The sequence below is a fragment of the Pyrus communis genome, chromosome 11, assembly GCF_041283825.1.
Source record: "Pyrus communis isolate YQ-2024b chromosome 11, ASM4128382v1, whole genome shotgun sequence".
Taxonomy (NCBI): Eukaryota; Viridiplantae; Streptophyta; class Magnoliopsida; order Rosales; family Rosaceae; genus Pyrus; species Pyrus communis.
Window position 1 is genome coordinate 10,960,070 of NC_142575.1, and position 60,948 is coordinate 11,021,017.

Below are 60,948 nucleotides of genomic sequence, written 5' to 3' on the forward strand. Positions count from 1 at the left end.
GTGATTCATTTTCGAAAAGAATAAAAGATGATTTGGTGATAGAGAAGGGTATACACAAGTTCTATCGACACTCCCATATTTTTGGAAGATCATAATTTTATTGTAAACTTGAATCTTTATGCAGTTTGTAGGATACAAATAATTGTGGTAATATTTGTAAATTATATATTTTTATTGACTTTTGTTGTAACCCGAAGCATCGCATGGACACCATTGGTAGTCTAATCTAAAGCTCCTTTCCGGCATGCTGGGTCATTCATGAAGAATATCATGTATTCTTCTAATTAATTCACATATGTCGTATGAACCCACCGCCATCTTTAATTAAATGTTACACCGCAACATATAGCCCACACACTTCATCACTTCATGCCCTACCTTTAATAACCATTGACACAAATTAAAAAAGAAACCTAATTTTCACACACTATTTTGTTTTTTCAAAATTTTTTTTTGGAATTGTTATTAGCACTCCAAAAATTTCATTCTACACTTCTCACAAATGTATTTTTCTTTCTAATTATAAAAAGTTTGGAGTGCCAAATGAGATTTTTGGAGTGCTAATAACAATTCTCTTTGTTTTATTACCTTGTGTTTCACCTCACCAAGGTTGATGTTCTACTGCCAGTAGTTTTCGTTAATTCGCGATCCGTAAATTCCTATGTAAATTTATATCGTGACACCTGACAGTGAAATGCTACACATAAGTCCTTTCTGTTGGAGAACAATTCAGAAATAAACAAAAATAACATAAATAAACAGAACTTGAAATTCTAATATTTTATTTACCAAATATACTTGATGTGCAGAATGAAATTATACAATAAATACATAAACTAATATAAAAATATCAATGATACTAACTTGATCACAGAAGGTAGAGGCTAGCGTAAAAGCTATGTCCTTCGAACAGTATTTTCATCCCACTCTTGTGCTTGTGATTCTACAACGTCTGCTCGACCAGGATACAACTACCAAATTCTACAACCCGCACTGGATTATAGAACTCTAACGAATTGCTTTGTGTGTTTACTCTCTGGAAATTTTGTACGGAAGATAAGGAGGAAGAAAAGATGATTCTCACTTGGATACTGTGATTACAAATATATAGGCTGTTTCACACCCTTTCAAATACCTGTTCAGTGTATTTGAAAGCACACAACTCTTTCTAATAGCTGTATCTTTTAATCAAAAAGTACAACTCTTTCTAACAGCTGTGTCTTTTAATCAAAACGTTTTTTAATTAATAAATTAAAAAACTTAATCCGAAAATTAAAATTAATGAATCTGATTAATTTTAAATTCCAAGGCCCCCTTGTCTTGATTAATTAATATTAATTGTATTTAGACTATATTATATTCAAGCCTAATCCACACAACCATAAGACCCAAGCCTTCAATCCATTTCCAAATGGTCCAAGTTCTAATTACTAAGAAAAGGGAATAAGCCTATATAAAGGCTTGTGAAAAAATATTATTGACCAATGTGGGACAAGAGGGTCTCAAACTCCAACACTTTCAACTTAAAGTTACGAGTACACACTGACGTTGATGAGAATAACCAAAATTTCCTTGAACTTTCATTAACCAAAACAAACGATACTAATTAAAAGTGTGCGAAAAACTAAATAAAAAAATGTATGACTATCATTTCTCGTCAACAAAACTCATTCGGTTTTGATCGAGACTGGAGTTCCACCATCTCGTGCACGGCAAGCTGCCAAGCTGTGGGTTCGAAATTTGGTTACGCGCACTAGCAAAAAGAAAGCTCATAATGAAAAGAAAAAAAAAGAAAAAAAAAGATGAAAACGAACTGAAAATGCAGCAACATAATTATGTCGTATTTGAATAGAGGATTAGGTCCAGTCCCAATAAAAATTGGATAATTTGGCGTCATAATACTCCATTAATTATGCAGATTACTTGTGTAAGTTGCTAAGCCACACTCCTCATTGGTATTGATTTCACTGAGCTTTCACAAGAAGTTGTTATCATTCAAGTGCTTAGTGGGCATACAACATACGTAAGGATGCAGCATAACCACATTTTGAAGAATTTAGAAGACACCTACCATTCGATACAAAAATAAAAGGATAATATTTCTCTCTAACAGGAAAAGTCTTCATCTCTTCGTAATGTACTATAACTTTGTTGTACACACCTCATGATCAGAACAGCTTATTATTTTCTTTATCATCGTTAACTATGCATATGTGTCGGAAAAGATCTAGAACGTTATAGTAATAAGTAGTATCCTCATGACAAACTGTTAATTTCTTTAAATGGGATCTATACCAAAGGACTTTTTTTTAGAGATCCTTTCTCGTTAAATAATTACAAAAGAGATGAATATTTCCAGTTATAACATTTGTACGGTAAAATAATGTGTCTGTAAGTTTTTTCTTTTGTTCAGAAAAATAAAATAAGTTAAAAACAACTCAATAAAACTGTCGTATCAGATCTATTGGGGACCCATAATCTTGTGGGATTTGGGCAACTGTCCAGCTTAAGCTAAGTTGGGTTTTAGATAAAAGTGGATGCTGTCTTTTTGGTACTTAATAATTAAGGAAAGGCATTTTGAAAATAGAGGCAACATAGAATATAATCTCGAGCTGTGCATGCATGATTTGGTGGAGGCTTTGCAAAACACAGTGAAAGATTCTGTGTTAGTCAAAAGTTTGCCTATAAAAAGATACAAAGCGTTCGTGTGATAGATTTGCATCGTCTGTATTTTTGTACCAAATAACAACTGGTCCACTTAGTTTTGTTAAGCAATGAGATGGAAAACGTCTACCTTGCTGCCTCATCGTATATAAGTGCTTTGCGCTTAGTATAATTTTATAAGTATTTGTTCTTAAATACTGGCTTAACTGGAGTTTTGATTTTTGAATTAAGGATTTGTGAGTATTGATTTTTAAATACGTCACAATGTGAGTAATGAACAAAAGGATCATCATGCATCCAAGAGTTTTGGGCTTAGTGTAATATCATTGCTCATGACATTTCTCTTATTCTTTTTAGTAACTTCGTTAGACCTTCTCTCATTTACTTTTAGATACCTTTATTTTGGATACAAAATGATCATTGCTTTAGAGTGTGGCAAGTTCAAGGAGTAAAACACCATTTAGATCAAAATTCAAAGAAAAATGCTCCAAATTTCTCAATTTCCAAATAAATGCCCATAAATTGGTTAAAATCCAATATGTTACTGTTAGCCACGAGATAGGATTTTTTACTATAATTTAAACATTTGAGTTTCGAGCTCTGCAGCGTGAATTGCAAGATATACATTAACAGATACATATTTGGTTGTATCTTATCTTCCTTGTGCAAGGAAATGGTCATGTCTATTTTCTTCAAAGATTGGAAGTGTGAGGCAGGTGTACCCATGATGGTGGGTAACTATTCACTACCACCAATAATTATTTATAATTCAACAAAATACAAATACAAATACATAAACTGTATAAAACACCATCAATGAATTAGGTCTTGAGACATTCTCCTCCTTGATCATATAGGGGACTCGGTGATCGATCATTCTCCGTCTTTGAGGACGGTAGGGCGAGGTACGTCGACAATAATAAGCGACTAGAACAGAAGAAGAGATTGGCTCCTCTAGGCCTACAAACTCATTTCCTTAGGCTATTTCCAACCGAAGGGCCTAGAGGGCTAGATAGCTTAAAATAGCCCTAAAACTGTCTCTAGTTGAGGGTCAGGCCAAAGGGCCAAAGTCCGCTAGCGGTTTTTCTTTTTTTTTTTTTTTACAATTTTTTTTTGGGCCAAAAATTAAAAAAAAAAAAAAAATTAATTGGGGCCCAGAAAGGTGATTGATTCTATGTGGGACAAATATAATGAGTGCCACACATGCAAATTTTTGCTTGCTCAATTCTCTCCCGATGTGGACAAATATAATGGGTGCTCGAAATATAAGCTTCCTATTAGAGATGGTAAATGTGCATTTAATTTAAGTTGTTGTAGTTTTTAAATTTAAATAATATGTTTGAGCCTCGGTTGGAGATGATTTTTTGTGACAGGGCTAAAACAAGTCACATGGCCCTTTGACTCTCGATTAGAGATGATAAGAAATATGGCCCAGCACTGTTCATTAAAATATTAATTTCTTGGAGTGCCAGAGGGCTAAAACGAGTCATTTGGCTAGCCTTCGTTTGGAGATGGCCTTAGCACACTGAAGACATTATTATCATTTTTGTTTTGTATGTGCAAGCCCAAAGTTCTGCAGCCACACCTTTGCTAGAATTCGGCCTAAGTTGTATATTGGCATGGGCATCATCTCTACTATTATCTTAATGGGGAGTGCTAGCAATCTTGGCATTTGGATCTTTTCATTTCTTCAAATGACACGGCCATTTTTTTATCCAAAAAATAAAACTTTTAATGCTTTTGGGTAGGAATTAATGACAAAAAATAGAAAATATAATTTTAAGCGCACTTAAGGCCTTATTTTTTTTTTTGTGTACAAAATTGACACATCCCATGTAAGTGAAAATGTCCAAATACAAAGGTTAGTGCAAAGGTTTCTAGCATTTCTAGGTAAATTATCCAATATTTTCACCTTGAACCAATTTAACTATTAGATTATGACACAAAATCAATTAGATCGAATAATGTGAAATTTAATAAACACATATTGAACAAATGAAAGAGACAAAAAAAAAAAATATATATATATATATATATATATAAACACGAGTAAGTAGAAAGGAAAAAATAGGCAGAAATCATTTTCCTTTATTGGAGTACATTTGAGATCGCAAATATAATCATTTATCTCATTATCCTCCAACTAGATTGTCAGGCCATCTAATTGGGCAAGAGCATGTAATAATAACTAAGAACTGAAAAGAAAATTTGTAGGACCAGTAAATGATTCCCTACATAAGTTTTGTTTGGAGTTTAGAATCATATGAGTATTATTTATGTGGTGTTGCAATTATGTGCTCGACCATTTTGCAAGCTTTGAAAGATAAAAGTGCAAACTATTTTTCTTTCATTTTTTAGCTAAAATAGTTATTGAGAATGGTAGAAATTCTCACTTTTTTTCATTATGGTCTTTGTTTAGTAGAGATTTTTCATGGAATAATCAAAATAATTGATGATGGACAAACTAAAAAACTACTTTTATCAAATTCAAATCCCAATAACCAAAGTGAAGAGTTATACCAATCTCAATGACCATTCTGATTAAAATGTCTTCTTCTTTTTTCCCTTTATAAAAGATTGACAGTAATGTAAGGATGACAAATTTGCTAGACTACCAAGGTTTTGACATATAATTAAGTGAACTTAAATTTATAATTATAAACGGCAGATCATAAGTCCCAATCTTTCAATACGGATTATGACATTTCACCACCTTAAGGTGAGCTTTTCCACTGAGTGACAAGAAGAAAACTACAATATGTTGAACAGTAATCTCTTGTATAAGAAAATATAACCCGTGAAATATCATAAATTAATTTTTCTAATATTGAAGAAGTGCCTAAGTTCAAATTCTTCCTCCCCTCCGTCCAATTGGATACAAAAATTAATGTCATCGATTAAGCACCCTCCACTAACGTTTTTGTTGTATTTTACCCCAATCTTAGATATCGTACTCTTGAAGTGTTACATGATCAAACTTGTAAGACCGTCCAATAGAAAGTTGTCCATTATTATCACAATAAGTTTTAATTATGAATATATATATATAGCTTATTCTTTGTAATATGTACCATAAATTTAAAATAACCTTTACATTTCAAAACATTCGTAAACCAACTACTTAATACTACCATCTAGTGATACTTTCTTCGTTATAAGTAAGATATCTTTGATTTTAATTTCTTAAATGACTAGTTTGACACCAATTTATTCTCTCACCTTGTAATATATATATAGTTTTATCTGTGTATCATTAAATCCTTGACATGAGAATTGACTGATTCCTAATCACTTAACAAACAATCTGTATTTATCAACTGCACCACGAATTAAACGTACTAACCACCCGATTAGGTTGTGACAAATAAACAATCACTCAATTCAGGTGCACAAAGATTTTTACCAGGTGCTTGTTATCCCTCCCAAGCATCCCAAAAATTGTCACCATCGTTGTCTAGCTTTATATAAATGACCACACTGCATGCATTATTGGAGTGAGAGTGCAAATATTGCATGGATTAAAGTCAGAATAAAGACAAAGAGACTGTTGTGTTTTTTAGATTATCCCAATTTATGTGATGTTGGACCGTGTCAAAGATCTCACTGCCCTTTTTGCCAAGTTAAACATATCTCATAAGTAAAATATGCAATTTTATCGGATGTCCCCGAAGGCACGAGGAAAAAGATGCAATGGGGTAATGTAGCTTAGCTTGAGGCTAAATGTGTTGTACAAACTTTAAACATTTATTTCGATTCTATGATAATTCGATGAATTCTACATACTTGAATTTTTAGTTGTTAAATCTTAATTATAAGACTGTTGACTGAAAATTTAATGACGAAAAATATTGAAATTCTCTATTTACTCAATCTAGTATTGAACTAGACAACAAAGAGAAAATAAAATATGAGAAATTTAAGTCTCATCATTGTCAATAGTTCATTGGTGTTAATCTTAGATGTATAGTCTGTCCAATCAAATGACTAAAGAGAAATTTATGGAGCATTTTCGTACCATACATGTCGCAATGCATACTGAAAAAATAACCTGGTTAAAATTTATGTGTGTTTGAGGTTAATGTCCTTTTTTTTTTTAATTTGGTCGAAAGAAATTTGATGCCTTGTTTTATTTGTAAACACAGCTTATTTTCACCTACATTATAGAAATAACGCAATAAATTTGTTTGACCAAATCATGACTTTGGTTCCTGTAATTTCAGTTCTTGCTACTATAGGAACAATTGAGTTGTTTGTGCTAGGGCTACGATTTTTAACCGACACATTGAGATACCGATCGAACCAATCATTTTTCAACCGAAAATGCCAAAGTTTTGGTAATCGAAACTTTTCAGTAGGTTATCGTACCAAACTGCATGTGTAGTGGTTAGGAGCAATTTCAGAACCTTAAACTTGAATTGTTGGTCATATCTAATCGATATATTTTTTTTTTCCTTATTCTTGTGGCCTCTCTCTTTGGTTCATCTTAGTCTCTCTCCTCCTCACGTTCATCTCAGATCCCGTCATCATTGTCCTCATCCTCCCTAAAGCCAATCTCACCCCACCTCCACTATTCACCCCCATCAAAACCCATGTTGTCTCCCAAACTAACCACAGATCCTACCACCATCACGTTAGACCACCACCAACGTAGATCTCCATGGCCGTTAAGCTCATCGGCTTACAACCTTAATCAACCAACAAAGTTGGTTAGTTGATAGTCGGTAAATCGATTTTGACAATGTCGATGTTCGGTATCGGTATCCATTTAGCTATTCTAATGATGCACGATTCAGTTGTTGATATGCATGGTATACGGTCTTGATACCAACCCTAGTATACACAAGTAAAATTGACTTTATTGTTGCATTTGTTGCTCATTGATAAGTTTGTAAAAAAATTGACTAAACAAAGTCATTGTAATTGAATTGCAACATGGTTAAATCACAAAAGAAGGAAGCCACAAGCATCATGGTTAAATCACCAAGATCATAATTTAGTAAAGAAAAAAAATTGTCAACAAATATACGTCTCATGGATGAATTGTTCCCGAAAATAAGTCCCACAATTCATGGTGATCCATTCAATTATATTTTCCTACAAAAGCATAGGGGAACATGGACCACCAAGACAAAGCCACGTGGTGCGGGAATTGTGGCGACAGGACCTTATGCCCAAATTTCTAAGTGGATGGAAGGAAGCTCTTATATGATTTTGGGTTGGAATTCAATCATGTTAGGGCCATGCTTCGGTAAGTCATAAGGGACAGGGACCTTTAATATGTTTTTTTTTTTTTTTTCTTCTTCTTTCAAATAATGATATATTACATAAGGAGGGGGGACATGGGTTAAGTTATATAATTTGGTATCAAATTCATCATTTACAAGATTTAAATTTAAAACCTAATATTTATAAGTATAAATAAATACTACTGAACCGTAATATTAAGTAACTTGCAAGATAAATGTTGATTGGGAAGCGGAGGAAAAGAAATAGAAAGAAAGCCCATTTGTCCTGTTTATGTGGATTGCATCCCTTTGGCGCATGATCATTTAACCATATCGATAAATCTAGAGAGGAGCTTGGCTTTTTTAAATTGAGGAGGATTTCTTCTCAATTTACTTCGTATTCAATTAGTAAAACTTTGTATTTATAATCAATATTGTTTACATCATAAATCACATTATAAATAGCATCTCTACAAAAAAAAAAAACAAAACTAATTAAAATTAAAGTCGTTTAGTCAATCAACGATAACAATAGATAGACGGTTCATAATATTTTTATTGAACCCGTCTATATTGTATTTGTGTAGTTTGATTACTAAACGATTTAATATTATATTAATTTTTATAAAAATAATCTTTCTAGAGCGATTCATAATATTAACTGTTCTGATCATAAGCCAAAAAATTTTGTAAATCGATCACGAAGTAAATTAAAGATGAACTCTTCCTCACCTATGGAGAAGCAAGATAATTCCAAAGCATAGAGGTCCCATTCATAAACTAGTTATGTGGGGGCCTATGCAAGGTCCTAATTAAGGACATTGAAATGGCACAGCGGAAACTGTTTTGGGGGGTCACCGTCGCCTTATTACTACAAGGTATGAGCTGTATAACCACATGTTAGCCTAAATAGATGACTCTCTGTTTGTGACATTGTGTGCGTGCTGAATTATTGTGTCTACATCATATGGTCATGTTGTGTTTGTGAGAGGGAACAAACTAGTTAAATTGTTAGAGGTATGCTTTGTTTTAGTTGTTCTTGTATTTGTGAAGGACTTCTAATCGTACAAGCATGTAGGTTATTTAGTAGGGTTGATGACATACATCACCAAAAGACTACGTAAATCTTAAGGTGATGTTCTAGCCTATTTCCGGTTGAATGCCTTAAGAGACTAAATACTCAAACTTTAAATAGGCTAGGCTACAAACCCCTTCGATTTCACATGAAAAATAACTGACTTCACTAATCTCTTTCATAAGTGATTTGAGTTAGTTAGTCTCAAAAACTATTATATATAATATATAATATATAAATGAGTATGAGTAAAGTTTAAATTATGAAACTAGAAAACTTGTAGCATGAGTTCTAAGGTTGCCCAAGCTAGAAAGGGAACTCCAGTTAGAGACGACAAATCATAAAGAGAAAAGCAACAAAATCAACTCATTTTAGCAGAATCAAATTGAAGCGCATTTTTTACGATAATAGGTAAAATACGATCCAAAACATGTGTATCCTGAATTTAGGGTAAATTACACATTACACTTTACCATCTGAGGTTTGAGGTCTATTATAACTTTATATAACATTTTCAAAACATTTCACTTTCATAGCTCACTATAATACCTCTGTTACATTTTCCATCCATTACTCCGTTAAGAGCTGATGTGACTGCCACATTTGTGCCACATGGCTAAACAATTAATAAAAAAGTTTAAATTAATTAAAATAATTAAAAAAAACATAACCCAGAAACCCATTCCCCCCCCCCGACCCATATCCCTCTCATCCGCTCTTCACCTCCCCTCTAATCCAAAAAAACCACCCCATCCCCACCTTCCCCACAAAACCCCCCCCCACCTCCTCGGTGGTTGCTCCCACCATTCATCGTCTTCTCTGATGATTCCCAACACACCCAGACGACTCCAACAGAGGCTTCACCGTCGTTCCCCGTCAATGTCAGACCACCACCATGACCCAATGTTTCTCATGGAACAAACATAAGTATGTGCTTGGTGATTTTCAAACCCCAAGCCCTCAAATTGAAGAGCCCCGTCTCGGACTCGACTTCCCTTGGCGAAGTTCTCGTCGTTTTTCGACAATCGTAAGCCTCGAGGGCCACATAGGCTCCAACGGCCTCTGCACATTCATCCTCAACACCTCTCGTTCTTCAATTTGTTCAAACATTGGGGCCCCAATTTCAGGGACCTCCATAACACCATCTTCAGTTAACAAGCCTCTTAGGTGAAGAAGAAGATGTGGAAGCGAGAAAGAGATGAAGGGAGGAAGAAGAATGAGAGACTTATGAGAGTGAGGGACCGCTCGAAGGCAGAAGAAGAAGAACAGGCAGTAGGGGTGGATTTTTAGATGGGAGGAAAGGTGACGAGTGGAGGAGAGGGAGGTGGGTCGGGGGGAGGAGGAATGGGTTTCTAGGTTTTTTTTTTTTTTACTTTTTTAAAATTAATTTTTTTAATTTTTTATTAATTGTTTAGCCACATGACATAAATGTGGCAGCCACGTAAACTCTTAACAGAGCAATGGATGGAAAATGTAACAGAGGTATTATATTGAAACAAAATAGTATGTGAGGTATGAAAGTGAAATGTTTTGAAGATGTTGTATGAGATTGTAATAGAACTCAAACCTACCCCTGAATTTATTAACCAATTATGAATACAATTTTCTTAATTTTAAAAAAGCGAATTGACAAAAATGCCTCTAGAGGCGAGATTGTTGACTTTCGTTGATCGTCTTTTCATGATGCGTACTAGCTACTATTTTACTGTATTATCGAAGCACTCAACGGTATGAACACATAGGTACAAGCGGAATCGAAATCAGAGTTACAACGAAGGTTTTACGGAATTATGAATCCGAGAAGTACTTTTGTCAAAAATTACTATTTTATATTTTATATATTTTTCGAAATTATTGTATTATTAAATTATTATTTTAATATTTTATGATTGGATATTTTAAATATTTTAATAATTTATTTTGGCCTTAGGACCCACATAGCAGAAACTCTCCACTCTCTTCTCCACATTTGGACTCTCTCTCACTCTCCTGCCTCTCACTCACTTTAACCCTCTCTCACACTCTCCCTTTCTTCCCTTTGCAAACTCGACGCCAAGAGCACCATCGCCATTTTCCGGTGAACCTTGTAGACACAATTTTAAAACTAGGAAAAGTGCGAAGCTCCGATCTGGAACCACGCCAAGAAACTTGAGCCCAATATTTTAGGTTGACTTTTTTCCATCGACGGTGAGTCTCAAAAATAACCTAAAACTTAGTGGATCATGTTTTCGTTTGTATTTCTAGCTTTTTCTAAGGCTTTTGGTAGGACTTTTGGTGCAGAAACTACGCGAGGGAAAACTCCCCAGATTTTTCGGTGGACCCGAGAATGTTGTAGGTTTTTTCGACCATTTTCCAGCCACGGCAAAATCCAATAATGGTATAATTCCATTCCTTTCCTCTTAAGCTTCATTTTGGTAGGTAGAATGTGAGAAATGATTTAGATTTGAAGCAAAATGGAGTCAGGGAACTTTCCTTGCCAAAAACCCGGCCTTCTTCTTCATTAGGTCCAGCAGGTGCGACCCGCGAGCCCATATGGGTCAACCGACCGGATTTGATGAAAAAAAATAAATAAAAAATAAAAAAGGGCCCAAAACCGGATCAATGGGTCAGCCCAAACCTTTAGCCCCATAAACCCTAAATTGGGATCCAATCCAGCCCACATCCTAACGGATTTAGAATATTCCTTGTTTTAACTTTTTTTCGAAATTTTCTCGGAGACACTCCTAGGGTAATTTCGATGTCCCAAGTCCGTTTTTGACATCCTTTTAGTGAAATTCCGAAGTTTTAACGTAGTTCACCAGCTCGGCATCTCAATTGACTTTTAGGGTTGATCGTTGATTTTTTGTTGATTTTTTTACAAAATTTGTCCAGGACCCTTCTTAGCGTATTTCGACAAGTTGATTCCGAATCCGCCTTCTTTATTTTCAAATTTAATCATTTTAGTTGAGTTTTACTAACGGGTCCCAATATTATGCTTAGGTGCAATTACTATTGGAGACTCCGACTTCCGTCATTCAAACGACTACGACTTCACAAGTATTTGTGAATGGGTCTTTTCTTTTATGTAATGTGTGTGTGTGTGTATATATTTGTTAGTTTCCATTTATATATTTCATAAAGAATTTGCTACGGTACGCCTAGATTAGCTTAACGTTTACAAGATCTAGTGCATTGACAGAAATTATGAAATTATGCTACGTTCTACGGGATGTATAAGTATGCGTATTATTATTGATGCCTTAATTATATTTATGGTTGTGAATAGTATTATGGTGACGTGAATTACCGATTTACTAGTGTAAGGTTCTATTTACGTTATCTACTCATCGTGTGTTATACTGGTATTAGTACTTGCCCGGGCCAAGCCAGTCTTTTACGTGCATGTTCACATCGCACGCTCATTTTGGATCCATTGTAGGTGCCAGTCTTGTCCCAGATTGCTGTAGGCAATTAAGATTCGTATGTGATGCGCTTAGCGCCAGTCTTCACGTGATTGTAGTACTAAAGCATAAATCATTATTACACCCAGTCCTATTTATGTCAAAATTCCTTTGCATAAACTCGTGTGCCAGCATATGTTGATGAGCACTTGATGTGATATATTTATTTCTGCGAGATATTGTAATTACCAGAAGTTATATGCTTATTTATGAATTTTGTGACGTATTAAATTCTTAGAATATTGCAAGCTACGTTAAGTATTTTCATACTATATGTAGTATGTATATTTTGAAAACTATTCTTGTTTTACGGCGAGGGGTTATAAAGTTTTCAAAAAGGTTTTTATATAACTTTATTTTTAGGCCCACTCACCGTTGTTTTTCGCCCCTCCAGGTTTTAGTAGCTAAGCTTTCGTGTTGACGAGGATTCTTGGCAAATCTTGGTATAGGAGGTTACCTTTGATGGTACAATTCTCAATCTACTCTACCATACTTTACTTATGCTCTAACATCACATGTGGAATGGGTTCATTCCCGCTCACTTGTGCACTCTTACATCTAGACACTTTTAGGTTTAACATTTTTTAACACATCGCTACACTTTATGGCATCGTTACCCTTCTGGTGATGGTCAGCACAGCTCGATTCAGAGTCCAGGTAGAGGTGTGTCAGTTTGGTATCAGAGCATAAATTTGGGCAGTATTGCGTTCATCACACGCGTGATGTACTCGGTTTTTTAACTTAAGCGTTGAATCTTGCCACCTCGTCGAATATGAAAAACGTATTAACTTTTCCTAAGTTATGGGTTACCTAAATGATTTATCGACCTTCTAAAAGAACATTTTGGCGACCGCCTCCATAATTTAAATAGAGAACCTCCCTGCCAAGGAAAAAAACAAATCCCATTTTGGAATAAGTTTGTGGCCCTGAAGTAAGGTTAACATATTGGTAGTTGTACACCAACAGAGATTTACCCATTAATCCCACTACCACTATCTAATCATCATTACCGAACCTTTCAAGATTGGAAACCAAAATTAGTTTGATTCTTGGCAGTACCTGTTAGTATACCACCTATTAGAATTCCTGCAAAGTTTTACTTTCGTCGACATTCCCAGAAATGTCTCTAGTGATAATGTGGTGCTAAAGTGGTAACACTCGACGCTAGAACATTGGGAGGGGGGACAATCACTTTTGGTCCCCGATAGCACTAATCTTCTCAAATGCGCTAGTTATAATTCTGGATCTTCATGAGGAATATTGTTTTCCGTTAAACCTCGATTTAAAGTAGATTATTAGTAAATTTCTTTTCCGACCTTAGAGAATTTATTTCGAAGATATACTCGTCATTGCGACGTGTATAGGCATAAGAGTATGAATTGTTATACCTTTGATTAGCAGTAATCAATTTTCCCTAGAATCAATGAAACCAACTCACAGGACCAGGTCCTTATCAATCTTCCGAAACCATTCACCTGAGCAGGCTCTAACCTGTAATCAACCTACGATGGTGTTACTAACTAACGATACTGTCTAATATCCAAAAGTTGTCAACCAGTATTCAGGCGGTATAATTTGTGATACCAAACACATGCTAGTATCTGGGAGTGATACTTTTGTGCCAAAACCCCAACTCACAATTTCAGGGTAATGAACAATATCAAAATATCTTAAATGCATTAATTAGCTACACAACTGATAGACTGATTAAATGCGACTATCTGGGCCGAGGAAATTAAATCGTCGAAACTTAGGAGCATGCCTTGTAGGAGGACAATAAATTCACAGTTGTATTAACCATTTTACCATTTAGGTAACCAAAACCTCTTCAATCAGTCATTTTTCTAATCACCTCCATAGGCAAACATTAGAATCGAAGCACTAGTTAATTTTTTGCTATTAAGGGATTTGAGTAATGAGGAAGTTGTAAGGGCTTTTTAACGCGTGGTGTATAGAAAAGAAGTAGTATGGTACGTTTCGAGGATGAATATCTATGACATCATTTCTCAAAATTTTACCTAGGCTACCACTGAAGCGGGAAGTAGAATACACCATCGATCCACCTTCTTGTACAACACCTATTTTCCTTGCATCTTCCTGAACAACTCCGACGTCATTGGGAAACTTAGTTACAAAAGCTTATTGATTAGGAATTTACCTAACCAAACACTTTATCTAGGGAACCTCAAACCTAGTCACGAGGATGATAGACTGAACATTAGGATGGTACCTAGATTCCTGGCAACATAATTAGGTGATGATTAAAATCGTTAACCCATACTTCAAATTGATGGTCTCTTCGACAAACTTCTAGAGTCCTAGTTTTCTTTCTTAGCCTGATGAATCCGTAGTAGTCATCCACTTCGGTAATGAGACGAAATTCTCTAAACACCGACAATCAACTTTATACCAAATTCATCAAATGTTAGCTTTGTTTAGATCGGGTACTTTTCTTGAGAAACGTGATCTCAGTAGACGATATTCCTTTCATTTTCCTGAAAGGGTTGTAGCTAATGAAGGTGTGATATTCCCACAAATTATTGCTAAATGCTAATTATTCTTGGCCTTGTCAATCTTATCGACAGTTTGTTAGTGACTTTTTAGCAGTGGCGTTATTCCTTCCATGTTGGCCGAGGAAAATCAGTTTAGTTGAGACGTGGAATATGATTAAAGTTGTGACAATTGAGGTGTTGTCTATTTCCTACCTTTGTTCGTACACTTTTTGATAACATCGATAATTTCAAAACTCACAATAATATTTATCTGGATGTATTAGTTATGTGCGAGTCTAGCATGACGAAATATCACTTATGTTTCCCAATGGTTAGAACTGTATGAAATGAATCATCTTATTCCTGACCAATAGTCAGCAATTACTATCCTTACTTGGAAATTGGATGACACTTCTCTATGGAGAAATGTGTCCAGAACCTTTACCAACTTTAGACTTTTCATATACATTTTCTTTTGAATTGAGCTAAAATTCAGACATCGACTGTAGAAAAACCAAATCAATGCCTACTATTGCACCATCATGTATTACCCTGGTTGTGCAAACGTAATTACTGTTTACCACATCAAAAGGCGTATCTACCCTTGTCCACATTTGACCTGTCCTATTTCATTTCAGTTGGAATTCACAAGTTTTGATATGACATTACTTACAAATCATCAAGAAATCGTTTGAGTGGTTATAATCACTTTCTGTATCTGTATGGAGTTAAGAAATATCACCATAAGCTCTCGATACGAGGTATCTTGTACATGTGGAGATTATGATGATGTTTCGGTGGTTATCAACCGACTTGACAAATCAACCCACTTTCCATTGGTCCAGAGGGACTACACTTTAGATCACTTGAGAAAATTACTCATTCTTGAATTTACCGGATTTTCTGGTGTTTCAATCAACATCTACTTTGACCATGATTCCATAGTCATCTCTTTGTGCTGGAAGGCATCCCAGTCAACCTTGGGTACGTGTTTACCCTAATGCACTTCGTATTATCTCTTTAAGCAAATGTAGCGTCTAGGAGAATCGCTCGAACATTGAAATTTTAGTTGTGACCATTAATTCTTCAATCACCTAACAAATACCCTGCTGAACGAATGGTTACCGTTGATGATTGAATATTCTAGAAGTTACCGTTATAGCGAGATGTTATACATTTAATCTGGTTACCTTGTATTTTAGATTCGATGGGCTTGTTTTGACTCTCAAATTCTTGAGTGTTCTTTTAGCCTTTTCGGCGTGGTTTTTAGCTAAACCTGAGAAAAAAAATTCAATATGAATCTGCTTGCTCAGGTATGTGTGAATCGCAATGTTTGGTTATTTGGTCAGCATGTCACTACTATATCTCACTGTGATACGTGTTTCACTTCCAAGTCTTGAGAAGTTTCCTTGAAAGCCATGAGTACTAAGTTGTTATCCAATACCACATTTCACCTTCAGACTAACGACTAGTCTGAACGAACTATCCAGACCTTAATGGACATGTTGCGTTTTATCCGTTCTACAGTTTTAGTTTGGTTGTAACAGACACTTATCTTTGTTCGAGTTGCATGTAACTATGGTTACAATTTTGGTTTGGCTATGGTAACATTTGAGCCGATGTATAGAGATTTTACGCACAGTACATGATTGACAGAAGAGTATTGCGAACAGGTATTCAAATGATCGAGATTACGATATAAGAAATTGTATAATATTGACGACGTTGCCAGAGAGGGTAGTAGGATGATTTAGGTGTATTTCCCAATGGGGGGTAAGATGGTAATATTGCACCCTTAGGAATTTTGTTACTTACTTATCGAGACGACAATACGTTGTCGGTATTACGGGCTGCAAACCGTAATATTGATAACTTATTTGTTAGATTCATTAAGTAAGTGGATAGATTGGTCGTTTACGTTAGCTTTTGTATTTGTTTATTTAATTAGTTATTCATTGGTTGGGCTTGACCCAAAGATACTACACACTTATCTTCGGAGTACGTGACGCTACGAGTGCTTAGGTGAAAAATAATTTCTATGTTCAGTTTTGATTTCAGTACAACTATTTTATATCTTACGTTATTATATACGTATTTTGGCATTATGTTATTATATACCTATTTTGACTTTCTGTTTTATAAAAGTATTGTATTATAGTTTTTTACTAAAGGAGAAGGAAAGTATGAGTTTGGAGGCATGAAAGAGGAATAATTGCAATCCGATCGTGACGGAATATCATTCTCTTTTATGCGGCCGCTCTAACTTGATATCTTGTTTACGTATATTTTTCTTCTATGTTTTCACTATTTTATATATAGCAACTTATTTCAAATTTCAGGGATGAAATTTTTTTTAAGGTGGGTAGATTGTAACAACTCGTCCCTAATTTTACGATTTTATTAATTTTAAAAGAGTGAATTGATGATAATGCCCCTAGAGGCGAGATTGTTGACTTTCGTTGACCATCTTTTCGTGATGCATATGAGCTACAATTTTACTTTATTATCGAAGCACTAGACAGTACAAGTGTGTAGCGCAAGCAAAATCGAATTCGGAGTTACAACGAAGATTTTATGAAACTACGAATCTGAGAAATACTTTTGTGAAAAATAACTATTGTATATTTTTCAAAATTATTATATTAATATTTTAATATTTTCTACGTAGATATTTTAAATATTTTAATAATTTATTTTGGTTGTGGGACCAACATAGCAGAAACTCTCCACTCTCTTCTTGCCACGTGGCACTCTCTTCTCCACATTTGGATTCTTTCTCACTTTAACCCTCTCTTGCTCTCTCCCTTTCTTTCCTTTGCAAACCCGACGCCGAGAGCATCATTTCCATTCTCTGGCGAACCCCATCGATACCCAGACACCCTCAATGGCACCACGTCGTCCCTCTCCACGATTTTAAAACCAGGAAAAGAGCAAAGCTCCGATCTGGAACCACGCCAAGAAACCCAAGCCCAGTATTCTAAGTTGAATTTTTTGTGTCGACGGTGAGTCTAAAAAATAATCATGTTTTGGTTTGTATTTCTAGCTTTTTCTAAGGTTTTTGGTTGGAGTTTTGGTGCAAAAATGAGCGAAGGAAAACTCCCTAGATTTTCCGGCGAACCCGAGAATGTTGCAAGCTTTTCTGGCCACGGCTGAACCTAATGATGGTATAATTCCATTCATCCCCTCTTAAGCTTCATTTTGGTTGGTAGAATGTGAGAAATTATTGAGATTTAAAGCTAAACAAAGCCGGGGAAGTTTCCCGGCCAAAAATCTGGCCTTCTTCTTGGTTGGGTCCAGCAGGTGTAACCCGCGAGCCCAGATGGGTCAACCCAACCTGATTGGTTGAAAAAAAGGGCCCAATACCGGATCCATGAGCCTGCCCATAAACCCTAAATTTGGATCCAGCCCAGCCCACATCCTAATGGATTTGGAATATTCCTAAAATATTTCTTGGAATATTCTTGAAATATTTTATGGAATATTCTCTAGAGTATTCCTGAGTCCGTTTTTGACATCCATTTAGTAAAATTTTGAAGTTTTAACGTAGTTGACTGGTTCGGTGTCTCAGTTGACTTTTAGGGTTGACTGTTGACTTTTCGTTGATTTTTTTGCAAAATTTGCCCGAGACTCTTCCTAGCGTATTTCAATGCGTTGATTCTATATCCGTCATCAGTTTTTCCAAATTTAATCATTTTGGTTGAGTTTTACAAACGGGTCCTAATATTATGCTTATGTGCGATTACTATCGGAGACTCCAACTTTTATCGTTCGAACGACTACGACTTCGCAAGTATCTGTGAGTAGGTCTTTTCTTTTATGTAGTATATATATTTGTTAGTTTCCATTTATATATTTCATAAAGAATTTGCTATGATACGCCTAGATTAGCTTAATGTTTATAAGATTTAGCGCATTGATAGAAATTATGAAATTATGCTACGTCCTTTGGGATGTACATGTATGCGTATTATTATTAATGCCTTATTATATTTATGGTCATGAATAGTATTATGGTGACGTGAATTACTGATTTACCGATGTACGGTTCTATTTACACTATTAGTTCATGATAAGATTAAAAGCACACCACAAAGTAGCACACAAATGTCCTATTAATTTTCCTTATTAACAATAAGATTTGTCAATTGTAACATATGAAAATAAGGGTCTTTCCTGCAGAAGATTGTTTTATCTAACTACTTAAAATGTCACAAAAACTGGGCTGTTGTCCATACTGACCAGCCACCGAAAAATAATTATTAGACCAACTTACACTTATCTAAAGTCTACGAAATTTTATATGCAGATACTAGACACACAGAGCTACACTCAGACAAATTTTTGGGATTTTTGGAGTTGCTTTGCTATTTAAATTAAATCGAACAAAAATAGAACGGAAACAAATTTTTAAGTAGTTCGCAAATTAAGAAAAACAAGTTAGGGGAATTGCTATCCACCACCAAATAATCATGCAAACATGTTATGTTTCATTCAAATTCCTTCTATTTCCGGATGAAGATGCTCAAGTTGGCTCAATGTTAGAACTCAACCTATTACTCTTTCTTATGTAGTATGTTAAGAGAATGGCGTTTTCAACTTAACTTAGTCCCGAGCATGCAATCTAGAATGGCGTGTTCATAGATTTAACAAGTAGAAATCATTAAGAACGAAAGGAGTTTGAGTCATCATAAGGCATCATAAGTATTGGCGTTGTCTTACTTATCCTAGAAATTGGTTCACATGTTAATCGCAATTAACAAGTACTACTCTAGAACATATGTAGGTCCTCATTCGACAAGGGCAGGCACACACATATTCATAGCATTAGAATCCTAGATATGCTTACTAAGTATGCATCCGTAGAAAACACATAAAGAATTCATCAATGAGACTAGTAGTGAACCAATTTTCATCCATTCATAAAAGTAATTCAAACGAAATGTCATAACAAACTTGCAATCATATTCGAGGCTTCAAACAGCCCCTAACTACTAAAAATTTAGTTACACAATTCTTAAGTTAAAACAAAAGATAGACATGAGTTTGAGAAAATAGAACCGAAAGAAATTGACTAAGGCTCCCCCCCCCCCTTTTCCTTCCTTCCCCAACGCTACTTTTAAACCAATTCTTGTTGCATCATTTTCTTCTCCTTAACTCACCCACTAATAGTCATTTAGTGATGACAATAAGTGAGAGGAAATGGTGAAACAATTGTAACTCTTTGGGTAGCCTTTATGCCAATAACTCCCTCTTAATTCTCATCTTTAATTCCATTTCCTCTGATATTTGAATAGGTGTCAGCTGGTTTGTTCTTGATTGCATCAGTTTTGGCTACTAGATTTATTGGATTTATTGCTTTCAATGCTTTATTGTCAGTTACAAACTGCTCAACCTCTTGGGAACCTTTCAGTGTTAAAACGGCCATAACTTCTTCTAGAAAAATGATATTAACAATCCGCGAAATGCTCCAGAAAATAGACATCCGTAACTTTCCAAGCATATAAGGCTCATTCTCTAATTCATTCTCTAATTCATTCTCAGCTGACCTGCACAGGCAGTTTTGATAAATTTGTTACTTAAAGTCCCACTTGTGCTATTTTTCTTTTCTTTGCTTGATAAATCCTACAAAACACAAACACAAAGTAAATAACTCAAAAATATAAGGAACTAACTAAGAAAAGACAAGTGAATTTGATATAAAATATATATAGATATGAGCTTATCAGTTTACCTTGTACTATATTGGTGTTTGTACTCACTCGAGCCAGGGTTAGTTTTTCACGTGTATGTTCACATCATACCATACGCTCACTTTGGATCCATTGTAGGTGTCAGTCCTGTCCTAGATTGTTATAGGCAATTAGGACTCGTATGTGATGCGCCTAGCGCCAGTCTTTACGTGATTGTAGTACAAGAACGTAAATCATTATTACACCCAATCTTGTTCATGTCAAAATACCTTTACATAAACTCATGTGTCAGCATATGTCAATGAGCACTCGATGTGATATGTTTATTTCTGCGAGATATTGTGATTACTAGAAGTTATATGCCTATTTACGAATTTTGTGACGTATTGAATTCTTGGGACATTGCAGGCTACGGTAAGTATTTTCATACTATACGTACTATGTATATTTTGAAAACTATACTTGTTTTATGGTGATGGGTTAGAAAGTTTTCAAAAAGGTTTTTATAAAACTTTATTTTTAGGCTCATTCACCCTTGTTTTTCGCCCTTCCAGGTTTTAGTAGGGGTGCAACTCAGGCGGGTTAGGCAAGTTGGAAGGTCAACCCAATCCTAACCTAACTTTTACAATTCAGGATTGGGTTCAGGTTAGGTTTCAATTTGGTTCATTTGGGCTCGGGTTTAATTAGGTTCGGATTTACTTGGGTTGGGTTCGGGTTGCCCAACTTTTTCAAGTTTAATCCTGTAACCACTTAGTTTCCAAGAATCCTAAAAAATTAAGCTAAGTAGCATCAAAGATATTTAAATTCAATTTCATAAATCAAAATTAAAATCTAGTTCTGTAAATTGTATCTGTTATAAGGTTAAACTAAATATGAATCTTTCAACCATGCAAAGTTTGAATTAAAATACAAGAAATACCAAAGCTAGGACCAAAAGATATAAAGAAAAAAACCAAAAAAAAAAAAGAAAAAAGAGGAATACTTCATTGTCCAAAGCTAGTACCCAACTCAAGTCTTGTCGTCCAAAAGTCAATATAATAGGCATTCCTATTAAATATAGAATAAAACAAAATAGTTAGTTATACTCGTATATGATATATAATCACAACAAGCATTATAATCTCCTACAAGAAATATAGAAGAGCATAAAATTACCGAATAGAATCAAGTCTCCGTAGTGCATGAAACCCCAGTGCCAAAAGCTTCAACAATATTAGCTACACCTATAAATGAAATTGAACCAAGTTTTATTTCATTACAAAAATTACGGAAAAAAAAAAGTTTAAAATAAATACCTGCTTCAAGCTCCTCAAGGATCTCTAACTTCTCTTCAATGTCAACTGGGGCTGGTGAGTTCCTTAACCAATCTTGTGCACAAATCAAAGATTCCACTATTTTTGGTGTCAAAGAGCTGCGAAATTGGTCAAGTACTCGACCTCCCTTACTAAATGCAGATTCGGAAGCAACTGTAGAAATAGGAATTGCCAAAATGTCACGTGCCATACAAAAAAGTATACGATATGAAGTTGATTTTTCCTTCCACCAACCTAAAATGTCAAAATCAAATCGATTACTTTCAACTGATTATTCTAAGTAACGCTCCAACTTAGACTTTACTGTGATTTCCTCTTCTCTCAAAAAGTTGTCCCAACCCAAGCTTTCTTCCTCAATAAGTTCATCCACTTCATTCAAACTTGAGACATTAGGACTTTGAGAAAAATTAGTGTCCAATGCTTGTGTGTTCTCTAATAAATAAAATTGATACAGCTTCACTGACAAATCTTGAACATTAGCAATTTACTTTCATAAAATTTGGCATAACACCACTTAACATACTTCAACTTGTAACGAGGATCTAGAACCACCGCAATGATTAATAAAGTATTCACTTTATCAATGTTGCAATACTTATCAAACTTGGACTGCATTTTCAAGGCCATGTCACGAAAGTAAGCATCATCACTCTTTGTCCATTTAGAAAGAAGAGTTTGAATCATATTCACTTCAAGAAAATAAGAGTTTGGAAGTGGTATGGTGAGAACCTGATACACGCTTTGTAACAATATAAAAATGCTCCAGAAACTTTGACAAATTTTTCATTGAACTCGAATTATCATTAGTCATCTCATCTTCCCTCTTGAACTCAACTAAAATTTGCATCTTGGTCATGCAAGCGCTCAAATGTACTTTGAAAATCAAGAGCAGCATTTAGCATCATATAAGTTGAATTCCAACGTGTTTGCACATCCAAGCACAAATACTTCTTATAGGCAATTCTTTCTTCTCTTGCACACTTCTTAAACGCTTCCAATCTTGAAGGAGAACTTCGTACAAACTTTACATATGCACGAAGACGAGCTAATTAGGTGCTTACATTATTGAGTCCATCCTTAACTATAAGATTCAAAACATGTGCAAAAACACCTGACATGAAAAAAATCACCATCCTGTACAAACTGTTTTTCCTACTGAACCTTTTAACCAAACTTGTTGCTGCTGTATCATTTGAACTCGTACACATGTTTCTACAGCTTGTGCAACCTCACCACAATGTGGAGTGGGAACTGCCCAAAAATTGATGATTCTTTTTTGTAACACCCAGTCTTTGTCAATGAAATATGCAGTAAGACACATATATCCAAGATTCTGAACAGAAGTCCACAAGTTAGTTGTGAGACTCGCTCGCGAATTTGAAGATTCAAACATCTCCTTCAGCTTTTTTCTTTCCTCTGCATACAATTAAACACAATCTTTTGTAGTTGTTGTACGTGACAACAATTTAAATCTTGGTTATGCAACATTCATAAATGTTTTGAAGCCTTCCTTCTCCACAAAGCTAAATGGTAATTCATCAACAATAATCATTCTAGCAAAGAGTTTTCGGCAATGCTTTTGGTCAAATTTCCAATTAGAAAGAGACTCTGCTACTGTAAAAGACAAGAGATGTTGTTTCTTGTCCCCGTTATAAGGGTACTTCTTACACTTCTTTTTATGCCTTTTAAGTGTAGTGGTTCCATTGGTGCTAGAACATGCAAATATTTTCTTACAATAGATGCATTGTGCCTCACCAGACCTATTTCCATCCGCATTTAGAAATCTTTCGTAATGTGCCCAAACTTTAGACTTGGGTTCATATACTCTTTTGCGTGATGGTACCTGAGGTTTAATTGTAGCATTTTGAGGCTCTACAGGAGCAGCTGGCAGAGGCTTTCTTGGAGTAGTTGTCTGATTATGCTCTGCCATATATGACAATCAAATGGACCTGAACAATTAACACATGAAACAAAATATTAATATATGACAACAAAAATAGCTAATAGGAAGTAACATGAACATATAAGACAGAAAGATGTCAAAATTTTAATTACGTTTGTATAATCATACATGGGGAACTAAGTAATTGAGATTTTATCAGACTACCTAGAATACTTTTTTTTTTTTTTTATAACTCTTTCTTCACTTTCATGCGATATGATTCGTCCCTAATAAAACTTTTAGTGTATATTATATTATATGATTAAACCAATAGGTCCATTGATCAAGGAGAACAGACTTACTGTGTTGTTTAGGTAGGCTGCAGAATGAAAGAAGGTGGACCGAGTTGCTGTCTTTCTGAGCAATTGCTTCTGGACACAAAGAAATTTAGGGTTTGGAGTCTAACAATTTAATATATAGCTTTAGGGTTTATGGATTTAAGGGTAATTTATTAAAATATATATTAGAAAGGATATGGGTTTTTGAACTTGGCTCACTTAGGTGAAATATGAATATTAATTAATATGGGCCACAATCAAGTTTAGTTAATCGGGTTGGGTTGGGTTGGGGATAGGCGGGCAAATGATCAATCCAACTCAACCCAATCAATGAACGAGTTGAAATTGAGTTGGGTTCGGACAGGTTATAACTAAAAAAAACCCGCTTGTTCGAGTTTAAAGTCGGGTTAGACATGAGCTGGTTCGGATTGGCCCAACCCAAGTTGCACCCCTAGGTTTTAGTAGCTGAGCCTTTGTGTTGACGAGGATTTTTGGCAAATCTTCGTATAGGAGGTTAACTTCAATGGTATACTTCTCAATCTACTTTATTGTACTTTACTTATGCTCTAACATCACATGTTGAATGGGTTCATTCCCGCTCACTTGCGCACTCTTACATCTAAACACTTCTAGGTTTAAACTTGCTCACTTTTTACTCATCACTACATTTTATGGCTTCGTCGCCCTTCTGGTGACAACCAGCACAGCTCGATTCGGAGTCCAGTAAACATTTCGGGTTGGGGTGTGCCAAAAACTGAGATACAAATCAAGCTAAAATTTAAATGTATTTTTTGTAAAACAAAATTTGAAATTTCTGAAAAATTATGAACCTGTTCTAACTTTTCTCTACATTGATTTGTTAGTTAAAATGACTGGGCTGGGATTTCAATCTACTGGGCCTTGCCCTGCGTTGCATTCTAATGCGCCGAACACTAAATTTAACCCCAACAGATTAAAAAGAGATGGGCCTAATGAATCGTGAGATTGAAATGGTTTGAAGGAACTTTACCTTTGTAATCATACTTTTACACTTAGACCAAGTCCAATAGATTTGAGTTTTAAACCCGTAAGGCTTTTCAAGTCATTAGGATAAAATAAGGTTTTGGGTTAAACTTATTTTTGAGCCAAAATTTAGACTAAAAAATGAGTCGAGGATAGTGGCTAGGAGCCTGAACCTATTTGCTAACGCTATTGGGCACTCGTGGAAAGATCAAAGACTTTTTTTTGGTTGGACAGCCCACGTGGTTGGACTGTTGGTTTATCTGCAAATCCAAATACAATTTAAAAAAAAAAAATTAAATTAAATTTATAAATACATTAAATGTAATGGCTGAGATCGAATATGAGCAAATTTAACAGTACAAAAAAGATCAAATTGTCCAAACTAAAACCAACGGCAAAACAATTGTAAAATTATTTAAATCAAAATCCCCAAAAAAACTCTACATATACCTATGTATTTTGTTCAAACATCCACACAAAATTCACTTTCGTCAAACAAATCCTTCATTTTTTTTCTTTCTACCACTTATGTATTTGTGTTTAAGAATGCGGTTGGTTGTGTGGTTTTCCATGTTCTTTCATGTGGTGCATGTGTAAGAATGAGGTAGGTTTAGTGATTTTTCATTATTTATTGGAATTTAGATATTTTTAGGTAAAAATGTTCATAAAAATACATTATGATAATCTACGTAAATTTTATTTTTAAAAAAGTTTTCCCAAAAAAAAAAAAATTAGGCTAAAACCATTTTTTAATAATCTCGGACTAAAATTTTAAGCTAAAACTATTGGAGAAGAAAAATCATTTCTCGGTTAAAACCTAAATTTTCTAGGCTAAAAATTTAGGTTTTAACCTCAACTATTGGAGTTGGTCTTACAGAAGTATAACCATTACAAATTTACAATCATGCTAAACGAAGTTTTTTGTGTTAAAACTCTTAATTTTTTTCCCTGATACAACGATATATTTATACTAAAAAATACAAAATAAATTAGTATCAAACTCTCTATTTACGAGTTTAGAATCTATGATATCTCAATTACAACTGAATGTCATGTTTGTTTTGCTAATAGTCGATGGATTAATATATATCTACAATGACTGTCCAATATGTCTGTGAAATGTGAAGATAGAACTGTATATACCACTTCTAAAAAGTAGGCTAACTTTATATACCACTTCTAAAGAAGATGTGATGACTATACCACACATGCAACATATTTATATGTTGCATAAATAATGGATTATAGTTTTCAAAATAAAATAAAATAATAATAATGGGTTATTATACAAAATGGTTCCTGAGATTTGCATGATCAATAGAAATGGTCCCTGAGATTGAAAATCAATAGAAATGGTTCCTGAGATTGTCCACCATCCATGATTTTAGTCCTTCCGTTAAAAACTCTTTGGGCAATTTTTAAAGCTTCGTAACTCAATCGATTTTTAACCAAATTTGACCCATAATATATCAAAATGAAGATAAGAAAGTGTATAACAAGATTATACCTACTTGGAAGCCCAATGATTGCCGGAGATGGCTAAAAAATAGCCTGAAAGGTGACTCGTCCGCGGGAAAACTGGAAAACTCTCCGGAAACTGGGTAAAATTTAAACGTTCATAACTTCTTCAATACTCAACAAAATCGAGTGATTCACAAACGAAAATCATACTTCTCGCCAAGACAAAGAGAATGATATCTCTCTTTACTACTAACTCGCCGTGGTTTGGCTGAAAAATTGCTCGAAAGTGGCTAACTTGAAAATGGTTAGCCACTTTCAAGCCGTTGTCCGACCAAACCACGGCAAGTTAGCCTTCAAAAAATGTACTATTCTCTTCTTCTCGTCAAGAAGTACTATTTTTGTTTTTGAATCACTCGATTTGGTTAAGTATTGAAGAAGTTATGAACATTTAAAGTTTACCAAGTTTCCGGCGAGTTTTCCAGTTTTTCCGCGGACCAGTCACCTTTCAGGCTATTTTCCGGCCATCTTCGACAACCATTGGGCTTCCAAAAAGGTATGATCTTATTCTACACTTTCCTATCTTCATTTTAATATATTATGGGTCGAATTTAGTTAAGAAACGATTGAGTTACAAAGCTTTGAAAATTGCCCAAAATCGTTTTTAACGGAATGACCAAAATCAAGGATTGTGGACAATCTCAGGGACCATTTCTATTGGTCATGCAAATCTCAGGACCATTTTGTACAGTAGCCCCATAAATAATTGACTGACCAATAAAACAGCATCTATTAGATTAGTGAACTTCGTTATTAGTGCTTCAAAAAAATCCTAAAAGCCCATATTGTGTGTAATCTTTGATGTCTGGTTTTTTTTCTCTAGGGTTTGCCCCCATTCAAGTAAGAGAAATTCCTACGTACATAAAAACACAAGGAAGATAAGCAATTTGCTGCAAAATTTTAGCCCTCATCTAATCAATATGTGTGGACTTCGGAGATGGATGCGAAGGGAGTGGTGACAGCTATCAACTCGGGAGAGACCTGTTTCGAAATTGAAAGCAAATTATTATTGGGTGATGTTAAAAGCATTGAAAAAGGCCATTCCGTTCTTTTTACGTGTTCATGAAAAGAGCGTGAAGCCAATGTTGTGGCACATGAACTAGCGCAATTTTCCGTTTAACGCGTAGTGTATTCTACTACCAAAAGGGACAACGGATTCGGAAGCATGCACCTGCCTCTCTTTCCTTGTTCATATTAAAACTCGTGACAAATTATTCCTAAGATATTTTATGAAAATATACACTCCTTTAGGCCTAGTGATAGAACATAACTTCGCTACTGAAAAATAACATATGTTCAAGTAATTAATTTTGTAATTACAGATTGAATATGTATCCATCTATGATTGGCTAGCAGCATGAGCTGCTGCTGATTTTTCAACAGCCAAGTACTGTTTTATCACGAGGTGTACAGGAGTTTTTATTTTCATAAAATATATTCGGATGAAGCCAATGGCCCAATCTTCTCAGATTCATTTCATGTGTCTTTTTTCTCTTTTTTTCCTCGACAGATTGTTTATTTTGTCAGTCATGAAAACATCCTATACGGCTATACTGTTCTAAAGAGTTTGATCGATATCAGCTCCAAATATGGCTAGCCATACAAGTGTTTTTTCATGAGAGATTTTGATTTGAAATTAAATATCATTTCACAAAAAGAATTTCTTTGAAGGAAACACAATAGTCTTTATAGTCGCTAGTGGTGGCCCTCAAGAATACTGTGATAACACCAATTATTCAAAATAGCTTACCAAAGTTAGACATTTTGTAATGCCAATCATCCCGAGAATCACTTTGGTGGAGATAGTGATTTTAATATGTATCATCTGCCAATTCATGTCGCACACCAATGTGGTACAAATATAGCGCCTTTTTAGCATAACTTACAAAATTGTGCATAGATTAAAAGCGGCGTAATTTTCAACATTAAACATAAGATTAACGTAGAAAACAAAAATAAAAGATATGAAGTTAACGTTAAATATAAGATTAACGTAGTAAATAAAAGTAAAAAATACAAAGTTAAGGATGCATTAGTAGACTTTCAAGGTAATAAGAATTTATTAATAAACCGTTAAGAACATACATAAGACAGACATGTCAAACGTAATCAAGAGGACGCACATGCTAAAATAGAGATCACATAATTTGAAACTTAACACACTCGCTATTAATACAATACAACGATGCATTAGAGGGTTAAATTACATGGATTCTATGGTTGCAACCTAGTGACTGATAAGTAAAAGTATAGGATGAAGCTTTCAAGTCTCCCTCAAGTTCAAGTATTTTAGTCCTGGAAACTTGATCACTTTCTACACTCGTCATTTGCAGAAGATTCCTACCCTAAATGTGAAAGGCTTTTTATGGTGGTGGGGGAATCATACAAGAAATGTGGCTTATTGCAGGTCCACACTAACCTACTACGGTACCACTTTAGGTGGATTTTGCCTTTTCCATGGAATCTGGATCTTTACTGGATCTTCTTTGCGAGGATTTCGAGCTTGGATCGTATTCATTCATTTTATATGACAAAAATTATTTTAAATATTTTTATTTAAAATTGAACACAAACATTACTTGACAAAAATTGACAACACAATGTACGATAAACAAACATAATTTACGAATTCCTAAGATACTGTTGGTTTTCCATGACCTGGATTTATAAAGCTTCGAGCCTACAAGTTCATCAGCTTTGTCATGATTGGATTGCATATGCTATTTTCGTTTATGGCCCCCCAATATAATGTGAAAAAGGGAATTATCCTCCGTGATGTCATCCTTAATGCGTGCTTACAATAATTATTTGAAGTGTTCGGCGTTAAAAAAAAGTGTCAAAATCGATAGTCTAAATTTATTAGTGAAAAATGCTCGACTTTACTAAAAGATAGAATTTGCGTTATCACTAATTCTATGCCGGTAATCCAACTTTTACTTGGTGTACACTATCACGATCATATCATTTATGATCGATGTTCATCAAGACGATAAGATTTTTGATGCTTGTGCCAAAGGTCAACACAAGTATAATATTAATTAATTAATTAATTAAGAAAGAAAATAACATGATTTAAGGATTAGAATTTTGAAAATAAGGCTTCTATTCATATAATTGAAATAAGGAGATGAGGCTGCACTCTACAAATATAATTCAAAAGTATAAGATCTGTCACAAAACTTGTAAATATACTATAGAAATAAGAAAATATTCTAGTGTTAGTTGCGTGTGGATGCTTGACGCAAGTATATATATAGCTGTTTATAGAGTTTATTGTGGATGACACACTCATCAATAATTGTTATAGTATTACAACTCAAATTGAATATAAGAAACACACTCATTTTAGTGAGAAAAGCTGCGTAATGAGTCTTATGCTTTTATTATGTGTTCTGCAACACTCATTCCATGATAAAATCAAACAATAGAGTAGAAACGTTTGTTATGAAAAACCCCAAGGCCATGAAAGATAAAAGAGGCCAAGTGACCTTAAAGTTGACTTTCACTACTAAGATCTGTGAGCCCGTGACATTGGGGAAATAAAGATATTGCAAAAGTGGGTCCTCCTCAACTCATATAAAACCAACAGGATCCTTTCTGGATTCTTTTAGCGAGAATCCTAGAGATATGTAAATTGTGTTCGTTCATCATACATCATACAGTTATTTTTTTTTCAAATACTGTTTATATTTATTTTTAAATAAAAATATTTAAAATGATTTTTTACCACACGATGTACAATAAGCAGACACGATTCACGAATTTTTGTGATCCTTACAAAGAGGATCTGACAAGGATCCAGACTCACTTGCATTGAGGATCCTCTCCAGATTCTCTTTGTGAGGATCTCGGGGATTCTGCAATCACGTCCGTTCATCGTACATTGTATTAATCAGTTTTCATCAGGTTCTATTTATACTCAATTTTAGATAAAAAAATTTCAATAATTTCTGATCGTAAGATATACGATGAACATATGTGATTGAAGAATCATCGGGATCATCACAAAGAGGATCCTCACCCTCCCACTTGATCCCTCACTATGCTTTATTTATACTACAGCCCTATTGGCCTTTAGTACTAGAAATATCTGAATCAAACCAATCCCAATGACCATCTGCAAATTTTCTTTTCCTCAGATCTTCACAAAAAAATACACAAATTTCTGCTAGCCACACCTACTAAATTTCCTTTGCAGTTTAGCCCGACGAGAAACAGCGCACCGGAATACCGCCATCGCAAAAAATGAGCATCAAGAGAGGGAGTGAACCATTTCAATTTGCAGTCCATGTGGTTAAAGGAAGATGGTTCTCAGTTTTTGCCTCATTTCTCATAATGGCAGGAGCTGGAGCTACTTACCTCTTTGGTGTCTACTCCAAGCAGATCAAGTCCTCTCTTGGCTATGACCAAACTACCCTCAACCTGCTAGGGTTTTTCAAGGACCTTGGTGCAAATGTTGGTGTCCTCTCAGGGCTCATTGGTGAAGTCACACCAACATGGTTTGTCCTCCTCATTGGCTCAGCGATGAATTTTGCAGGCTACTTCATGATTTGGCTTGCTGTCACTGCCAAAATCCCCAAGCCAAAAGTTTGGCACATGTGCCTCTACATTTGCATTGGAGCCAACTCTCAGAATTTTGCAAATACAGGAGCTCTTGTCACATGCGTGAAGAATTTTCCGGCTAGTCGCGGCGTTATGCTTGGATTGTTAAAGGGGTTTACTGGACTCAGTGGAGCTATGTTCACTCAAATTTACTTGGCGGTTTATGGAAACAACTCGAAATCCATGATTCTTCTCATTGCTTGGCTTCCGGCTGCGCTGTCGGTAATTTTCGTGTACACCATTAGGCCAATGAAGCTTGTTAGGCAACCCAATGAGCTCAGAGTGTTTTACCACTTCCTCTATGTCTCAATTGGCCTTGCTGTTTTCCTCATGGCTATGATTGTACTTCAGAAGCAGGTTGATTTCTCACAAGCTGCTTATGCTGGAAGTGTTTCTGTGGTTTGTTTTTTCCTTTTTGTCCCTCTTGGTATTGCAATTAGAGAGGAGTTAATCCTATGGAATCTCATGAAACAACCTGTTGATCCTCCAACCGAGTTAACTGTTATGAAACTTCCTGCACAAGAAAGTGAAGTGAAAGAGGAGCAAGAAAAGAAAACAAAGATTTCTTGTTTTGTTGATGTATTCAACAAACCAAAAAGAGGAGAAGACTACACAATCTTACAAGCATTGCTAAGCATCGACATGCTCATTTTGTTCATCGCAACACTATGCGGACTCGGGTCAAGCCTGACAGCAGTGGACAATTTGGGGCAAATTGGTGAGTCTCTTGGATATCCGACTAAAACAATAAGCTCATTTGTGTCATTGGTGAGCATATGGAACTACTTTGGGAGGGTTTTTTCGGGGTTTGTCTCCGAAAGCCTATTGGTAAAATGGAAAGTCCCCAGACCCCTAATGATGACTCTTGTTCTTCTTCTGTCCTGCGTTGGCCACCTCCTCATTGCATTTCCTGCCCCGGGATCAGTCTATGTGGCATCCGTGATCATCGGATTTTCTTTCGGTGCTCAATTGCCATTGCTTTTCGCAATCATTTCCGAGCTCTTTGGGCTCAAGTACTACTCCACATTGTTCAATTGTGGACAGCTTGCAAGCCCCCTCGGGTCCTATATTCTGAATGTGAAGGTTACCGGAATGCTGTATGACAGAGAAGCATTGAAGGAGTTGGCAAAGAGTGGGATGGCGAGGTCTTCGGTGAAGGAGCTGATCTGCCTTGGGAACCAATGTTATAGGTTGGCATTCTCAATTTTAGCTGCTATAACATTCTTTGGTGCAGTTGTTTCATTGATTTTGGTGGTGAGGACAAGAGAGTTTTACAATGGTGATATTTATAAGAAGTTTAGAGAGGAAGCAGAGGACTCCTAGATTTTTTGTTTTTTTTGGAACACCACCATCTCTTGCATTTGACAAGATGTGGAATTTGATATGTTATGCACTCAGAATTGTTGGATTAGAGTTTCTTGAGAAATGAAGTGCACCAAGAAGCAGTTGGACATTCTCCTGGTGAACAATATATGCATACGCTACTATTACTGAAAAGATGTATTTTGTAAGCAAATGGCAATTGTTTTGTGATTTCTCACTTGTGGTGTCTTCATTTACAATTGGGCACTTTTTATTTCTTTTACCACTTGGTCTCTTTTGGCGAGCAAGGAGACGGATAGTCGGTGCCATAAAAATGCGTATGCTATTCTACTGTCAATTTGAATCACGCATTCTAATAAAAATTAATGTGGTCAAATATATATCCCTACTACACCATACAACTTTTATCACCTAATTTCTTCAGTTCACAAAAAAATAGACTTGACGTATAAACGAACAAAACTTTGGACATATCAGAGCTGCCATCCATTTACGACAAATCCATGTCACTGTGGGTAATTTCACCAGCTCCACCAACATCTCTTTTTTTTTTTTTTTCTCTTGAAATTGTAGAATAAGAGCTGAAAACTTGAGCATGTTGCCATGTTAGGCATAGCCATCAAACAGATGAGTTGGATAAACCGTGGTCAAAATTTACGATTTTTTTTTTCAATTACAAATTGTAGGAAATCGAGTTATAAACTTATCATAATCGTAATCTATTACCTCACTTTCTCCCTTGAGAAAAAACTTACGCGATTCTATAGAGTAATACGCAAGTTATAGACTCTATTAGTTATTATACGTGAGCCTCTCCGTGTAGTGATATGAATATAATTAGATTCAAGTCCAAATGGGAACAAAACCGATCAGCTTTATGCTACTTAATGCTACGGAAGTAGTGATTTTTTTTTTTTTTTTTCATTTATAAGTGAAAGATTTTAACTTTGAATTTCGTGAATGACAAATTCGATACAATTTATTACTCAATCCTTTAGTGTAAATATATTGTTGTATTGTAAAAAGAAAAATGCTAAGAAGACTCTCTCAAAAATAGGACTCTCCATGGACCATGCCACCTCATTTTTTTGCACAATGTTGACATGGAAATTAATGTTAAAAGAGAATTCATGAAGAGTCTCGCTTTGAGAAAGTCTCCTTAGCATTTCTTGTTAGAGTATGAGTGTGATTCATACGGTTTGGTAATAATCCTTGTTGTCTCAAATTGCTATAAAGAAGTCTTAATATGTTTATGAGAGTTAATTCGACTTTGGTTTGGATTGAAACTCTGTGTTGATAAGCTTAAGAATAAACTCATACAAGGATTTGGTCTTGTATTCCTTGTAGGATTATTATAGGGTAATCCAGATTTTGTAAGTTCTTTCTTGTGCTAATATCGTTTGGTAGATTGTCTCCTATAGTGATTCTAATAGGAGAATCAGTTGGGGACATTCGATACATACATACATATATATATATATATATATATGAACATTAGTCACTGCTCTTGCAATATCTTTGCTTATCTTGTTCCAAAGACCTATTATTTGGAGAGCAATTGTGTTTTGCTAAAGAGGAGAAGGTTAATAGTTCCAAAGATGCAATGGTTTCTTCTTCTGCATCGAATTCTGCAGGTACGTTTTCTTCTTGTCCTTGCACTGCAACATTGTTCTTGTGCTTTGTGATTTAATAGCATATCTATGATCTATGGTCCGTGTTAAGTATCTGTCTTATATGTGGTATCTGAGCCTAGTTGATTATCGCTATTAAATTTGAAAGATTTGTTCAAGAATTGACCAGTATTACATGGGTGTTCATCATGAATTTTCTAAACCCAGGAAAAGATGCGAACGACACCGTGTCACTAAAAGAGTCGTTACCCATTTAAAACGTTTAAAATTTTTGACCGTTAAAAGCATATGCACTTTGCTTTCTTCTTTCTTTGCTCTTCGGTTGTGTTGGTTGTAAAGTTTTCTTGCTTCTCGTATCTTGTGAAACACAACAAATCTTCATCTTTTCCACTGATTCTTATCTACTACTACAAATCCTTGTGCTCGATTTTGAGAGGTATGTTTTAACAAATTCATATTTTTTCAAAAAAAATTGTGTCTGTTATGTTGAAGATTTGAGTTAAATAGCAAGATTTAAATAATGTGAGTTATGAAGATCCATAATTACATATGGATACTGCTGAATCAACTTGAAAGTTTTCAACTGTTAATTTAAAAAAAAAAAAAAAAAAAAAAACAATAGTGAACTGGTTTGGAGGTCAAATTTGTTCAATTGATTATAAAAGACAAGTGATATGACATCATTTAAGGAAAAACTTTAGTTTAATTTTGGATGTTGGCTGCATAAAAGGCAGAAGCTAGAGTTTCATTATTTTTAAACTTTTACTGTTGTCAGTTTGGAAGGGGAGAAACCCGTGTTTCTCAATCTGGGGTTGAGAGAACTTTTTTATGCTTGCTTATTTGATGATAAGTATAGTAATTTAGCTGTATACATCTCTCTTAAACATCATAATTTTGATTTTCGAAATTATTGCTTCCGCTATGTTGATTATGATGTTTGCAGATTGAGATAATTTTGGTTTATTAATCCTCCTTGTATTATTAGCGTAATGAATAAACTTGTATTCTGATATGCTAATTGTGTTATTAAGAACCATTGAACAAAGATCATGTTATCTGCATATTGAGATTATATTATCATTCTGGTCCTTCATATTGATATGATCTGAGAGTTGGGTGACTCGGGTTATATCACATATCGACGTTAACTCGTTCGTTGTTCTATTGTTTCTCTTGTTTTATTGAAATCTGAATGAGAATTGTTCTTTTCTGGGAATTGGTGCCGACAGGATTCTGGCTGATAACTTTGGTGATGGCAATTCATATGGTCTCGAGCATTGATGGATAATTTGTTTCGTTCATTTGGAGCTGAGAAAGTGCAATCGAGTTGACAAATATGGGTCCAGTGATGCATTCAGGTAATTCAGTCCGCTATTTCACACATGATTAATTATTCTCTTATATGCATAATTATAGTGTGATGAGTTAAAGCATGATGAATTAGGGCTTTTGTTATTTCGAGTATGCTTGTTTATATATATATATATATATATATATATATATATATATATATATATATATATATATATATTGTGAATGCATGATTAAACTCGAAATCCCTTTATAGATGCCAACTTGTGATTTATGTGAGATGTTTGAAATCATCTTTTGCTGCATTAAAAAAAAAAAAAAAAAAAATTAGTGTAGCATTTTTTCTTGGTGGAGGATATAACTTGTTCATATACAACACCTATTGTTCTCTTTTATCTATTTGGTGTTGGGACATAGATGATGAATATCAATTTGGGATGGAATCATTTTGACTGCATGTGTACTCCATAAATTGATACTGTCTAAATGAATTTTGGCAAGTATATATGCTTAATGACTAAGTGGTTCTAAATATTAAAAGGAAAACTAATGGAATTTGGATGGCATTGTTCCTCTTTATGATACATAAACTAAATGCATCAATTTTTGGTTCAAATATCATGTAGGGAATTTCTTGCTAATTGAACATATATATGGAGATAGCATTCGCGCATACACGTCATACTGATGCATGCATACAAGAAAATATATGAACATATATATGTGAAATATGTTTTGGGTAGAATTGTTATTGTCCATATATGGCGGATCTGTATACATTGGTGTAATTTGGGTTTTATTTTGTAATGATCTTATTTTCATTAGTTGACCCACATTAGATTTTGTAGCAATATATATTGATCTTAGCCTTGAAAATTTACTTGCATGATTATATAGGTCAAGCTATAAATTTTGAGAATTAGCTTGTGTCATCCATATACAAGGATGATAAACAAATTAGCTTATGTAAGCTGTTGTCTATATTTATGAATTCATAAGGAAGCCTGTGCTTATTGTATTGTGAAAATCATGGAGTTTAAGATGCATGCTTATTGTATATGAATATTTGTGATTTCATTTATGATGAATGCTTTCACCATTATGTTTTGGTTGAAATCACAAATAGGGAGGAAGATGAACTTTGAGTTCTCCATAAGAAATAGTGGTCTTGATTATCTCGTTTTAATTAAGACATATTGTTGTGATATATATCCAGACATTATCAAAATTTGGTTGATCTTGCTCGATGAATATTGAACTAGTTAGGATCAAATTGAATGCAAAAATATTGTGGTTGCTATTCTAATTTTGATCATTGTTGAAACTGGTGATTTTGGGTTTATGTGAGATAATTTTTTCCGAATGGATTGTGACTATCTTTTGATACATAGACTGTTTGCATAATGATTTAGGTGTATATGACTAAACTGAGATTATGCAATTGGTGAGGAATTGGGAACCAATTGGTTCCTATCTCCGGTTTCTTTATCGGATGTGCAGTACATTCTGCTTATGCTTAAGTGGGAGAATCATATGTTCAAATGTAAGCATAAGGTTAAGAGAATTTAGGCCTGCCATTATAATTCATTTGGATGCTTAAAACCCAGTTTATGGTTTTATTGAAGCAATTGGTTGAATTATTTGTGTTACTTAATTTGTTTAAGTAATGAGAAGGATCCTATTATGTTAGCATTCAAAGGGAAACGAATTTGGTTTCCATATGGATTCTGATTAGTCATTCATTGTTTTGGAATGATTTTTAGTTAATATAGTTGCTATTAACTTGTACTTAACTTGGTTGTGTTAAGTATGGCCTAGATAAGTGGGAGCAAATCGGTTTGGTTTTGCTATATTGGTTCACATAATTACAAAGTGCAAATTAAGTATGTTGTGACTTTTGAGTTAATTATGCGATGTAACAGAAAAGATTTTTAAGTTCAATACTTTAAAATGCATAGGTACGTTGTATATGAGGTTAAGTTTTTGTTATCCAAAAGATTTGGTGATCGCTTCTATGAATATGATAAAGCTGATGATTGGATCATAACTATGCTATTCATGCAATTATGAATAATTTTAAGTTGATAGCTTACTGTCAAGAATGTTTGGTATTTAAGATATCAATTTTGGGCTATATGAGTGGGAGTAGACGTCTTGGTTTACTCTTGAGCTTAGATACATTGCTATGAACATGATTTGGACATTGTGATTTGTAAGTTAAATCTATATTTTGTGTTATAGAGGCAATTATAAATTCATTGTTTTGGTTTATGTAAGCTGGTTGTGTCTATATACTAGTGTGTTGATGAATAACTTATGTGATCACATTTATATTGAATTTGAGATGATTATTCATTATTATGAATCATACTCAAGTGGGAGAATGTTAGAGTATGAGTATGATTCATACGGTTTGGTAATAATCCTTGTTGTCTCAGATTGCTATAAAGAAGTCTTAATATGTTTATGAGAGTTAATTCGACTTTGGTTTGGATTGAAACTCTGTGTTGATAAGCTTAAGAATAGAACTTGTACAAGGATTTGGTCTTGTATTCCTTGTAGGATTATTATAGGGTAATCCAGATTTTGTAAGTTCTTTCTTGTGCTAATATCATTTGGTAGATTGTCTCCTATACTGATTTTAATAGGAGAATCAGTTGGGGGCATTTGATACATACATACATACATATATATATATATATATGAACATTAGTCACTGCTCTTGCAATATCTTTGCTTATCTTGTTCCAAAGACCTATCATTTGGAGAGCAATTGTTTTTTGCTAAAGAGGTAATAGTTCCAAAGCTGCAATGGCTTCTTCTTCTGCATCGAATTCTGCAGGTATGTTTTCTTCTTGTCCTTGCACTGCAACATTGTTCTTGTGCTTCGTGATTTAATAGCATATCTATGATCTATGGTCCGTGTTAAGTATCTGTCTTACATTTTTGTCTTGTAAAAAAAAACCAACAAGCTCGTAGGAAAAAAACACTCGTGTGAAGAGTAATATACACTGCAATGGTCTTTAATTTGTATTTATGACTAGTGGATTATGTTTTAATGAGGACCAATTGTTCATAATCTGTACCTATAAAAAGAAGGGAATACATGGAAATGATCCTTGGCCTATGTTGCCACATCACTTTCACATCATTTTCTTATGTTCTTCAATGGGTAAGATAAGTGTTTGCTTACATGATTTAAACAATTATTAATTACCAAAATAAGTAGAAATAATTTTTTTTTTTTTTTTTGCCAAAGTAGAAATAAATATAACCATATAGGAAATTAAGATAAGTTCTTACTCAAATTGACAAAAAAAAAATGAAAAATAAAAAAATGGATATTTGGATAGGAATTTGGCATGAGTAATTATGGAGAGTGACTCATTGCAGGTGGTTCAGGCTATTGGCAATCGCGTCCAGGGGTCTTCACTGATTGATCTTCTAGTGGAAGATATCCATGCTCTTTTGTGGGTTTTTGTGGACTCGCAGGTATGTTATTTGTGTTGTACTGCTAATGTTGTGGCACATAGTATGGCCAAGTTGGCTGTTTCCTTTTCTAGTGATTTTTGTTGGTTTAAGGAGCCTCCAGATGTGATTGTGGAGGCCCTCTTCCAAGAAGTTTGATTTATCATTCTCTGAATAAAATGCTATTGATTCTTTTCCAAAAAAAAAAACAGAAACCATAGAAATCTTTGATTTTGCATTGGAAGACAATAACATTGGATTAACATGATAAGCATGAACCTTAATTAATGGCTCACACAAAATAACTCGCTCGCTTTACTCGACCTAATTTGCCTACTATAATACAATTCCCACATCCCCATTTGTCACATTTCCATCAGTTAATGGGGGCTCTTGGCACTTCACCCTCTCATAAATCCGCCACTCGATGCCAAATCAACCCAAACCCCATCTTTAATTTCTCTCTTCTTAAACCTCTATCAGAATTGCTAGTGTCTTTGCTCGAAGTTGGTTAAAAGCATTCACTTTCTGCGATCGAGGTCCTCAATACGATACTCCCATTCTCCAGCATCGTTTGTATCGAGCTTGGGGTACCACAGCCATGGCCAAAATGAGTAGTTCTAGGAGCAGCGGCAGCAGCAATGGAGGTGGACCGTGTGAATTTGCATTGCAGGTGGTGAAAGGAAGATGGTTCACGGTTTTTGCATCTTTTCTGATCATGGCAGGAGCTGGTGCCACCTATCTCTTTGGTGTATATTCCAAAGACATCAAGTCCACTCTTGGATATGACCAAACTACCCTCAACATGCTAGGCTTCTTCAAGGACCTTGGTGCGAATGTTGGTGTTCTCTCAGGGCTAATTGGTGAGGTAACCCCTACCTGGTTTGTCCTTCTACTAGGATCAGGCCTGAATTTTGTTGGGTATTTCATGATTTACCTTGCTGTCACTGAAAAAATTGCAAAACCTAAAGTTTGGCAGATGTGCCTTTACATTTGCGTTGGAGCCAATTCTCAAAATTTTGTAAACACGGGAGCTCTTGTCACTTGTGTAAAAAATTTTCCAGAAAGTAGAGGTGTAATGCTTGGTCTGTTAAAAGGTTTTACTGGGCTCAGTGGAGCTATTTTTACCCAACTTTACCTTGCCATATACCCTAATGACTCAAAATCATTGATTCTTTTAATTGGGTGGCTGCCTGCTGCACTATCAGTAGTTTTTGTTTACACCATTAGGCCAATGCAAGTGGTTAGGCAAAAAAATGAGATAAGGGTTTTTTACCATTTCCTCTACATCTCAATCTCCCTTGCATTGTTCATCATGGCTATGAGTTTGATTCAAAGGAAGGTTGCTTTCTCCCAAGCTGCCTATGCTGGAACTGCTACCGTTGTTTGCCTGTTTATGTTTATCCCTCTCGGGGTTGCCATTCGAGAAGAGCTAGTCCTCTGGAACCTCAAGAAAAAAACAGTTGATCCACCGACTGAGATCGCTGTTGAAAAGCCGAGCGAAATCCAAGAAGCTAAGGATGATTTGGATCCGGCGTCAAGTTCCTCAGCCGTGCAAGATCAAAACAAAAAGAGCACATCTTGTTGCGGCGACATATGCAACAAACCAACAAGAGGTGAAGATTATACAATTTTACAGGCACTTTTAAGTACGGACATGATTATTTTGTTCATTGCAACATTTTGTGGACTTGGATCAAGTTTGACAGCAATTGACAATTTAGGGCAGATTGGTGAGGCATTAGGATATCCAACCAAAACAATCAGCACATTTGTTTCTTTGGTGAGCATTTGGAACTATTTTGGTAGGGTTTTCTCTGGCTTTGTCTCAGAAACCCTAATGGGGAAGTGGAAAGTCCCTAGAACACTCATGATGACCATCATGCTTGTTCTATCATCCATTTCCTACCTCTCCATCGCCTTCCCGTTCCGGGGTTCGGTCTACGTGGCATCGGTGGTAATCGGAGTCTCTTTCGGCGCTCAACTGACATTGCTTTTCACAATCATTTCCGAGCTCTTTGGCCTGAAATACTACGCTACATTGTTCAATTGTGGGCAGCTTGCAAGTCCCCTTGGGTCCTATATTCTCAATGTGAAGGTGACCGGGATGCTCTATGATAGAGAGGCACTGAAGCAGCTAGCAAAGAAAGGGCTGACGAGGGCATCGGTGAAGGAGCTTACTTGCCTTGGAAGTCAATGCTATAGGCTGTCTTTCTCTGTTCTGGCTGGTATCACATTCTTTGGTGCTCTTGTTTCACTGATTCTGGTGGTAAGGACTAGAGACTTCTACAAAGGTGATATTTATAAGAAGTATAGAGAGCCTGCATAGATATCTGTTTGGTTTAATTCTCACCGGGTCAAAAACTTGAAATCTAACAGCATCTGGGAGGGCACTCTCTATATTATTATTTTTATGATTATATTTTATTTTCAGTAGATTTCAGCTAAATTAGCTAGATAGAAAGTCTTTTTATTATCTAACCCTTTTTGAAGTGGCTGGTCCAAACCATGCTCCGTATCTTTAACTAGTCATGAATTTCTATTGTGGCTTATTTTTGGTTGAAGAATTGCTTGTGATTTCGAGGTTAATGATCCCAAATATTAATTTCGTCCTGAATGGAGTGGCTATATTAGTGACAGTGTTATTCTTAATCTATGAAGCACGGATATAGAGTAGGAGGGGGATTTGGGAGTATGAAAACTCAAAGAATCTCAATTTAGGAACGTGATTTATTCGCAATGCTTAGCTAAAAACAAAGGAAATAAAACTTGTTAGAAAATATTGAAAATTGCATATGAAGTCACCCTATCTAATATCCACTCTTTCTCTCCACGTTTAGGGAGCTCAAAATCATTTCTCCAAAGAGGGATTTTCCTTCAACATGCTCTAATGTATCATGATCAAATATTCGACATAAATAAATAAAAATCTTATGCTATAATACGAGAGGGTTAGTACTGTAAATTGCCTTGAAATAGTTCAAGCTTGCATCGAGTTCAGCTTGTGTTTGACTTGTTGAAGCTCCAAGTCAAGTCTAGTTTGGTTCAATTAGAAAACAAGCCAAGCTTGAACATTAGTATGTTCAACTCGTAAAGCTCATGAGTAGCTTGAATTTTATTTAGAGGGAATTAATGACTCTACTAGTATCTTCCATTGGGTTTCATCCATACAAAAAATTATAAAAATAAAAGAAGTTTATATTTTACATCTTAAATCAATGTGTTTCTAGAAAACTAGATTTTAATCCTTAAATAAGATGAAGTTTAGAAAAATGTCTTATACAAGATTAAAAATTGATTTTAGTCCCTAGACTCTTATTAATGTCAGTATATGTATTTAATGTCTCTTTCTTTATTTATGATTTTATGGTGTTCATAAATAAAATTTTAAGATTATATTATAAATTTTAATTCTCATTATGGTAAGTATCTTATATAAGAAAATATTTTCATAGAGATTTTTCGGTATAAATTTTAATTCTCATTATGGTAAGTATCTTATATAAGAAAATATTTTCATAGAGATTTTTCGGTACACTTATATTTTTACATATGTCTTATGCGTCACTAATACATTGTAATATATTTAGGTACGAACATTTCGGTATACTAGTTTAGTATAATATATTTAGGTATGGACATTTCGGTACACTAGTTTAGTATAATATATTTAGGTACGGACATTTCGGTATACTAATTTAGTATCGTATATTTAGGTACGGAATTTTTGGTACACTTATGTCTTTGCATACTTTCTTATGTGCCACTAATTCACTACAATGTATTTAGGTACTACAATATATATAGGTATGGACATTTCGGTATACTAATTTAGTAAAATATATTATGATACGGACGTTTAGGTATACTAATTAGAAGAAGTTAAATAAAATTAATGAATTAAAATGTGTATAATAATAAATTTAAAATTTAATGTAAAGACATTAAATAAGATATCTATTAAATATTAAAACAATACGAATTTGAATTAAGTACACATTAAAGGATTAAAATCAATATTCAATCTAACACCAGGTTTTTATTAAATTTTAATCTTCTTCAAGGATTAAAGTTCAAAAACCCCTAAATTTTGTATGTTGCATTGCTTAGGGCGGAACTAATAACTTGTATAAGCACTTTCCCATCAGCTCAAGCTTCTTTTCGTAGTCAACACAGGGAAGAGGAAAGCTAAATTCAGTCACACATTAACACGGAAAGGCGGAACTAATATCTTGTTTTTAATCTTTGTCATCCTTGTTCTGTTCTTAATGTCAACTTGCTATAAACAAATGGCGTAGCCAGCTAACCCTATTGGTTAACTGAAAGAAGGGACCTGACCAAATGCATAGTAGAGATCAGCAAAGCATTTGTGGGTGTCGTTATGAGCTTTAAGAAGATGCTGCTACTTTAAGCAGTTGCATTTTGTCTTTCAGGAATTACAAATGGTTCAAGGGACCTGTCTATTGATAACTTCCGGTCCACTACCTTTCCCATTTTAAAACCCTCTGGAGTTCCCTCAGAAGGGTTGGAGCTGGAAATAAAGAGGAAATAAAGAGTCGCGGATGCGCTACTAAAGGCGGCGGTGAAGTTGTTTTGGCAATCCCAGTTGTTCGAAGTCTGACCGTGAGTTTTTGAGACTTATAAGGCGTTGGCCAAGAGGATTAGAGGGGTGACATTCTCAACGAGAGTGTCTGTAGTCTGTACAGTTGGAAAATACTATGGTGCATGCAGCTCGGGAAGTCTTTAATCCCTTCCTTCCAGACGTTCACAAATTTACCGACCATAAAGATGGCCAGCAAGCTGGAGAGTATATCCTCAATCTAGATAGTATTATAATTTTACGAGGTGGGATATATTTGATGAACTAATTTGGAAGTACATTTGGAGTTTTATCATGTCGACGTGCCAGTAACACTCTCTTACAGAAAACAATGACTTTATGGCAGGTCATCTGGTTATGGAATTTCACTAGTTGCAGAAGCGACCTCCGGATGATATATCTCTGCGGATACAACTATTTCTTATGCACAAGGCGGACAAATAGATGAACTTGACTATGAGAAGAAATAGCTGATGCCTCGGGAGGATGTTGGTACGAAAATTGCTTCTGTTCTGCTTGAGGAGATTGAGCAGCGTGGAGTGGTAGATTCAAACCACCGGGTTCGTTATCTATTGAATTCTCATACTTTCTCATTTTTAGTTTATTTTTTAAGCTCATAAGGAAACAAATGGAGATATATGCACTAGAACAGAAAAAGGACTAGCTGAAATGAAAAGTTGTCCTGGATGAATTATTTGGTGAAATTTTAGGAGGAGAACACCGCTGAGTTCGTTTCTGATTTTACCTAGTTTTTCGCAGGTGCTATATATACTTTTTTTTTCCATTTCAGTAATGGATCCCATTTGTCAGATAAAGATAACAACAAGAAGGATTTGTTATACGATAAAATCATTTAGGACTTTTGTTATTGGCTATCTAATTTCTGTTTAGCTTCTGATAGTTGGTTTGCAGCTATTTGGTTTTGCAGGGCTGCTTGTGCTTGTTTCTTCTCTGTGCATTATGTCCACAAGATGTTTCAAAAGTTCGGGTCAGAAAGCTCTCTCTTTATAGGATAGAAACACTCAGAAACATCAACGATTTTCTTGGTGTTAAATTTGTGATTACGCCATGCACATCAACAAGTGCTGTGATCCTCAAGTGTATGGCTGCGGGTTGAACAACCTATGTAGAAAGATCTCGTGAAAGTCACAACTGATATATGATTTTTGTATATCAAGCGGCATTTTTCTTTTATGATAAAGTGTTGTCACAAGGCCTCCCATGCATCAGTTGTGGAAGAATGCAACTTCATGTCTTTGTACGTCATTTGCTCTTTAGTTCGGACACAATTACAAAAACTTCAGTTATGAAGTTCGAAGTTTTGCAACTTTTGACACTTTAGTTCAGATTTTGTTGAACATGAACTGGATATAGGAAGTGTGATAACACTTAACTACACATGGTTTTTCGGTGCCTACTTAGAGGTTAATGGTGAGATCTGTATTGATTTTTTGATTTTGGAAATGTTTGGACTTATGAGTGGAATTTGTCCTAAACTACCTAGTCTAAACATAATTTGGCCTAAAAAGTTAGGCAAGCTACTTTATCATCTTATCACAATACATCATACGATAAAAGAAAGATACAAAACCACAAAAACGAAAAATATAGGCCGAATAAGTTGACAGAAAAAAAGGTCCAAGTCCAAATAAACCAAAAACGCCACTTTCCCGAGTACATTCTTTCTTTTGATCGGTAGCAGAGTTGAGAATTTTGTGAAGTAAACTTCGCTAACGCTTTGCAAAGCATAAAAACATTAGGGTTGTGAAGATATTTCCTAGAAATTCAATATAATTTATCATTATGTATAATCATCAAGTTCGTAATTTCTCTGTAGGCTCCTCATCCAAATTACCAGTGTCTGTTTTGGCAGTCATAAACCAACCAAAAAAGAGTATCTACTGTCTATATTTCTTGTATATGTCACCTTTGTAGAACGCTCGTGTCCTATACACCAAAATTAGGGACACAAGAGCACCAAGGAATGTAACAGCAGCTAAAATTGTGAAAGACAACTGATAACAGTGATTCCCAATGCATGTCAAGTCCTTCACTTGTGACCTCGTCAACCCTCTCTTTGCTAGCTCTTTCCTTGCCTCTTTATCATAGAGCGCCCCAGTGAGCTTCACATTTAGAAGATAGGAGCCAAGGGGACTTGCTATTTGCCCACAATTGAACAACGTTGCAAAGTGCTTAAGACCAAAGAGCTCAGAAATAATTGCGAAAAGCAATGGCAACTGAGCGCCAAAAGCAAACCCTATGATCACTGATGCCACATAAACTGAACCAGGGCCAGGGAAGGCAATGAGGAGGAGGCCAACACATGAAAGAACAAGAGCACCTGTCATCACTAACGGTCTCGGAATTCTATACCTGATCAGTAGGCTTTCCGAGATAAACCCGGAAAAGACCCTCCCAAAGTAATTCCATATGCTTGTCAATGAGACAAAAGCTCGAACTGTTTTTGTTGGATAACCTAAAGACTCACCAATTTGTCCCAAGTTGTCTACCGCTGTCAAGCTTGATCCAAGTCCACATAATGTTGCAATGAATAATATGAGCATGTCTACACTCAGTAGTGCTTGTAAAATGGTGTAGTCTTCTCCTCTTGGTGGTTTGTTGCATATGTCCGAGAAACAACCTGGCTCAGGTCTCTCTAATTCTTTGTCTTTCGATTCTTCCTTTTTAAACTCAGTTTCTCCTGGTTTCTCAACTTTGACCTCAGTTGGAGGATCAACAGGTTGTTTCAGCTGATTCCAAATGACTAGTTCTTCACGAATGGCAATGCCAAGAGGGAGAAAGAGCAAAAAAATTGCTCCGGTTGCGGTTGCTGCATAGGCAGCATGGGAGAAATTTATCGTTTTCTGAAGTAGACTCATAACCATGAGAAATAAGGCAAGGACAACTGAGATGTAGAGGAAATGGTAAAAGACTTGGAGCTCATTGGGTTGCCTAACAACTTTCATTGGTCGAATGCTGTATACAAAAATTATTGATACTGCAGCAGGGAGCCACCCGATAAGCAGAATCAAGGATTTTGAATCGTTTCCATAGACTGCCAAGTAAATTTGTGTCAGGATAGCTCCACTGAGTCCAGTAAAACCCTTTAACAGACCGAGCATAACACCTCTGCTCTCCGGGAAATTCTTGACACAAGTGACAAGAGCTCCTGTATTTGCAAAGTTTTGAGAGTTGGCTCCAATGCAGATGTAAACGCACATCTGCCAAACTTTAGGCTTGGGAATTCTCTGGGTGACAGCCAGCCAAATCATAAAGTATCCGGCAAAGTTCATGACTGCGCCGACTATGAGCACGAACCAAACTGGGGTTACTTCGCCGATTAGGCCAGAGAGGACACCGACATTTGCACCAAGATCTTTGGAGAAGCCTAACATGTTGATTTCTGTTTGGTCATAGCCAAGAGTGGCCTTGATCTCTTTGGAATAGGTACCATACAGATAAGTGGCACCGGCTCCGGCCATGATAAGGAACGAGGCGAACACGCTGAACCATCTTCCATTAAGAATATGCCACGAAAACTGGCCAATTTCACTGCATCCCATGCTGCCATTACTACTCATTTTACTGGCTCGGAATTATGAATGTTTTTTTTTTTTTTTTTCGTTTTTTTTTCCTTATGGTTTTGTTAGGAATGCATTAAAGTGCAACAAAAGTGAAAAGGTAAGATGGATTAGAGTTGAAATTGGGGTTCATATAAAGGAAGAGATTTCACAGAAGGATTGAACTGACAGAGAAGTGGAGCCACAAGATGGCTAGAAGTAAGCCTAAAGAGGAGGTTGGGTGAGTTTGTTTTTAGCCGTTGTTTTGTGAAGTGCTATTTTTTTAACAGACTAATGGAGTAAATTTCTTCAATGCCAGTCAAATTGTAAAAACCCAAAAAGAAAAAAATAGACTGGCTGTAAAAATAGACATTGGTCAAACGTCTCAACCTTGACACAACTCCCTAGATAATGGGAACTCGACACGTGTCCATCACAAAGTTGCTATTAACTTCCTGTGTGTTTGTTTAGTTAGGAACTAAACCATAGTAGAGATGGATTAGTATTGAAGAAGGAAAGTTTTCCTTTTAGAACATTTTTAAAAGGTTATTGAGATAAGGAAACTTATCCTATAAAAATGTTTATTGAATCATAATAACAAAATCATCTAACTGTGACATTTAATATCTTACTGATGTACTTGAGTCTTAACTGATAAGAAATGCTAAGAGGATTCTTTCAAATTAAGACTCTTCATGGATTCTTTGTCGCATCATGTTTTTTGGCATAATGTTTTATAACGTAGGCAAAGAAATTGACGTTAAACTATGAGGTAACAGAGAGTCACATTTTTTAGAGTCTCATTAGCATTTTTCCATAACCAAACAGCCTTTCATCCACTCATAAATGTCTCCACTTGGTTGGAAGCGATCTCAATTTTGATTCACATAAATTGCAAATACGATTTATATTTGTGATAAGTTTGATTATATTTGTAGCTAGCCCCAATATGCCTAAGCTTTGTTGTGGGTACAATATCCTCTTTGTAAAATCTCCTATCATTTGTCATAAGAAAAAAAAAATTAGTTATTATTATTAAGGGAGGGGAAATAGTTCGAAATTATTACAATGATTTAGAAGAGGGGGAGCTTGAAGTTGGGTTAGTTGGGAGTGTAGGCAATTGGGTAGAGGGCAACGGCGGCAATGTGGCCTTGGGGAGTGTTGGCACAGAGGGCAATGGAGGTAACGTGGGCAGTGTTGGCTTTGGCAGAGACGAAATTGTAGTTTTGGACATATGGCAGTTTCTTTGCAGTGTTGGTACTGAGGGCAATGGAGGCAATGTGGGCAGTGTTGTCAAGGCCTGTGGTGGAGCTCCCGGCGTGACCAAAAGGTTTCGAGCGGCGTGGCTCAAATGGGTGCTTGAGAGTGACAACACCATGGGCAAAGACAAAATGAAGAAAAGCTTGGGAAATGCCATGATTGAGTAGAGGGTAATAAATTTCTTTGAACTGTTTTTGGTTTATGGAGAGCAGATAGTCTGTTGAGAATGTGAGGACTTGGAATTTTGGACATATGACAGTTTGTTGAGTTTTGTTTGTAGGAAGCATGAAAAGCCGTTGGTTCACCTCCCTAACTAAACTGGTTCATCTAATTCAATACCTAATTGATCTAAGATATGCTGATAGGTTATTGACCTTGGTGCATTTTTGCTCACCACTTTCAAATAATGGTAATGTTCGTCATTTTACTTATTACCATTGGATGAGTTTAAATTTAAGGATTTGTGTATATCCACTACACAGATCTCGAGATTTAAACTCATCTAATGATACTAAATAGGGTGGTGAGTATCACCATCACTTAAAGGTGGTGACAAAAATATTCCCAACTTGACCTAACGAAAGACCAACCAAAGTATGAAGATGGGACCCACATCAACTTATATTTGAAACGTACTTGTAATTATATGGATACGTTGATCTTGAGAATTACAATGATGATGCTCAAGATCAAGCCTAGAAGAAAGCCATGGAGGATGAAATCTCAATGTTTGGAAACCATGACACCTGAGAATTGGTTAACAGACCAAGAAACAAGCCCATTATTGGTGTAAAATGGATTTTTAAAACTATGTTGAATATGAAATTAGGTTCCTAAGAGATTTCACTCACAAGTCTGGGGTGGATTTTAATTAAATCAAAGGATACACTCAGAAGCCAAAGGATACGATTTGGCATTTTTCATTTTTAAATTTCTTTTAGTGAAGTGAGGTGATGTTCCTAGTATACCCTTACATTTAAAGGATAATAGATGGCGTTAGTGAAAACAACCAATGCTACAACACATTGTTAAATTTGAGTATTAAAAAAACTAATATGAGAGTTCATAGATTGATATTAAACTAGGTATAAAGTTCAAAGATCACTGCTACAATTAAACAAAAAATATAATTATTGAAAGATTTTTTGACAAACTGGAGTGAAAGGAATCGGGTTTATTGCTGCTAATGTAGAATCATTGAACTTATAAGGTGACATGTTCATGTAAACTTCTTTTTCAATACAAATTATATTTTTACTTTGACTTACACTAAGAGAAGAGGGAATGTTTAAATTTATGACACAATTAATTGAAGAGGAAAGTTCTAAATACCAAAGAATAACGCTAAGGGGACTCTTTCAGAAGTATGATTTTTTATAAACTTTCTGTTATCTCACAATTTAATGTTAATATTCATATCAATATTATAAAACATTGTTTAAAAAATTTATGAAGAACTTTACGTTTGAAAGAGTGTTTTTTTCAAAACAATTCACCACCCGCGGCATGTATACAGTTCTAATCAACTCATCTGCAGTTCTTTTGGGGATTTAATTTTCAATTTTCTTAAGCGACATTTGTGGGCCGGGCAGATTACCCGCCAAGCCCCAAACAGCAAATAGGAAGCCTGGGTTAAGGCAGTATTAGCCGCGCCCTTTTAAAAGCAGCCACAAAATTTGGCGCTTTTCAATTTCTGAAATTTCAGAACCAAAAAAGAAGACGAAGAAAGGACTTGCTAGAGAGGGAGAGAGATGGTGGACATGGAGGATAACTTCCTTGATTTCGATTTAGAAGACCCACTTCTCACTCGCCCTGCAGTTACCAAGAGAAGGTTGGCTTTTTGGGTTTCTAGGGTTTACCTTTTTCTCAGTTGTACTTCAATTGGGTTTTTTTTTTTTTATTCCGTAATTTTTCACTATATTTTTCTGTGACTTCCTTTTCTCTTTGATCAAGTTGTTTTTTTTAGCGTCAAGATTTTTATTTTTTATTTTTAGAGGCCTTGAAGTTGATTGAACATGATTTCTGTTCATATTTATCATAAATTCTTGAATTATGTCACAGAAATGGAAACCAAATAAGACTTGAACATGATCGGTTTCCATTTTACGTTCGGTTAGCGCTTACTGAACATGTAGTGTGTATGCATTAACACAGAATTGCCACTGTAGGATTTAGTGTATGATTTTTTGCAGTAATTAATGAGAATGGTAGATTCCCCTTTTTGTGTTATATCTCTCTTTGGTTGTAATTTAGGAGGAAGACTATTGGGTTGGATGACCTTTTGACTGACTTCTACAAGGAAGAAGACAAGCTTGTTGAAAAGGAAGCTAAGCTTGCAAAGGCACGAAGGAACAATGATTCAGATGAAGAAGATAATGACAAAGAGGCTGTGCTCTTTGACATTGTCGATAAGTGTGACAGCGAGGCATGTTAACTCTCCTGTTCTGGTCTTTTCTGGTGTTATTTGTGTACTGCTGTTTCCTCTTCAAAACTTGAAATATAAACTTGGTGATGCAGATGAGAGAAATAAGTGTTAAGGAGGAGAGCTTTGTGTGGGGCATATGCACTTTTGGAGATCAGGTTCGTTATTATTGTATAAGAAAACTTTCGTTGAGTGAAAAAGGAGTCAAAAGGAGTGTACATAAACAGAGCAGACAGACAAGCTGTCCATTGCGTATAAGAACTGGCTATAGGCAAGAAGACACTTTGTCCTCTGTTTTTGGCATTTGTTTTGTTACAGAGACCAGGTTTCCAATTGATAGATACAATCTCTAGATTGTGTCACCTGACGATTGGTTATTGTTATGTAGATTGTGATAGGTGTTGGTCTTTAAATAGCAGTACTTTCTTAGTTTTTGTTTTACTTTATGGTTGCAGAAGACCCCACCTTCTCTATCTTTTCCCGAGCTTAAAACTTGCAGGGTCTTGCAGTCATTCATGGATGATGAGCTCAATTCTTTGATTGATATCTCTACAGAAAATGGTTAGTTATATTGCTTGGCTTATATTAGTTATCACTGGTCATTCATTATTGGCATGCATTTTGGCATCAAGTTATGTATCCTGTTGTGCATATTTTGGCCCTTTCGCAAAATATATATATATATTCAGTTATTGATATTGTGCAGGAGACACTTTCCTTGAACGATTATTAGTAAATGGCTGGCTATCAAAATTGATTTTCGCCAGTGGTCATCTAGAAAAATCAATAGCCACATGGACCTTTTATCTGAGTGAGCCTTTTTGTCACCCCTAGCATGTCCTATTAAAACTCATGGAATTTCTTGTGATGTGTTTACCTTTTCTCTTTCAGTGTTATATTCGTCAAAAGAAAATTTGAGGGCATCTGCATGTGACTTCTGGTGTGCTATCCTCTCGTTTGAAAATGAGGTTGAACTTGATCTTCATTTTTTCATTGGACAAAAGTTTGATTGGGTGATATGTAAAGGAGTTAATTCTGGTATTAATTCTTAACCAGGTTGATTTACTGCCAGTCAAAATTGATTGGTTTCCTAGCTATTCTGAATTAAAAATAGCTCTTGAAAACTACGGATTTTTATTCAACTTTTCATCTAACACGGATTCTGCTCCTTCCAGTAAGTTTCTACCTTCACACCAGTTTTATGCATATTTTGGGTTGGAAATTTCTCTCTTTTTTTCTCGAATAGGAGAAATATATATATATATATATATATATATATATATATATATATATATATTGTTTCTACCATCGGTGATACTTGATAGAATATGCTTTATATGTGTAAGTGCAGTAATGTCAATTACACTCGTTACTTTCATGTTGATGCATTTTAGAAGGATTTTCTGGGTTGTAATGATCTTGAGCTGATTCCCCATGCTTATGGGCTCCATATTCAGTTGGCATACCCACCAATAATAAAACAAAATCTAGTGGTTCAATGATGCTTTTCAGGATTTTTTTCTTTTTGCTTTTTTATTGGTATGAACAGAATAGTAGTAATTTTTAGATCTTTCATATACCAATTTCTTTCCTGTTTTTTTTATTTTATTTATATTTCTTGTTATTTGATATACGAAATATCATGTAAAAATTATAAAGTTTTGCATGCTTTTTGTTATTTGTCTTCTCATAATACTTTTATTTTGCCTTCTAGATTCTGCTCGTAGAGGTCCAGCTCCAAATATTAGAGCTTGGCTTAAATTTGTGACTGCTTCTTGTCAAAAGAGGTAAATAACAACTGGAAGTACTAGTTCATTAAAAAAATGGAAGCACTAGTTTGACAACACATGAGACTGCCATTTGCTTGTTTCCTTTGTGGATCAATTAGTTGATGTTTGTTAACTGATTCTGTCATTGCCTCATTGGTATAGGCTGATTTTTAGGCATTTAGCCTAAACTAGAGCTACTAGCCTAAATTATGGTCTAGTTATTAGACCTCATTGATAGAACAACAATGATCTTTCATTTGGACGTGTAATAATATAATGTTCTTTCTTTCTCTTTAGCTTCATGGGGAGTGTTGTTGATATAAGTTAATGCTTGTTAATTGTGCATTTAGCTTAATAGATGATTAGTTGGTTGTTGATTGTCCTACATTATTGTGTAGGCTGTTCACTTCAACTATTGAATATTTTATCGGTATTTCATATCTCGAATCCTATATAGATCAGTGTACTATATTCTTTGAATGTGTGATACAATGATCTTCCTTTCTAAATATTTCTTTCAATGGGTACTACCTAACAACATAAGTGATACCTAATGATGCAAATACTTACTTAAAATTTGGAAACATGTTTGGTTTCGTATTGTTTTCATTGGTCTGTTGTGGTGCTTATTTTATTTGCAGGAACAAAATGGCTATATACTTGACCTCAGAAGCTGAAGAGTTAATTGAAGTCATTATTTGTCTATTTTCTGATCGCCAACTTCAAGGTCTGTCCGTGCTTTTGCATGAGTGCATGCAGTCAGCTATCAGTTACTTCACTGAAAAAGAGTGGGAATCTAGCTGTGAAAAGATAGCAAATTCTCTTGCTTGCAGGTTATTGACTTAACTGGTTGTTTGATTTGAACTGTTGGATTGGATTTTACTTTCAAATTGGGATGGTCATGATCACTCTCTCTTCGCTGAGAATAATTCGTGATCAATTAATTTATTTGAATTTTGTGCACCTTTTGTCAGCGATTTTGTATTATTTTTTACAGCTACATTCAGTTTCATATATTGTAAGGGAAAAATTAGTTATGGAGATCCATATATATTTGTGACTATATTGAAATTATGCCTAAATAGTGTCGTTGCCTTTTTCTGTTTACTTTTGTTCAATTCCTCTCCCTTATTATTGCTGATCTATGATAAGCAGAGTTCCTAAAGACGTGACCTGCCTAAGAATTGTGGAATGCATTTCGGGAGTCGATACTCGTAGTAAGCTGTTTAGAAGTGCAATTGCCCATCAAATGCTTCTTAGCTGTTATGATCATAAGGTACTGAACAAGAATACAGGTCTTTTTAATACAGCACAATTATTCTTTCATTCTACATTTTATCAAACAATTGTTCCAGCAAAATAAGTTAGGCTTCTATGGGAAAGAAAGAAGCATGCTCTCTGCAAAAAAGGACTTGAATTTTAACATCATATGCTGGTAGTAACCGGATTGTATAATCACTATTTAACATCCCATTGGTAATTATATATTTTTTTTCATTCACTTAAACATGCTAGGACCATAAATGACAAGTTTCTTTGGAGCCCATGCATGAGGGCACAATTAAAATCAGTTGCATATGGTTTAAGCTTTTGAATAAGAGTGTAAGTTTTTTAAAATGTTTGCGTTTGACACCATCTATAAGTTGTTCTCGCATGAGCATGAGAGTTGTGAAACTAAAGCAATACATCCAATGCGCGTGAGATGACGATGCATAATATCTTATGATTGTTTTCTGATGTTCATTGAGAGAATAGTCTAACTTATTCTATAAATTCTTGTTCTTTTCAACTTCAAAAGACATTATTGTTAGTTTTAAGTGATTGTATCTAGAGCCCTTTTCCCCTCTAATTTCTTAAATCTGATTTGACATTGTTGCTTGACGCTTCACCTAAGGCCCCTAATGATGAAGAGATCCTAAAATTGCTTATCCCAGTCAATGTGAAGGACAAAAAATGTGATTTTTCCAAGATGTACATACACTTGGTATTAGCCGAGAATTGGCTTTTGTCCAGTCAACTAGTAGAAGACAAGCCTGTCTTGAAAGCAATGTGGCGCCTCTACTTACGAAACTGTTCTTGCCTGATAGCCAGTACAGATTTGAGGTCTTTTGCATCGAAGGTATGGCAATTCGACCAGACTGAATCAAACTTAACTGTTTTCTCCTTACACCTTGGTGAGTGCATGTTAAAAGTATACTGCATTGCAGGTCCGTAACAAGGCTTCGTACCTTCTGCAAGGCACCATCACAGCTGATTAGATCAGCAGGTTGAAATTGTGTATAGTATCGAACTAAGGGTAGGAAAATGGTGGGAAGAAAATGCGGCGGTATATTATAGTTGGTAAATATTAATGACTGGAGCTCTTTTCAGTCAGGACTTGTATTATGTTTTGAGCACGAACCGGTAAAATCCCGAAGTAGGGCGCTGTGAATCTTATTGAGGTTTTTTCTGTAGCGATTGTTGCCAGGGAATGTTTGCTTTGTTTTCTTTGCTTACTTCCTCCTTCGTTTCGTTTATCGAATGGAGATATATCGGTATTTCAATGTATTATGTGTAAGTTATGGCCTTCTGGGTTATTTGAAGACATGCGAGTATATGTTGTAGCAAAGGCTTCTTCCCTACGTGCTTCAAGTTTACTTTTTTTGTTCTTTGAAGATTTTAAATTAAATTTGATTATATGGTGAATTTTAAATTTGAATTTGATTTTTAAGGCGACTTTTAAAAAAGGAGTTGATATCGGCAATCTAAATAGTTATCATGAATTTCGTACAGAAAGGAAAACAAATAGAAAAAGAAATAGAGGTAACCTTAACAACTAGACATGGACAGGGATTATAATTCTCTCTTTTCACAATTTTGCGCTGCAAACTTTGTTTGGCTCGTTAAGGTTGAGGACAAGGTCGTCAAAACACTTCATGTCTTATGCATAGAAGTTTATACTTATGATTCATATTATAAATTATTATCTACAGATGGTTTTTGGGAAAGATGATCGCATATTTTAGTGATCTATTGCAGAAATGATCTGTACAAAGTGCTTTATAATATAAATATTTCCGATCATAAGTACAAAGTTCCATGAATTTGGGCGCTTCACTCTTGCCCTAGCTGTTTTCACGCTTTATTTACTATTGAGGAGAAAATACGTGCTCTTGCTACTAGAAGTGTGCCCTTGAAACATACATAAGCCAATTTTTCCCCTTTCTAGGGTTTTTGATCCTCTTCACCAATCCTGAAAATAACTCTCTAATGTCTCTTGCTTCGACGGTAAATCATTTAAATTAGTTTTGGCAATAAATCCATTACTTTAATCCAAAGTAGAGGTTCAATTGGCAAATAATTATAGAGATTAATTCCGAACATAATTCTCAACCACGTTGATTGTTTTTTATATAAATTTTAGGGATTATTTCGACAAATAATTAAAAAGAAAAAAGAAAAAAAATGGTTTGGAAGTTTGGAACGTTGAGATATTCAAATTAAGGTTCGGAAGGCGAACCTCACTCCGAAGTACATACTTTGCCCATTGGCTTTGCTTTCCGTCACACCCACCCCCACCCCCACCCCCGCGCCCCTTCCTTTCTTTTCCCTCAGTCGCTCGGAATCCAACCTTTTTGTTTCACAGCGACAGGAGAAACAGGATTAGGGTTTACTCTTCATCCATTTGATTAGTTTCCCTCCTCCGATTTCAAAATCCACACCCATTTCTGCTTTTAAAATTGGGGTTTTCTTCCATTTTTTTAATTCTCTCGGAGTCACTTGCTTGTTCGTTTAAATTTCTCAATTCGAATTCTGGGTTCTCTGCCCTGGAAGTGATTTTTCTCCCAGAAATCACTGTTTTTTATGTTGAATCGCATTTCTTGAATCCCCAATTGCGAATCTTGAAGTTTAAATTAGGGTTTCAAACGCATGAGAAGTGAGAGTATGCCCAAGAGATTGTCTTTGGGTGGCATAATGAGGAAGAAGCTATCCGACATCACCAATTTGCAGGCTACGAAACCAATGATCCAGGATGAAAAGCCGCCGGAAGATTGTCTGACTGATAAGGACTGCATTGAGCAGCTCAGGAGGGTATGATCTCACTTGGGTCCTCTTCTATTCCTTACGCAAATTTTTAATTTTTTTTTTTTTTTTTTTTTTGCCAGATTGCTTAGTGGGTTTTGTTTGTGTTTGTGAATATCTGAACCAGGAAAGAATGACTTTGATCAGACTTGTCGCCGAAAGGACGTATCCTTTTCATACTCTCCAATGCTGTTTTCCTTTCTAATTTTTATTTTGTTATTGTTTTTTGGTGTAGTTACCTGTTTGGTTACTGAGATTGCACCCAAGAATGAAGTACTAGAATGATTGGGTGATTTCGCCCGGAAAGTTACAGAAATGGAGAGATTGTGTTTTCCTTTAATTGTTTTTTAACAGTAAAATGGTTGAATTAGGTGGAGCTGAGTTGCAGAAACTGCGAATTAGTCTCCAGAAATTGCAGCTACAAAATTTGAGTCTTGCACAATCGAACAGCAGGATGTTAGCGGTGCGTTTTCTTTTCACATTAACATTAGTGTCTAATTCCTTTCTGTAATTATCTAATTGTCTCTGGTATTTACTCTCTTTTGTTGATTTTGCAGGAGCTTAATTTAGGAAGAGAGAAGGTAAGTTGCAATAACCGAAGTAATACACGTCAGTCCATTGGCTCGTGAAGCCGTCACTTATCCTAATATCTGACTCGGTATTTGTCAATACCAGGTAAAAACACTACAGCATGAACTTCTATGCAAGAATGCTTTATTTAAAGCAAAGAATCTAGAAATAGAGGTTAGTCCTTATCTTGCATTGTATGTCATGCGCTGGAGCTGTTGGTGCAGAAGTGTTTTTGCTGTTACGCATTGATATATTTTTTTCTTCAATTTTGATGGATGACTAACAGCAACTTAAGCAACATAGAGGATTAGCAACTTCAATATTGTTAGCTTTATTTTTTATAATTCTTTCTCTGCTTGTTTGTTGCCACACAAATGTTTACCTTCACAATATGTTGCATTTAATTATTGTGCATATGTGTAATTTGGTATAGTTCATCGTGATGGATAGAACTAATCTCTGTATCCCGCAATTTTGTCAACTGTTCCATAGAATCCGATTTAGGAGCGATTACACTAACTTCTTCTGTTGCTCTGCATATATATTTATCATTCCACTTAGACTCCTATAAAATTCCATTTATCTCATAAAATGTTAAGCAACATGGATGACAAACAAGGACCGGTTCTACTCTAGCAAATCTTATTCTGGTGACATTCTATATTTATTCAGGCCTTGAGTTTGAAGTTTCAGTTCACCAATATTCTTGTTTGATTCTTTATATACCCCTATTACAGGGAAAAACAGAGTTTAAACGTCAAAATACTGCCTCTCAGGTATCCAAGGTAATCGTTCGGCTGTGAATTTGTATGTAGTGAGATCTCTTCACAGTGCCTTATATTTCTATCATTGAATCTCATATATTTTTCCAGATCAAGGAAGGAGAGGAGATATCTTTGCATAAAGCTGATAATGATGGCAAAACATGTAATCTCAACAAAGGCGAAGCATGTAATATCAACAAAGGCGAAGCATGTAATCTTAACAAAAGACATGCAACAAGAAGTCGATGTAAACTTTTTTACTTTGGCAATTGATATAGATGATCTAATTTTGCATAAAGATATTTCTTTCTTTTCCCCTTTGTTTTGCACCCACCGTGTAAACGTTTGCACTTATGAATCTATGATTTCTTGCAGCGGTAGGCGCTTCTACTACAGGCCAAAAGGTTGAAGACAAAGAGAAGGTTGAAAATAAAAGGTTAGTTGATGCGTGGTGTCATGGATATGGATATTCAGATATGGACACTCATTCATATTCCATGAGCCTAAATGTACTAGAGTCTACATACCGAAAGAAATATTTTCACGGTCCACTTTTGATAGATTTAATATGCACTTTGTGTTGAACAAGGGACTAAAATGGGATAACTGATAATCTTGATGCAGCACCAATATTTTCCCAGCTTTATCTCTTATGCCCAACATTTAGCTTGGTATGGACCAATAGGTGTTAGGTTTTTGGGGATTTTATCAAGCTACATAACACCAAAGATCTGTACTTGGAAAATCTTAATTAACTCACTGTTGATTGTGTTCTTCGCACAATCATTAAACGGTGTACAATGGCTCTTGCAACTCCCTCCTCTACCAGAAATTTTCTGTTTAGGAATCTTAACCACCTTTAAGACTTTGTACTGAGATGCTAGGGTAGGGATTTTCACTTGAGTCGCCTATTTTACCATGTGGATGCTCCACTGTGTAAAAATGGTGATTTTCAATGTTGCTTAAAGAAACTATCAGCCGAGTCACCTATCAGTGGACCAATGTGGGACCACTACTAATCTTGATCCGGCACCATGAACCTGTCAGGTGTTGTTTTCTTGTGAAAAACTGTGATAAGAGGCCTATATATTGAATAAAAAATGCCTTTACTCAACTATTATTGCACCATGTATCATATGTTGATAGGCGATGATTTTTTTTTCCATGGCTTGATTCTTTTAAGTGTTTCTCACCAACGTTAACGATGTTTTCCCATATCTAAGAACTGTATTTTCTGTGCCCAAGCTATTATATTTGCTTCTCCTTAATGCTTCCTTTTCTTTTGTTCAGACGGTGTTTGAGGAGGCAATCTGCTAGATTTATTTCCCAGACAGAGAACCTGTTTGAAATAGAGGATGGCAAATTACCAGTCAGTTGCACACCAGACAGTCCGATGCACAGTAGTGGTCCCACTCCATTGATTTCATCTACAAGAATAGAAGAGGGAGAAGATAATTGTGCCCCAAGGCGGTCTTCAGTTGGAAGACCGTTGCGCAAAGCAGCTGAGAAGGTTAAGTCATACAAAGAAGTTTCGTTACTAGTCAAAATGCGGAGATCGGAGTGACAGAAGGGCAGCATCTCAATATTGAGAATACCGGCGAGTTGAAAAGAGCTTGTATAATGTAGTTGAAGAAATGAAATGTAAAAGAGATGATTGTACAACTAGAACAGTTGTATCCATATCTTTCTGTAGTGACTTATCTGCTATGCTATTGTAAGCCATATTCAGAAAAAAAAAAAAAAAAAAAAAAAAACAACTTTTGATTAGCAGTTCTATTGATTTATGTGGTATAGTACTGTGCTTTGTAACGAGCTAGTACTAAAATCAAGTGCTTTCTTTTCCATAATCACTTGTATTACTGGTTTTTAAAGTGATTGCGTTTGTTTGGGCTTTTAAAGTGATTGTGTATGTTTGGTGTGCTACTATCAGAAGTAAGTGGTCCTATCATTTAAGAAAAATTTAAGCTTAAAATAAATTTTTTATTATTTATTTTTAGTTATAATTTTGGGTGTCTTTCATTGCGCATTTCTTCTGCATCTCTCTCACCCTTTTTCATCCACTATTCTTGATCTCCCATCTCCCATGTGTACTTCTCTTTTATCACTAACAAAAAATGTGAAACCAAAAAGAACTATTATCAGCACACCAAAAGTGTAATGCTACACTTCAATTTTGTAAAAACATAATACAATTTTTGCATAAGAAAGAGTGTTGAATGATATTTTGGAGTATCACTAACAGCAGTCAAATAAAAATTAAGACAAAAAAATTATCAAATGGGTCAAATGCGTTGAACAAAAACATTTTCCAAAGGTTAGTAAAAATATGGGTCAAAGAAAGTAGTCCAAATAATCGACTTGGGCCCAAAAGGAAGTGCACCCGTCGCGGTTTTAGCAACTCGCGAGATGCTTCGCTTTGCTCTGGCAGAGCTTTCAGTACGACCAAAGGTGGTGGGGTTATCTACTGAACTTAAGCATATCAATAAGGGGTAATGCTAGGGAAATTAAATTTCTAGACTAAATTTGTAAACTAAATAATATGTCACCAATAGGATTGAACACGTTAATCAATGCTTAAGTAATAAATCAATCATCAACTTCTATGTCTTTTAATTTTCAAAGTTTAGTTTAGAAATTTAATCTCTCTAGCATTACCCATCAATAAGTGGAGGAATAGAAACTTATAGCGAGTGAACCAAGAATGGTTCAACCTAAGAATCAGGCACACTTGATGCTCAAGTTGGAACATGTGGTCGAAAAAGGTCAAGCTCTTGGCTTGTTTGACAAAAATAGGCTAAATTGCGGACTTATCCTAGTTTTATGAAAGGGTAGCGTCATTCACGCACCCATTTTTTACTTATCATACACCCCTTTCATTTTTCAGCTATCAGATCGAATAATTGAAGAAAGTCAATGACAAAAACTTAAGAATGATATGACAAAAACTTAAGAATGACATGTGGGAAG

General features: G+C 35.3%; 6 protein-coding genes and 1 long non-coding RNA gene across 8 annotated transcripts; 5 read left to right on the forward strand and 2 right to left on the reverse strand.

Moving 5' to 3' along the window:
- Nucleotides 1–23,376: 23,376 nt before the first annotated feature.
- LOC148692886 (zinc finger BED domain-containing protein RICESLEEPER 4-like) lies at nt 23,377–23,829 on the reverse strand. The gene has a single exon (XM_088680252.1). It carries the CDS (start codon nt 23,827–23,829, stop codon nt 23,377–23,379), a length of 453 nt encoding a protein of 150 aa, XP_088536378.1.
- A 6,819-nt stretch (nt 23,830–30,648) lies between these two features.
- LOC137743665 (protein NUCLEAR FUSION DEFECTIVE 4) lies at nt 30,649–32,781 on the forward strand. The gene has a single exon (XM_068483594.2). The coding sequence runs from the start codon at nt 30,885–30,887 to the stop codon at nt 32,562–32,564; it is 1,680 nt and encodes a 559-aa protein (XP_068339695.2). The 5' UTR covers nt 30,649–30,884; the 3' UTR covers nt 32,565–32,781.
- A 6,566-nt stretch (nt 32,782–39,347) lies between these two features.
- Nucleotides 39,348–41,588, forward strand: LOC137741321 (protein NUCLEAR FUSION DEFECTIVE 4-like). The gene has a single exon (XM_068481042.2). The coding sequence runs from the start codon at nt 39,576–39,578 to the stop codon at nt 41,301–41,303; it is 1,728 nt and encodes a 575-aa protein (XP_068337143.2). The 5' UTR covers nt 39,348–39,575; the 3' UTR covers nt 41,304–41,588.
- A 1,819-nt stretch (nt 41,589–43,407) lies between these two features.
- Nucleotides 43,408–44,318, forward strand: LOC148692887 (uncharacterized). Its single transcript, XR_015953432.1, has 2 exons — nt 43,408–43,819; nt 43,921–44,318. It is a non-coding gene; the product is annotated as an uncharacterized LOC148692887 (long non-coding RNA).
- Nucleotides 44,319–45,195: 877 nt separating this feature from the next.
- Nucleotides 45,196–47,256, reverse strand: LOC137741322 (protein NUCLEAR FUSION DEFECTIVE 4-like). Its single transcript, XM_068481043.2, has one exon. It carries the CDS (start codon nt 47,153–47,155, stop codon nt 45,473–45,475), a length of 1,683 nt encoding a protein of 560 aa, XP_068337144.2. The 5' UTR covers nt 47,156–47,256; the 3' UTR covers nt 45,196–45,472.
- A 2,594-nt stretch (nt 47,257–49,850) lies between these two features.
- LOC137741323 (actin protein 2/3 complex subunit-like protein) lies at nt 49,851–55,193 on the forward strand. The gene is made up of 12 exons (XM_068481044.2): nt 49,851–50,225; nt 50,648–50,819; nt 50,912–50,974; nt 51,272–51,377; nt 51,523–51,627; nt 51,708–51,784; nt 51,873–51,990; nt 52,531–52,603; nt 53,227–53,418; nt 53,741–53,861; nt 54,480–54,704; nt 54,793–55,193. The coding sequence occupies exons 1-12, from the start codon at nt 50,146–50,148 to the stop codon at nt 54,841–54,843; spliced, it is 1,383 nt and encodes a 460-aa protein (XP_068337145.2). The 5' UTR covers nt 49,851–50,145; the 3' UTR covers nt 54,844–55,193.
- Nucleotides 55,194–56,036: 843 nt separating this feature from the next.
- Nucleotides 56,037–59,828, forward strand: LOC137743607 (SHUGOSHIN 2). 2 transcript variants are annotated; one of them, XM_068483533.2, is made up of 9 exons: nt 56,037–56,656; nt 56,775–56,812; nt 57,002–57,110; nt 57,205–57,228; nt 57,323–57,391; nt 57,955–58,002; nt 58,090–58,228; nt 58,357–58,417; nt 59,272–59,828. In XM_068483533.2, the coding sequence occupies exons 1-9, from the start codon at nt 56,495–56,497 to the stop codon at nt 59,543–59,545; spliced, it is 924 nt and encodes a 307-aa protein (XP_068339634.2). In that variant the 5' UTR covers nt 56,037–56,494; the 3' UTR covers nt 59,546–59,828. The 2 variants fall into 2 exon arrangements, with proteins under 2 accessions (XP_068339634.2, XP_088535071.1); XM_088678945.1 differs by having other exon boundaries at nt 56,516–56,656; nt 56,731–56,812.
- Nucleotides 59,829–60,948: the final 1,120 nt, after the last annotated feature.

Coding starts and splice junctions, on each gene's coding strand:
- LOC148692886 (XM_088680252.1), bottom strand. CDS start 23,829: ATGGCAGAGCATAATCAGACAACTACTCCAAGAAAGCCTCTGCCAGCT.
- LOC137743665 (XM_068483594.2), top strand. CDS start 30,885: ATGAGCATCAAGAGAGGGAGTGAACCATTTCAATTTGCAGTCCATGTG.
- LOC137741321 (XM_068481042.2), top strand. CDS start 39,576: ATGGCCAAAATGAGTAGTTCTAGGAGCAGCGGCAGCAGCAATGGAGGT.
- LOC137741322 (XM_068481043.2), bottom strand. CDS start 47,155: ATGAGTAGTAATGGCAGCATGGGATGCAGTGAAATTGGCCAGTTTTCG.
- LOC137741323 (XM_068481044.2), top strand. CDS start 50,146: ATGGTGGACATGGAGGATAACTTCCTTGATTTCGATTTAGAAGACCCA. Junction 50,975..51,271: donor TATGCACTTTTGGAGATCAG/GTTCGTTATTAT, acceptor TTATGGTTGCAG/AAGACCCCACCTTCTCTATC. Junction 51,785..51,872: donor TCCTCTCGTTTGAAAATGAG/GTTGAACTTGAT, acceptor ATTCTTAACCAG/GTTGATTTACTGCCAGTCAA.
- LOC137743607 (XM_068483533.2), top strand. CDS start 56,495: ATGAGAAGTGAGAGTATGCCCAAGAGATTGTCTTTGGGTGGCATAATG. Junction 57,111..57,204: donor CGAACAGCAGGATGTTAGCG/GTGCGTTTTCTT, acceptor TTGATTTTGCAG/GAGCTTAATTTAGGAAGAGA. Junction 58,418..59,271: donor GAGAAGGTTGAAAATAAAAG/GTTAGTTGATGC, acceptor TCTTTTGTTCAG/ACGGTGTTTGAGGAGGCAAT.